The sequence below is a fragment of the Schistocerca serialis genome, chromosome 9 (genome assembly GCF_023864345.2).
Source record: "Schistocerca serialis cubense isolate TAMUIC-IGC-003099 chromosome 9, iqSchSeri2.2, whole genome shotgun sequence".
Classification (NCBI taxonomy): Eukaryota; Metazoa; Arthropoda; class Insecta; order Orthoptera; family Acrididae; genus Schistocerca; species Schistocerca serialis.
In genome coordinates this window covers 160,154,345-160,226,433 of record NC_064646.1, presented here as the reverse complement: position 1 = coordinate 160,226,433, position 72,089 = coordinate 160,154,345, and the positions used below count along the sequence as shown (strand labels likewise).

At 42.8% G+C, this 72,089-nt stretch overlaps 1 protein-coding gene and 1 non-coding gene across 2 annotated transcripts; one reads left to right on the top strand and one right to left on the bottom strand.

The window, feature by feature from the left end:
- Positions 1 to 10,888: 10,888 nt before the first annotated feature.
- On the bottom strand, positions 10,889 to 24,633 carry LOC126418439 (uncharacterized). Its single transcript, XM_050085198.1, has 4 exons — positions 24,544 to 24,633; positions 17,231 to 17,332; positions 12,031 to 12,154; positions 10,889 to 11,020 (listed from the first exon to the last, which is right to left on the bottom strand). The coding sequence occupies exons 1-4, from the start codon at positions 24,624 to 24,626 to the stop codon at positions 11,015 to 11,017; spliced, it is 315 nt and encodes a 104-aa protein (XP_049941155.1). The 5' UTR covers positions 24,627 to 24,633; the 3' UTR covers positions 10,889 to 11,014.
- Positions 24,634 to 56,253: 31,620 nt separating this feature from the next.
- On the top strand, positions 56,254 to 56,328 carry Trnas-cga (transfer RNA serine (anticodon CGA)). The gene has a single exon. It is a non-coding gene; the product is annotated as a tRNA-Ser (tRNA).
- Positions 56,329 to 72,089: the final 15,761 nt, after the last annotated feature.

Sequence of the window (72,089 nt, the reverse complement as noted above, 5' to 3'; positions counted from 1 at the left end):
TCATGTGATGTATCTGACCCCAGGAATGTGTCAATAAAGTTTCCCCTTCCTGGGACAATGAATTCACGGTGTTCTTATTTCAATTTCCAGTAGTGTATATACAGTGGTGTCCAAAATTAAAACAACAAATGGAAATTTTGCTAGGTTGTTTATTTTGCCACAAAACAGTATAAACAAATGATACTGAAGCAGACGTAATGTAAAAAAAATACTGAACGTAAACGACTGCAAGATGCACAGTAGACAAAAATGTTCTTCGTTTTTTCCATCTTAATGAATTTTCGCAATCACTCCAACAACTGATTACTGCGCTCAGTATGGAGTGTAACCACTTCTGGGAACAATAAAGGCCCGTTAACGAAAGGCCGTGCTGTCAATGATGCCATACATTCCAATTTGAGAGAATAACGCACATTTTTCCTGCAGAGCTGTGTGCAAGTCTTGGAGAGTGGTTGGTGTACGCTGTCGTGATGCATCCCATCTCTCTAGTGCATACGAGACATGCTCTATAGGATTCAAATCGACAGAGAGAGCGGACTACTCCATGCATGAAATATCTTCCGTTTCAAAGAACGCATCAACCACCCGTGCTCTATGAGGTCGAGCATTATCGTCCATCAGTACGAAGTCTGGGGCGACAGCACCTCGCAACAACCGGTCATGAGGTCCCAAGTTCTCGTCACGATACCGGTTCACAGGTACAATTTCATGAAAATAACTTCGACTTGTCAACAAAATCCCTGCCCACAGCATTAGGGACCTTCCTCTTTCCAGAACGTTTGTGTCCCGAAATCGTTTTCTACGTTTCCTCCGGATGAGAATCCATCGAGAATCACTCTCCCGACAAAATCGGAGTTCATATGTGGAAAGAACATTGGCACACTGTTCCACCGACCAGGTGGCAAGATGACGACTCCACTCACCACGTCTCCTCCTGTGAAAACGCGTCACAGGTACACATATAGCAGGTCTCCGAGAATAAAGTCTACTCTACCGAAACCATCTTTACGCCGTTTGTCTCGATATGACAGGTCCAGTTCGTGCTACGAGGTCAGATGCAGTACTACGGTGGTACTCACATGTCTTTGCTGCCAAATAACGATCTTCTCTTTCTGATGTCACACGTGGTCCACCCTGTTCTGGTTTTCGGGATACAGTTTCGGTCTCTATAAACTGTCGCCACATCCGAGAAACAACAGAACGATTAACACTAAGCCATCGGGCCACATCAGTTTGCATCTGTCTTGCTTCCATTCTTCCTGTGGCCCTTCATCGCAGAGAGTTTGGAGGCGTGTCATACTGCACCGTGACTGTTCAAAAATGGTTCAAATGGCTCTGAGCATTATGGGACTTAATTTCTGAGGTCATCAGTCCCCTAGAACGTAGAACTACTTAAACCTAACTAACCTAAGGACGTCACACACATCCATGCCCGAGGCAGGATTCGAACCTGCGACCGTAGCGGTCAAGCGGTTCCAGACTGTAGCGCCTAGAACCGCACGGCCACTCCAGCCGGCTTTTCATTAGGTCACTTCCTTGTCTCTCAATTTGATACATATCAATTTCGGAGCTGATTTTAAACTACTAAAGACTCCTCCTACAGTTCGCTTGTGCCTCTTCTGAAGGAGTATTGCTGCATGGTATGGGATGTGTACCAGATAGGGTCTATGGAGTACATCCAGAAAGTTCAAAGAAGGACAGCTCATTTGATATTATCGCGAAGTAGGGGACAGAGTTTCAAGGATTGATACGCTAGTTCTGATGGCTATTAGTAAAATTAAGGCATTTTTCGCTGCGGTGAGATCTTTTCACGAAATTTCAGTAACAAAATTTCTCCATTAAATGTGAAATAATTATAATATAATAATAGAAATCAGATTCTCCAGAGAGAAATTTAAGTTTCCTGAATGAGATTTTCACTCAACAGTGGAGTGGCGCTGATATGAAACTTCCTGGTAGATTAAAACTGTGTGCAGGAACGAGAATCGAACTCGGGACCTTTGCCTTTTGTGTGCAAGTGCTCTACCATCTTTTTTTTATTTATTTATTTTGTTCGATATTGTTCGTTGCGTTTGGTCTGGGTGGACGTCACAAGACATCCGTTCAAGTTAATGGCTCTGAGCACTATGGGACTTAATTTCTGAGGTCATCAGTCCCCCAGAACGTAGAAGTACTTAAACCTAACTAACATAAAGACGTCACACACATCCATGCCCGAGGCAGGATTCGAACCTGCGACCGCAGAGGTCGCGCGGTTCCAGACTGTAGCGCCTAGAACCGCTCGGCCACTCCGGCCGGTGCACCGTCATGTATACACAGAGACTGTGGATGTGGGACTACCCGCTAAACACTACTCCGTTTCATAGTATGAAGGCTTTCACGACCGGATGACATATCTTCTGGTAAACCTTCCGTGGTGTAAGGTCGTGGTCCATGAAACTCTTCAGCTCCTAACGTTTCATCCAGAGCTGCGCTGGACATCTTCAGAGGGGTGTTTCTCCTCCGGTGAGTCTTGCCGACTACTCCGTTTGATAGGTACTCTGACGTTATCGCTGGCGTGGTTGTCTGTTGACCAGAACGCCATCTTTAGTGCAGAACACGATCGTACGGACACCTGTTAACAGTTTGTATGACCATATCATGAATTAGACACGATCATACCACGAATTAGACACAGAACGGGGAACTAGAGGTTAGTTGCTTTAATTTTGGACACCAGCGTATACTCACAGCTGTTGTTATGATAAGGCGCAGGCTGAAATTTGCCATAAACGACGCAGATCCTTCTTGCTGGGAAACAAACGGATATGTTGCTGCAAACAGAAAAGAAAACATATTTATTTGATCAATTAGATAATTATCTTCATCCTAAGGAATCCTTTGAAATGCATGCGGTCGCTCCTTTACTCGCGTACCAACTGGAAACTCCGGATGAAATATCGGTTTCACTGCCAAGCTCAGATATGGGTGAAGGGTAAGCGGTGCTGTTCGTTAGAGCGGACCTTTGTTCCAATGGCGAATGAACCAAAGCAGCAGAAAACAGTTTATCTCTCGAATGCGCTGCAGCTAACATTAATCTTGTTTCGAAAACGTTGCTTGCTTCACTAGTAGAGAGGCGGTTCATTGCGAGCGGTGAAGAGAAAGAAAGGCCAGAGTATTTTCTGTCTCCCTCCGGTTTGGGTCCAGTGAGACGGTCGCTATAAATCAGAGAGCGGCCGACATGAAAAGGCAGAAAGATGCGGGGTTCCGATGCCATTCTAAAACGGCAAGGTCGGAAAAGTGGCGCCGGTACACCGGCAATCGTATTTCATTTATGAATACGAACGGTGTAAGTGATTCGAGAGGAAAGCGATTTACTGCAAAGGATACTAAAGTTCGTCCTATGCTATCTCAGGTTTGAAACGAATGTTGTCAGACATAGGTCACATAAAAATAAAAGTGCCGGCGTTCTTTCGGTTCTTAACTAACGAGTCGCCCTGGCTTCGCACCGGTAGCAAAAGATATTCACGACCGTACAGCTTGTGTGGTGTTGCGGTAGTAGATTGTATACGCAAACCTTCCTCATGACTCATTCTACCTACTGGAGTAAACCGTATCAAAACCCCTACAGTAATTTCTGAGGGCAGCCTACATAAACGTGAAAAATGGCAGATGACTTTAAGTTATTAATATGTAGGTATGAGTCATCTGTGGTGTGGTTCCTCAAGCGAATAGGAATACGTATTGGCTATAAGAATGTCCTGTTGAAGTCTCTGTGAAGAAAGTATATCTACTACTTGTTCTAGGATATTTATTCCACAATGTAAAACAACAGATCATCTCGCGAAATCAATAATGCCATACTTCCTTAGAGAAGTGTGATAGGACTCTGTATGACAGGTAGGTGAGTATCAATTTTTTTACTGTTGGCAGAAGTGTACATGAAAATGTCGTTGTTGAGTGACTGTAGGATGATGCAGTATGACTTGGATGTAATTTATTTTTTGTATGATGAACAGCACCTTTCCCTAAATTTGGAAAAATATAAGGCGGAAGAGTGGGAAAAAATAGTGTAATGTACGAATACAAAGCGTTAGTGGTGCGCTCCTTGACACACTCACGTCGATTAAGCACCGCTTCTCAAACCTTTCGGGTCAAATGGAAACAGGTGATAACGGACCCACAAACGATTATATTGCAATAGGGAACCAACGATTGGAAATTGATATTTATTATGCTATGGACATAGACAGCGTACACCACATAACACCAACATAGCTCAAGGTAATTCTTCGAAGTGACGACTGCCAGTCTTAATGCATGCATGACAATAGTGCATACAGTTTTGTCACACTCTCTCAAACATCGCTGGTACCTGTTGAACGAGAAGACAAGCAGGTTGGATCCTAGCAAGAGGATCTTCATCGGTTTATACAGGGCTTTCATGCACCAACGTCTTGACGTAGCCCCAGGAGAAACTGTCCAAAGGTGAGATCCAGTGATCGGCATGGCATTAGGAGAGGACCTCCTCTTCGAAACCAAACATGAGCATACGTGTTGTTCAGGTGCCCGTGAACATTAACATCGAAGTAGGCTGGTGTACCATCGCGATCGTACCACATCCTTTCGTGGACAACAAGGGGCACAGTCTCCCAGAACTGTGGCAGCAAATCTCGCAGGAACAGCGGGTAATGTGGACCAGCCAAATGTAGAGGCAGCATATAAGATCTTATTAAGTGATTTTTGCGAATGCCCGTCCATATGTTGAAAGAAAGTCGTTGAGGGTGGTCACCGATGCGTGTGCCTTTGGGACTAAGCTGCAATACATGCATTGAGACTGGTAGTCGTCGCTTTGACCAATTACCGTGAGCTATGTTGTTGTTATGTGGTGTATGCTGTGTATGTCTATAACGCAATAAATACACGTTTCCAACCATTGGTTCCCAATATCAGAGCAATTCGTTGTGGATTCACTGTCACCTGTTTCACTTTCACCCAAAAAGTTGGAGACACCATGAATATCTAGGCGTAGGGTTATAAAACAACAGGAATGAATCACCGTATAAGGTCGGTCATGGGGGAGCTAATGGTCGACTTCGGTTTTTAGGTAATTACCTTCATTATGTGTTTATGAGTCCATAACATAATACAGAGAAAACAAACGTAACGAACCACAGAAATACACTGCTTTGTTCTGAAGTGCTTTTGCGAACGTTACAGGTTCTCTAAATTAATCGCTGCCACACGATACAGGTTAAGTACGGCGTTCGAATGGCAATATCTCGTGACGTGGTGGAATAAACAATTAATTATATGTGCAAGCTCTACTCTCTTAAAATGTACACCGAAGTTCTCTCAGTAATTGTACATCATGGAGCAAGTAAACTGATGATACCATTGGGAAACTGGCAAACTTGCTCAGTCTCATGCACAGAGTACACTGCAGGTTGCTGTACCGCTTACATGCAAATAATAGGAGACTTAAAATCACATTCAGATTTTCAGTCGCACGAAGCACAGTGGCAGGTTCTGATTCGTGTGTGGTAGAGGTGACTAGGGACACTTCTGTAATTCCAGCACATCGTTATCCTGGATATTAAGTAACGCCTACCGCTCGTATAGTTCTTAAGCCAAGCTCTTGTAAGAAGAGCGATATTGCGGTTATAGTAATGGTGGTTTCTGTTTAGTCTTCTTCCCATTTTTTCTCCATGTATTGCTTGATTTTGATATATCATCACATATAAGATCGAGTGTACTGCATTCGGGGATAAATAAGTGCTCGTTGTGTTTCGCGTCTTTATGTCGAGGTCCGTGTATTCATTTTGTTTGACTTCCTGCTCCGATCGTATACAGACGCCTATAAAGATTGGCGCTGAAGCGAGCGGTATCTTTTATTTTACAGTTCGGGTCAGGCAGCAAAGAAAATGGTTTAGCGTGGTCTCTGCTTCGTGAGAAAGAATATTTAAACAGAGGGAGTAAGTGACGTTATGAGTATGAGGGCGAGATATGAGCCCACATGGGCGTGGTGTTGAGGAGAGATGAAGTAGCTGTACGGCTAACACTAGTGGAACCAGGTCAGCCGGCCGGTGTGGCCGAGCGGTTCTAGGCGCTACAGTCTGGAACCGCGCAACCGCTACGGTCGCAGGTTCGAATCCTGCCTCTGGAATGGATGTGTATGATGTCCTTAGGTTAGTTAGGTTTAAGTAGTTCTAAATTATAGGGGACTGATGACCTCAGTAGTTAAGTCCCATAGTGCTCAAAGCCATTTGAACCATTTTTGAATCAGGTCTCAGGGCGCGCCGCAGTATTTGCGGCTTTCGTCTAGGTAACCTGTACGAGCGACTCTAGGTACAAAGACTAGCTGCGTCGCCCAAAATGGGGAAAACCCTTAAGCTGGCCATTTGGACAGCTCTTACTCGAATGGCCTTTGTGCAGGAGATGATCAAGAAATCGCAAAGTGTCAGAGAATCTTAAAGATGTCTAAGTTACAGATCTTTGAGAGTCGATAACAATTTAAAATCAAACATTTATGCGTATCTGAGTACATCGTCTATCCTTGAGAAATGAGGCGCATACAGTGACACAACCATAATTTCAGTATCTTTGGAACTACAGAAGTTAGTATTTCACAGTGAATAAATATTTTCACAATGAACCTCTGAATAAACAACTTTTGATCGCTTCATGCGATTTCAACAAACAATATCTAAGGTGATAGCATTGCATTGTAGCTGTCATCCCTGCAAGCTATGTATCTGTATCAATTTTATTTATTGATTTACGACATCTTATATATCTGTTTCATTACGCAAATGTTTGTCAGAACATCATATCCGCCAAATTTACACAGAAAATGAATACAGCCTGAGCACTTCATATTTCTTCATACTCGTGAATTTGTTTAATGAGCCAAACCTTTACTTATAATTACTGTAAATTATCTGAGTGCAAGAGATTGTTTATATCATTTATTTATTTAAATATTGTTGTAATACATTAGTGTAGGCCGGGAAGTGGTCAAGATGAGTCAAATTATGTCCAGAGCGTTGTATTTTTGGTGTGGACGGTCTTCATACGATGCAGCAGACAATAGCACAACACTGCAAAAATGGTTCAAATGGCTCTGAGCACTATGGGACTTAAAGTGTGTGGTCATCAGTCCCCTAGACGTAGAACTACTTAAACCTAACTAACCTAAGGACATCACACACATCCATGCCCGAGGCAGGATTCGAACCTGCGACCGTAGCAGTCGCGCGGTTTTGGACTGAGCGCCTAGAACCGCTAGACCACCGCGGCCGGCACACAACACTGCAGAATACAAGAGAACACTGGGTCTTTTAGAGTGAACAGCTCAAAGGAGCGATACCGGGCGCTTTATGTCGAGTTCTTGAAGAAGGATAACTTGCCTGCAGTAAAGTGGATGATTCAGTCTTAAAGGTAATTCTTCTGGGAGGTGAGCGGCCGCTGCCAAAGCTTAACTTGTGAAAGGAGTTTATACGACGAGAGGTTTGAATGTGGTTCAGAGTAGGACTACAACTTATTCCGCTTGTTCTGTGGAACTGAGGATACGCACAGTATGAGATACTATTTTTCGTGTCGCGTGTGCTAATTTGTGAATCATCATGTTGAAACTGTTGAGCTTTTTTAGCCGGTGAATATTTGGTATATTGTAGTCACGAAATGGATTTAGTTTTTGCGATTCTTTGATGACTATATGGTTTGGTAATTTGACTACCGTTCTGGTAGCGTCCTCAACGTAACAGTGCTGCATTTGATAAGGATATTTTTATCTGTCTTATAATTCAGTATTGTAGGACCACCTCCCGTTGATTTGAGATTTCCTTTCTTGAATAAACGTTATTCGGCATAATACTCTGTGGACTATTTCAGTTACCGACGTTACAATAGAACCTTGCGGAGCCGTGGCGGGCCGGCGAGTAGTATCTCTGACATGAGTACGATCGATTTCCTAGTACAGAAGTTTGTGTTTGGGCTTGTGCTGGCTCGGGATATAAGCGAGTGCCACCGCGAGTAAGAAGAGAGAAAGGGACAACGCTCTGAGAGTGGAAGGCGGCGGTGCGCGAGTCGGCGATTGGCTGGTGGACAGAAGCGAAGGCGGCGTGCCTGAGACCGGGCGGCGGTTATCACGTGGTTGTACTGGAGTTGGCGGGAGTTGGCCGGCACTGTGCATTCACAGCCAACCTCGAGAGCTGTGGATGTGCCCGCTTCCTTGGAGGGACACACTGTTATGGTCTTGCGAAGTGATGGTCTGACATCTTCGCACAATCGCCCCAGCATCAAGACACCCAGTTACGTACGCTAATTACTAAGAGCGCTTAGTTAACTGTGATTGTAATCGCTCTTCATACGGTAAGACGTTGCAAGGAGTGTGATGTTATGTCGGTTCGATTTCATTGGATGCCTCTTACTAATCGTGTGCTCTGCTTCGCACAATATTGATGTATTTGCAGAATGTTAGTTCATTAGCTGTTATTAGTAGGTGCTTAATTTGCTTACGATATCGGTTAATCCATGTCAATATGTCCTCTGCGGGCAATCTGAGTTTTTATCTCTAAAGGTTACCGTGTTGAGCTTTGCAGGCCCATTTAAGGTGGCCAATATGTGCGTCATTAAGTTCTAGTGAGTGTTGGTTCTCTTGAGCCAGTTCATTTCTCACTCTTAGCGTATGTTGTCAGGTACTGTTTCACTTAAGCAAGGGTCTTGCGAGCGAAATTAGTTGTTGTTGAGCCTTGATTTTATAGTGTTAATTTGCCGGTCAGTCTTGAATGTTAAAGTTAAGAAAAGTTTTTTGGCCTCCTGTTGTCGGGTGTGGTCTGTGTTTCAGTGAGCTGAGGCAGTGGCCAACCGAAGCAAGGTTCTCCAGTCTGGTAATCTGCAATATTGCCCAAGTTGCGTTTTGGTAAATATGTTCTAAGCATTCGTGTTAAAATTGAGGTGGTGTGTCCACTGTTATTTTACATGTAATGTTAAAGTGTTGGAATTGAAGTGTCTATAATAACGTGTCTTAGCTAGAGTTTTGTTAAAATTATGCTTTCGAAATGTGGTGCTACAGAAGAATGCTGAAGATTAGATGGGTAGATCACATAATTAATGAAGATGTATTGAACATAATTGGGGAGAAGAGGAGTTTGTGGCACAACTTGACTAGAAGAAGTGATCGGTTGGTAGGGCATGTTCTGAAGCATCAAGGGATCACCAATTTAGCATTGGAGGGCTGCGTGGAGGGTAAAAATCGTAGAGGAGACCAAGAGATGAATACAATGAACCGATTCAGAAGGATGTAAGTTGCAGTAGGTACGGATGATGAAGAAGCTTGCACAGGATAGAGTAGCATGGAGAGCTGCATCACAGTCTCTGGACTGAAGACCACAACAATAATAACATGTAGCCTATGCTCTTAAAAATTGTTTGGCATATATGTTTGTATTACTCAAGTTTCATCTGCACCATGAAAATCGATACAAGTGTACTTATCAATGCAACAGTATTCTTGGTTAAGTTTTCGTCAGACGAAAGCACTACCGTTATCATTAGTTTCCAGACGTTTTGAATTTTTGGGCAATTGTGCCTGAAAATTGATTAAAAATTAGTTTGAAATTTTTAATTAAACATTTAGCTTCATTTTTCAAGACGAAGGTTGGCTTTTAAGTTACAGGGCTACATTATGTCGTGTAAACTATAACATAAATTTAAATAAATTCCTAGTTCTTACATCGCAGCTGTCATTTCATCACATCCCACCGCGTTTTTCACGTATCTCCTCTGCAGTACCTTTCTCATCGACATTACTTACCAGGAGCAAGCATCAACGTCATCATTATCATTGAATGGAGGAACGGTAGTTATCATTTTGATCTTCTCCATACCATCACTCTTTTACCATCCGCCGACCGCTGTGGCCGAGCTGTTCTAGGAGCTTCAGTCGGGAACCGCGCTGCTGCTGCGGTCGCAGGTTCGAATCCTGCCTCGGGCATGGATGTGAGTGATGCCCTTAGGTTAGTTAGGTTTAAGTAGTTCTACGTCTAGGGGACTGATGACCTCAGATGTTAAGCTCCATAGTGCTTAGAACCATTTGAACCATTTGACTTTTTACCATCGTAAAATTTATTTTGAAGAGTGATGACTTACCTGCTGGTACCTCTCTCTCCGTAGGGTGGATGTAAAATTAATTCATAAAATTCATATATCAATTCGTCCACTCAACTTGATACACGTATTTAAATCTGCACAGTTGTGATTAACTGTTAAAACGTGACAAAATACGACCGTGTGCCTCAACCGTCATCGAATGCAGATACCTGCGGGATTGGGAATAAAAGAGAGGGAAGGCTAGAGCAAACTCAAAATGACTCAGTCAGTGAGTACTCTCAGAGAACACTGATCGAATTTTAGTTCATTAACTACCAAAGGCTTGTCTGTCAGCAAATTTTTAACTCGTCATGTTTAACGTGGCTGCAAAGTGGAAGAATTATCTCACTGTGCCCAACGTTTGCTTTTGTCTATTGTTAGAACGACTTTCACTGCAGTGGTCACGGTAATTCACCACGCACTCTCCATACGTTTCTTGATAATACCAATAGCTGTATCACGGTCCGCTTACAATGTTGTTGTAGTCATGTAGTTGTAACTAAGGTAACTGTAACGTCCTTTAAATCCCATTAGTGTTGATTATTTCCTTAAGCTCCGTAGTGAAATGTCTTTAGACATTCCTCCCTCATCATTCAAAATCTCGTTTGCAAGACGACTAAAGTGTCTGAAAGTGGTACAAAGTGTGTGTCTGGGACAAAATTATTGCCTTAATTATAAAATGAATAAAGGGGTTGAAACGAAAAAGAAGACCGTTTCTTGTTTTGAATTTTATTTTATTGTTGCCAAGTTCCGTAACAGACACAATTTGCGAATACGTTAGACCAAAGAAAAAATTGAAGCACAGCTTTCTGTTGGTATGAAATTTTCCTCAAATGTACGTTAGATCAGCTAAGATCTTAACGGTTTTGCTCCATCCACCGCCTCATACCTGAAAAAAACAGCAATAATCGAGGAAGTCAACTAGCGAAAATACTTTAATGTTTCTAGATTTTCTATTGTTGTTATTAATAAGACAGAACACATCTGCATCTTGCGGGACCAAAGCAGCACAACGAGTCTTAGGATGTGAGATTACTCTGTCGCTCTTGCTGTAAATGTTTATTTGTTTCTGTCAGTGTCCGCCTTAACGCTGTTAAAAGACGATCTAATAATTCGTTGGTTGAGGAGGCGTTCTGTGCCGAATTGTAGTGAAGTTTCTAGAGGGTCTTGTATGTTTAGGGTGAAAACGAATAATGTGATACAGTGCAATTGAAGTTCACCCTTTACTGAAAAAACGGCTGCGTTTAGTCCGTGGACGTACCACAGTGGGCGGTAAAAGCCAGAAACATTAATGTTGCAGTGCCGTACTACGCGTAAAGTAATTCATAATATTGGATTATCTCTCAAAGATGTCGTCCGTATGGGTATCATCGTTATAGTCTATTAAACGATTTGAAAAGGACAAAGATCAGAATTTAACATTACTTAACGTACAGATGGGATCTGAAATAAAACGAGGCCTATTACTATTTTATTAAGGTGCAGAAAAGTACGTTACTTTGGCGCTGCATTAGTGGCCAGTCTCAAAGAAACCTCGATTTTGTCTATAGGACTGTGTTTGCAATATAGAATTATTGGCGTACACAATGGGAGTCATTCAAGTTCTCCACATGCTAGCAGGTACATGAGGAAAGGTTATTGCCGCTTGCCAGCGAATGTCCGAGACTGGAGGCTGGGTGCTGGTAAAACCCGCCTGATCTGCATCCATTGAGGAGTACGGTGTGAATGTATGTCAGAATCCTAGCGAACAAGCGAATGTATGATTCATCAACTAATAACAACGAGTACAGCAAGAACGAATTGTGATCCATAGTCGCAGCTCTATCCTTACATGTTAAATAGGAAAATGAATGTCGCAGAATCTCTGTGCCGCTAGGGTTTGACAAGTGCATGACTTACCTGTAGCGGAAGCAGGTATCTCCTCACGGACGAGTCCCCAGGCATGGGAACATACTCTTCAACGGGCATGTCCGCCTCGTTCATCAGTCGCCACACGTCGGAAGAAAAGGAGCGTTTGCGGCCCCTGAAAAGAATTATGGAACGTCAGCATATCTATGAGTAGCATGTGCGTCAAACGTATATTAATGATCTGGCAGATAAAATTAACAGTAACCTTTCCAGTTTTATAGATGATTCAATAGACAGATCTTAATACGCTTTCAAAGTGATGCTAAAATTGGCAACTTGTTAACAAAATGACTCTGAGCACTATGGGACTTGACATCTGTGGTCATCAGTCCCCGAGAACTTAGAACTACTTAAACCTAACTAACCTAAGGACATCACACACATCCATGCCCGAGGCAGGATTCGAACCTGCGACCGTAGCAGTCGCGCGGTTCCGGACTGCGCGCCTAGAACCGCTAGACCACCGCGGCCGGCCAACTTGTTAACCACTTGAATACAAAGTACTAATGTTCCACAATAATATTTATCAGTTCGTTATGAACTGGCTTTCGGCTTCTTAAGCCATCATCAGATAACTTAATGCGAAACATATAATCCACACAACTTCAGTGAAAATTCATAGCTGTACGAAGAATGCTGTACAAAAATATGTAAGACATTTTATGATTACATCGATACAAGACGCAGACATGATGTAATACCTAAAGAGACTCTGAACAAATAGATCTTATAATACAGTGTATTCAAATATTAAAACTCTGTGAGTGTATAAAACAGAAATGCTCTACAAGTGAGTTGTGACACAGACTCTTATGTCACACGGAAAAACAGGAAGACGTGACAAATAGACCAAATAAAGGGAGGGGAAGGGAGAAGTCTACGGAACGTGGGTGTGGAACAGTTATAACAAGCTTATTAGCTAATGGTGAGAGGAATAACTGGCTGCTACTTTAATAAAGGTGAATAATGGAACTGGTTTTGGTCATTAAGAACCAGGTCAGTATTCTTTGATGTCTATTAATGGCCAGAATTTCAAGTAATGTTAATTTCAACCTTTATTTCCTTTATTGTTGATCATATTAATGACATTCATTCAGAGCGTGTTCGTGTTTTCTGAACATGCTACGACTTCTCGCTGAAGTTATGCGGGCTGTCTGTTTAGCATTACGTTACCTGATGATGACCGAAGAAGCCGAAAGTCGGTTCATAATTTGTTGGTTCAAATGGTTCAAATGGCTCTGAGCACTGTGGGACTTAACTGCTGAGGTCATCAGCCCCCTAGAACTCAGAACTCCTTAAACCTAACTAACCTAGGGACATCAAATACATCCATGCCCGAGGCAGGATTCGAACCTGCGACCGCAGCGGTCGTGCGGTTCCAGACTGTAGCACCTAGAACCGCTCTGCCTCACCGGTCGGCAAATAGTTTGTACTCAAGTTATTAATATGTGGATCATCCTCCAGCGACCGACAGAATATTCCATAAACATTATTGGCAATTTGCTTTAAATTAGAAACGTGAAGGTGTGCACTTGAAAAAATGGGAAGCGTGGTAGCAACCTATAACTGCAATGTCAATGAGCCACAGTTGCACTCAGTGAACTCATACAAATGGCAGGACGTAACAATTCTTTGGACTATTAAACTGAATGATCACATACGATCAGTAGTAGGAAGCAAGTGCCAGAAATCTGTTCATTGGTTGGATACTGGGAAAATGCAGACGGTCTACAAAGCAGCCTACATACAAACTACTCAACTCGTCAAGTGTGTAAGACCCGTATCCAGTAGGACTGACAGAGGATACTGAACGAATACAAAGGAGGACAGCATGAATGGTCACGATTGTCTGTCTTTCAGAAGAACGTCGCAGAATTACTGTACAGCCTGCAGCGGTAGGCATTTGACGATAGGTGTCAATGACGTATACAGACCGCCTAGGAAGTCTCAAAAACCAGTTCTCCGGAAGGGATCCAGACATATACAGACATATACTGCCAGTCTCTAGAGGAACGGAAGGTTCCAAATGACTGGAAAAGTGCACAGGTAGTCCCAGTTTCCAAAAAGGGTCGTCGAGCAGATGCGCAAAACTATAGGCCTATATGACATCGAATTTTAGAACATGTTTTTTGCTCGCGTATCATGTCATTTCTGGAAACCCAGAATCTACTATGTAGGAATCAACATGGATTCCGGAAACAGCGATCGTGTTAGACCCAACTCGCTTTATTTGTTCATGAGACCCAGAAAATATTAGATACAGGCTCCTAGGTAGATGCTATTTTCCTTGACTTCCGGAAGGCGTTCGATACAGTTCTGCACTGTTGCCTGATAAACAAAGTAAGAGCCTACGGAATATCAGACCAGCTGTGTTGCTGTATTGAAGAGTTTTTAGCAAACAGAACACAGCATGTTGTTCTCAATGGAGAGACGTCTACAGGCGTTAAAGTAACCTCTGGCGTGCCACAGGGAGTGTTATGGGACTATTGATTTTCACAATATATATAAATGACCTAGTAGATAGTGTCGGAACTTCCATGCGGCTTTTCGCGGATGATGCTGTAGTATACAGAGAAGTTGCAGCATTTGAAAATTGTAGCGTAATGCAGGAAGATCTGCAGCGGATAGGCACTTGGTGCAGGGAGTGGCATCTGACCCTCAACATAGACAAATGTAATGTATAGCGAATACACAGAAAGAAGGATCCTTTATTGTACGATTATATGATAGCGGAACAAACACTGGTAGCAGTTAGTTCTGAAAAATATCTGGGAGTATGCGTACGGAACGATTTGAAGTGGAATGATCATATAAAATTAATTGTTGATAAGGCGGATGCCAGGTTGAGATTCAATGGGAGAGTCCTTACAAAATGTAGTCCACCAACAAAGGAGGTGGCTTACAAAACACTCGTTCGGCCAATACTTGAGTATTGCTCATCAGTGTGGGATCCGTACCAGGTCGGTTGACAGAGGAGATAGAGAAGATCCAAAGAAGAGCGGCGCGTTTCGTCACAGGGTTATTTGGTAAGCGTGATAGCGTTACGGAGATGTTTAGCAAACTCAAGTGGCATACTCTGCAAGAGAGGCGCTCTGCATCGCGGTGTAACTTGCTGTCCAGGTTTCGAGAGGGTGCGTTTCTGGATGAGGTATCGAATATATTGCTTCCCCCTACTTATACCTCCCAAGGAGATCACGAATGTAAAATTAGAGAGATTCTATAGCGCGCACGGAGGCTTTCCGGCAGTCCTTCTTCCCGCGAACCATACGCGACTGGAACAGGAAAGGGACGTAATGACAGTGGCACGTAATGTGGCCCCGCCACACATCGTTGGGTGGCTTGCGGAGTATAAATGTAGATGTAGATGTAGATATACGAAGATCAACAATTTATCGTTTTTCTAGGGTCAGTGAAGATAGGCGTAGACTAATTACTGCACACACGGGTATTTAAGAGATGATTCTATATGCGCTTCATGTGCGAGTCGGGCAAGAAGGAATTATTATCCTAATGTCACAAGTTAACTGACTGTACGTCAGCTCCCAAAAACGTTTGAAACAGGGTTCGCAATAACTCCTTCGTTGCTTATTCCTAGCTACATTTAGCAGTCTGTAAAAATTGAAAACAGAAAACCATATATTTGTAGTAGTCGATGCTTTTTTACTTGTCGTTAGCGGTAATTTTAGTCCGAAATGGACATTTCTGTATGCTTGTTTCGTACACTGAAATACAGGGTGGCGCACGTAATGTGTTACCAATTGTTTCTTTCACAATTTACGACGCACATTAGATATCCCGCTGGGATCTCTACAGCAGTACCAGCAGAGCTTGGAAAAACCAATGAGTTACGAAATGACGTGTAATTCACGATACTGTCGCTAGGAGACTAGTAAGCAGCAATGGCTGACAATGGAAGACTGACGACACAGCAACGATCGGCAATTGTGTTACTTTTTCAAGAACGAAAAGCCTTGTTGTGACTCACAGTCGTTTTCGACAACAGTTTAACACACGATGGGTCCCTTGCAAGAAGATCATCCGCAGGTTGTACGATAAATTTGTACAGGAAGGAACAGTATTGGAAGCGAAGTGACCTCGGCCTAAGCCTATTTGTTCGCCGGAGAATATTGAAGCGGTACAACTTGCTGTACAGAGAAGTCCTGGGAAATCATGTAGAAAGGCAGCAGTGCAACTGGGAATATCCAGACGCTCCGTTCAACTCATTCTTAAAAGTGACCTCCATACGTACCCATACAAGACGACCTGTGCACAGAAGCTCACTGAAGAACACAAGCAGCAGAGACTACTGTTTGCTCAGTGGGCGGAGGATAGGGAAGAAACTCACAGCAACGTTTGGTTTTCAGACGAGGTGCATTTTCATCTAGGCGGTGTGATTAACAAAGAAAATGTACGCTTTTGGATCAATGAAAACTCACAAGTGCTTCATGAACGACAACATTATGCTCCGAGGATTACAGCGTGGGCAGCAATCTCAAGTCACGGACCTACTGGACCTTTTTCAATTGAAGAAACTGTGAACAGCGAGCGTTATTTGAACATGCTTCGCAATAGCTTCATTCCACAGCTTCTTGCTACTGCCTTCCCCTTCAACACGCAGTGGTTCATGCAAGATGGAGCAAGGCCACATACTGCAAGCACTGCGTTGGAGTTTTTACACGAGCATTTCGACATGCGGATCATTTCACTCAGATTTCCAGGTCGATTCAATGCCGGACGAAATTGCCCCCCCCCCCCCCAATAGTTCAGACCTCAATCCATGTGACTCTTTTCTTTGGGGGTACCTAAAGGAAAAAAATTTCCCCAAAAGTCCACGTGATTTAATGGAGCTCAGAAGACTTATTCTTCAAGCTTGCTGTGAAATTACGGAAGACATGTGCCGTAGAGTAATCACTAACTTCAGTGTTCGTTTGAAGGAAGTTAGGAAATGAAATGGTGGACATATTGGGCATGTGAGGAGTTAGAACAAATCTCCATGGACGGCTCTTCATTGTAGTATGTGTTACTTTCAGATTGTATTGACAATAAAGTTTATATTCAAAAACAAAATGGTAACACATTTCGTGCGCCACCCTGTATTTATGTATATCAGCAGTATAAAAACAAGTAAAAGTCTGGTCACGAACTACTATGAAATTGTTGACGCAGATTGCGACTCCGGTGCTGTACTCACACTTTCATCGGGTCTGGCACAGGGATGGTGTGGCCCATCGCTTTCAGAGCCAACAGCGTCTGGTACTCAGCCAGGCGTTGGTCCGAAAGAGGGCGCTTCTGCCTGCGAACAAGAGGTGTAAAAATGTGATGCGTGTCTTTGAACAATGACTTACACTCAATTTAGAGAAAGGCGTCATCAGCGTCAGACGGCGTATTTTGCTAACACACAGTCGGCAGAGTCGGTATATTGTTCCAGTAGCAGAAAAAGAAGAAATGTTGGTAGGGAGATAGATAGAAACAAGGGACATCTCAGTCACCAGAGGTGAAATGCTGAGGCACCTTGTCACGGCCCCTGCCGCTCCCCCCGTCGGAGGTTCGAGTCCTCCCTTTGGCACGTGTGTCTGTGTTGTCCATATCGTAAGTAAGTTTAACTTAGATTAGGTAGTGTGTAGGCTTAGGGACCGATGACCTCATCACTTTTGTCCCATAAGACCTTACCACAAATTTCGAAATTTTTACAGTTTTCTCAGACATAACGATAGACATACGATACAGTGTTACGCCACGTTGTAAAGCAATGAGTTGATTATTGCTCGTTAAATTATTTTCTCGCTGCTGCAGGTTATGTCGTTACTTTCTCATAATTTAAAGCAGCAGTCAATGTCTCCTGCAAAAGGTTGCACGAGAAAATCTAATAAAATTGGCATAAATAACGTGGTTTTCGATTTAAATATGAATAATTGGAAGGTTCGTTTCCCAGGATGTGACATAGAGAGGAAATTGCAAAGTCCTTCATTAAAGGTACTGACGTCTGTGAAAATTTCAAAAACGAATAGTAAATGAGCTTAATATCTCATGGTAGTTACAAGACATGCTCCTCACGAATTCTATTATTTGCGAGAATCAGTCCCGTCGATAACGAGGTCATTATGGAACTCTAGCTCGACTCAAGTGAGAAGGGGGATATGAACAAAACGTTCACTTACAGTGGTCTAGGCAGCTCTCCAGAAATTCAATTAGGACGTCCAGTCGGGGCTCTCCTTCCCTTCTCCAGTGCCACGTGGAGTGGCGGCACGGTTTGAGGCGTCATGTCACGGACTGACCGGCCTCTCCCGCCGGAGGTTCGAGTCCTCCCTCGGGCACGAGTGTATGTGTTGTTCTTAGCGTAAGTTAGTTTGTCAGTTTAAGTAGTGTGTAGGGACCGATGGCCTAGGCGGTTTTGTCCCTTAGGAATTCACCAACACTTGATTTGAACCTTCTCCAGTCCCTTAATCACAGAGTCGGGTCGCTCATTCTTCTGTATCCTAAGTCGTCACCTTCCGTTTGTAAATAGTTTACTGTAGCAGTGCACAAGTTTGCTAGTAGAACTCAAAGTCTCAATTCCAATAAATGTCTATAGTTACTTCAAACACGCTAAATTGTCTGCACTTAAATTTACTTTTGTTACCTGTTCACTATCCACCGTCATGTAATTTACATTGTGGCTGAATTTGTACATGAACTTTCGCAAAATGCTAGACATACACTCCACCGAAAACAATATACTGATGTGACAAAAGTCGTCGGATAGCGATATGCGCAAATACAGATGGCAGTAGTAACGCGTACACAAGGTATGAAAGGGCAGTGCACTTTGTACTCAAGGGATTGAGGTGAAAATGTTTACAAGGCGGTTATGGCCGCACGACTGAAATTAATCAACTTTGAACGCGGAATTATAGTTGGATCTAGACTCACGGGACATTCCGTTTCGGAAATCATTAGCGAATTCAATACCCCGAATCCACAGTGCAAAGAATGTGCCGAGAATGCTAGATTTCAGGCATTATCTCTCACCATGGACAACGCAGTAGCCAATAGCCGCCACTTAAAAATCGGGAGCAGTGGCATTTTCCTAAGTTTGTAAATGCTGACAGAGAAGCAAGACTGCCTGAAATAACCGTAGTAATCAATGTGGGACGTATAACGAACGTATCCGTTAGGACAGTGCGGCGAAACGTGGCTTTAAGGGGATGTGGAAGCCGACGGCCTATGCGAGTGCTTTTGGTAATAACACGACGTCGGCTGCAGCGCCTCTTCTATGCTCCTAAGGATGTCGGGTGAAGCGTAGACGAACGTAAAACCGTGACCTCATCGGATGCGCCGATTTCATTTGGTAAACGTTTATCATAGGGTTCGAGTGTGGCGCCAGGAAGCCACGGAACAAGTTATTAAGAAGATACTACGCGAGCTGGTGGTGGCTCCATAATGGTGTGGACCGTGTTAATATGGAATGAACTGGCTCATTTGGTCCACCTGATCGGATTATTGACAGGAAATGTTTATGTTCGGCTACTTGGACCCCATTTGCAACTTTTCATGGACTCCAATTATGGATGACGATGTTCCAAGCCAACAGGCCACAGTTGTTCGCGACTGATTTGAAGATGACAATATGTAAGAGAAAAATGAATTGAAGTTTGTGTTTAGGAGGGCACTCAGCTTAGGTAGTTCGTGCAGCATTGTTCACCATCCTCCTGCGGTGGTGTAATGGTTAACATTACTGCACGAAGACCCGGGTTCGAGTCCCGGTCGCCGAAAAAATTTTAATTCATTTCTACTGTTTCGATTATTATCAAAGATTCGAAGAATATCTGGACAATTCTAGCGAATGAATCCCATCGAACATCTGTGGGACGAAATCGAGAGGCCTGTTCGCGCACAACATTGGGGGTGCACCGGCAACAGTTTCGCTATTATGGACGGCTACAGATGCAGCATTACTCAGTTCTTCTGTGGGGACTTACAAACACTTGTTGAGTCCATCCTACGTCGAGTTGATGCACTACACCGCGAAAAATCAGCATGTATCCCATGACTCTCGACACTTCAGTGTATTGTTCACTGCAGTTTCTTGTAGCACTTCCGGTTGTTCATTTCCTTTCATTTTATTTTTTCTGCTCCATATGCAGATACGCTCAAACGACAGTGTTCCTGTAAAGTTTAGACGAATACCAAATGGTTCAAATGGGTCTGAGCACTATGGGACTTAACTGTTGAGGTCATCAGTCCCCTAGAACTTAGAACTACTTAAACCTAACTAACCTAAAGACAGCACACACATCCATGCCCGAGGCAGGATTCGAACCTGCGATCGTAGCGGTCTCGCGGTTCCAGACTGTAGCACCTAGAAACGCTTGGCCACCCCGGCCGGCAGACGAATACCGCCTGAGCTGACTGCGAAAGTACGTGGTCTGGGATTTGTGTCACTGAAGGTAGCTGTAGAAAACGTAGCACAGGATGTTCAGAAAACACGAGTTGGTCTCCTTGTCGTCATTCATATTCAGCTGTTTCTGTGTTTCAACCACTTTATCTACGCACCTCCGTAACCAAGGCTGCTAATTCACGCCTGTGCGTGGCGCTCGAATCGGGGATAGTCCGGTTGGAATCCTGGCGATGGAAACTTACATTACCAGTATTTGACCGGCAAGGAGAGAAGAGGTGGTGGCCTGAAGTTCCCTATCACCAGTCTTTAGGCCAGTGTCATGGATTAAATTCAAGATCTCTCCCTACTGTGTCATAAAGTAAGGGTATGCGGTACTGTTTATGGTGATCCATGGATAGCAAGGCTCCGTGGAGCTTGGAGGTTCTCTTAGTGTTATTCGAGATGAGTAGCGTATCTGCCTGCAGCAGGTTCTACCCAAATCGAAGGTGTTGAACGTCTTTGGAACAGAGATGAGATCGGTCACACATATGGTTGAAGATCGTGTGGCTGAATCGGGCTGGTTTTGGTGAATAAGTAGCACATGCTTTGTCAACTGAACACTTCTGGCACAAGAAGAAACAATTACATTAATGATTTCTCATCAGTCACACTGCCAGAAGCAGAGTTCGTTTTGTTTGCATATGACACAAGTATTGCAATAAATAGTATGTCGAGTGTAGTTCCAGAAAGATCTGCTAATGATATTTTAATGGATAGTAGTAAATGGTTTCAAGCCAACTCAGTAACATTTAACTTCGAAAAGACTCACTATATGCAATTCAGAACCTATAAAAGGTTACCACCCAGCATATGCATGAAGTATGAAGAAGAGCAGATAGAAGAGGTTGACAGTCTAAAATTCCTGGGATTACAACGTGATAATAAATTAAGTTGGGAGGAGCACAACACAGAACTGCAGAAACGCCTTAACAAATCTGTATTTGCAATTCGAGTGTTATCAGACGTAGGCGACATAAAAATGAAAAAGCTTGCATACTTTGTCTACTACCATTCCATAATGTCATATGGTATAATGTTTTGGGGTAGCTCTTCAAGTCAAACAAAATTTTTCGCAGACCAAAAGCGTATAATACGTATTATTTGTGGAGTAAATTCACGGACGTCCTGTTGAAACCTCTTCGAAGAACTCGGTATACTAACTAATGCCTCTCAGTATATTTACTCCTTAATGAAAAAAAAAAATTTGAAATGTGTGTGAAATCTTATGGGACTTAACTGTTAAGGTCATCAGTCACTAGCTTACACACTACTTAAGCTAAATTATCCTAAAGACAAACACACACCCATGCTCGAGGGAGGACTCGAACCTCCGCTCGGACCAGCCGCACAGTCCATGACTGCAGCGCCCGTAAACCGGCCGGAGTGGTAGTGCTGTTCTAGGCGCTACAGTCTGGAACCGAGCGACCAGGTTCGAATCCTGCCTCGGGCAGGGATGTGTGTGCTGTCCTTAGTCTAGTTAGGTTTAATTAGTTCTCAGTTCTAGGTGACTGATGACCTCAGAAGTTAAGTCGCGTAGTGCTCAGACCCATTTGAACCAATCCCGCGCGGCCTGAATGAAATTTGTCCTAAATAATATATCTCTTTTTCCAACAAACAGCTCAGTTCATACATACAATACCAGGAAGAAAAATGATCTGAACAAGGACTTAAAATCACTTACTTTAGTTCAAAAAGGGGTCCACTACTCAGGAACACTCAATTTCCATAATTTGCCACCAAACATAAAAACTTTACAAATAAAGATCAGTTTAAAAGCCTGAAAGACTTACTAGTGGCCAACTCCTTCTATTCCACTGACGAGTTTTTTTAATAGAAACAAATGATGTATTGTACATATTCATACTATTAGTATTGTTATTTCAGCTCAAAAAAAATTTACATGTTCCACATCCACAAGGATCTCCTCAGCAAGGATCTATGGAACGAAAAGCTAATCTAATCTAATCTAACTCCAAGAAAAGTCTCAGACTAAAAGTTAAAATGTAACTGTCGTGTGACTAGGGCCTCCCGTCGGGTAGACCGTTCGCCGGATGCTACTCTTCCGATTTGACGCCACTTCGGCGACTTGCGCGTAGATGGGGATGAAATGATGATGATCAGGACAACACAACACCCAGTCCCTGAGCGTAGAAAAACTCCGACCCAGCTGGGAATCGAACCCGGGTCCTTAGGATTGACATTCTGTCGCGCTGACCACTTTTCTCATTTTGTTCGTTTTCGTTCATTGGATCTGCTCAGGGCGCCCGTCGTAAGACATTCGTTTAAGTTCGTCGTTGATCCAGTAACTCAGTTTGTTTATTACAGACGGCTGCTAACCATCTGACCAAACACGCTGTGCTACCGTGCCGGCGCCACCAGCAACCGGGGGCGAACGGACTAAAAGGTGAGGCCTCCAAAGGCTCTGCACTTAAATCAGGGAGTAGCAGTTGACGCTCAACATAAATACAATTCGTTGCATGCACATAGGCACAGAGATAGACTTTTGTCTTCTTAAACGGTTGCCGAGCAATCAAAAAAATGGTTCAAATGGCTCTGAGCACTATGGGACTCAACTGCTGTGGTCATAAGTCCCCTAGAACTTAGAACTACTTAAACCTAACTAACCTAAGGACATCACACACATCCATGCCCGAGGCAGGACTCGAACCTGCGACCGTAGCGGTCGTACTGTTCCAGACTGTAGCGCCTTTAACCGCTCGGCCACTCCGGCCGGCGCCGAGCAATCTCCGAAGATAGTCCCACCCATTAAATATCTCAGAGTATGCGGACGGAGTGATGTAAAGGAAAACTACCACAAAGGTTCATTGGAAGAATCGTCACAAAGTGTGGGCAACCTACGGCAAAGCTAGCTTACAAAACAATGGTTGGCTGATACTGGATTGCTGTTGCACTGTTTGGGACTCTTACCAGATGCGATTGATAGAATAAGCTGAACACGCAAAGAAGGGCAGTGCGTTCCATCACGGGTTTGTTCCACGAGCGTGAAAGCGTCACGTGGTTGCTCGTGCAGCTCGAGTGTCAGACGCAGCCATAGGTATTGTGTATCACGCAGTGGTTTACTGTTGAAATTCTGAGAGTGTGCATTCTTAGTAGACTAAAGGCAAATTTTCCTTCCTACTTTATCTCACGAAGAGGCCGTCAAAGTAAAATTAATGAAAGGAAAGTTTCTAAAAGTGTGTAGGAAAAATGTTAATGTAAATTTGATGTAGAGCACAATACAGCATAAGTATATAGACGTAACGTTGCAAAGCGACGTGAAATGTAATGGGTATGTAAGTTTGGTTGTAGGGGAGGCGAATGGTCGACCCCGGAAGAATCTAGCAAAGTGCAGCTCATCGATAAAGAATGCAGTATACAGAAACCTTGTGCGGCCAGTTCTTAAGTACTGCTCCACTGTCTGGGACCCCCACTAGGACTGATTAAAGGAAGACATGGCAGCATTTCAGAAACGTACTGCTGCATTTGTTACCGGTGGGTTCCATTACATTACAAAGATGCTTCCTGAACTCAAATGAGAATCTGTGAAGAAATGAAAGCCTTTTTTTCGAGAAACACTTTTGAGAAAGTTTATAGAACCGGCATTTACGACAGACTGGAGAACGATCCGACGGCGATTAACGTACATCTCTCTTAAGGACCTCCAGGACAAGATAAGAGACGTCAGGGCTTAAACGGGTGCATATAGGCAGACGTTCTCCCCTCGCTCCATTTGCGAGTAGTTCTGCAAAGGGAGTAATCAACTGTAGTACGAGATACCCACTACGATGCATTCTATGTTGGCTGGCGAAGTAGGATATTAGATGTAGGTATAGAAATTAGATTCGATGTGTCAATGACCGTTATTTCCGAGCACCGTACACGACCGGACTTGAAGAGACGGGGAATCGATAGTGATACGCGACGTACCCATCAGCACATACTGTACGGAGGCTGTGAGATGTAGATATAGAACCTTTGGCAGGGGTAGTGGAGCGGTTACAGCCTCAAGCCTGAACTCTTAAGAAACTAAGGGCCACTGTGGGACAAGTGGAGTCTGAGAGCCGTTTACAACCCCCTAGAAAGCTCACCTGCTGGAGACGTCGGCCTCACCACTGCAGAGTGCCGCTAGCAAAGCAACCAACAGGGCACAGAGCACGGTGTTGGATGCCATGGTGGAAGCTGCAGGACTGACTGACAGGCTGCGCCGAGATCCGCTTATATACCCGGCACGGGCTGCTGCTGCCAGATGGGACCGCCTGCCAATCCATTTGGTCGATGAGCTTCCCTTGTCTAAACGGCTGCACTCTAGTGACTGACCCAATAAAGTCTCTAAAAGCGTGGCCTGCCCAGGCACATCTTGTGCGGCGACCTCTAGAGAATGGGTCCTACACTATTTCTCCATGGGTCTCGCCACTCACAGTAATTCATGATTGATAATATCTGCAAACAGTGGTATTAAATTTAATTTGCAATAAAAGGAGAGCACAACCATGTTTTACTACTACAGTCTCTATTTTAGGTGAATGTGAAAAATTACGACCGATTGTGGCGACTGTAGGTTCACATATGGTGAAACTCTAAGAAAACAAATAGAACTTGTCGTTGAATTGGAAAGAGAAAATCACAACACATGGAGAATATCCACAGAGTCAACTAAAAGGTGGTAATAAAGGATTCTCTGGTGAATCTACATCTACATCGTACTACACCTAACGATGTATGACGGAAAGTACTTCAGGTACAAATAAGTAATCCTCCCATTCCCTGCTCCACTCGCGGGCGGCAGATGTGAAAAATGACTGACGGTAAGCCTATGTATTGACTCTTATTTCTACACTACTGGCCATTAAAATTGCTACACCACAAAGATGACGTGCTACAGGCGCAAAATTTGACCGACAGGAAGAAGATGCTGTGATATGCAAATGATTAGCTTTTCAGAGCATTCACTCAAGGTTGGCGACGGTGGTGACACCTACAACGTGCTGACATGATGAAAGTTTTCAACCGCTTTCTCATACACAAACAGCAGTTGACCGGCGTTGCCTGGTGAAACGTTGTTGTGATGCCTCGTGTAAGGAGGAGAAATGCGGACCATCACGTTTCCAACTTTGATAAAGGTCGGATTGTAGCCTACCGCGATTGCGGTTTATCGTATCGCGACACTGACGCTCGCGTTGGTCGAGATCCAATGACTGTTAGCAGAATATGGAATCGGTGGGTTCAGGAGGGTAATACGGAACGCCGTGCTGAATCCCAACGGCCTCGTATCACTAGCAGTCAAGATGATAGGTATCTTATCTCCATGGCTGTAACGGATCGTGCAGCCACGTCTCGTTTCCTGAGTCAGCAGATGGGGACATTTGCAAGACAACAACCATCTGCACGAACAGTTCGACGACGTTTGCAGCAGCATGGACAATCAGCTCGGAGACCATTGCTGCGGTTAACCTTGACGCTGCATCACAGACAGGAGCGCCTGCGATGGTGTACTCAACGACAAACGTGGGTGTACGAGTGGCAAAACGTAACTTTTTCGGATGAATCCAGGTTCTGTTCATAGCATCATGATGGTCGCATCTGTGTTTGGCGACATCGCGGTGAACGCACATCGGAAGCGTGTATTCGTCATCGCCATACTGGCGTATCACCCGGCGTGATGGTATGGGGTACCATTGGTTACACGTCTCGGTCACCTCTTGTTCCCATTGACGGCACTTTGAACAGTGGACGTTACATTTTAGATGTGTTAGGACCCGTGGCTCTACCCTTCATTCGATCCCTGCGAACCATACATTTCAACAGGATAATGCACGACCACATGTTGCAGTTCCTGTACGGGCCTTTCTGGATACAGAAAATGTTCGACTGCTGCCCTGGCCAGCTCATTCTCCAGATGTCTCACCAATTGAAAACATGTGGTCAATGATGGCCGAGCAACTGGCTCATCACAAAACGCCAGTCACTACTCTTGATGAACTGTGGTATCGTGTTGAAGCTGCATGGGCAGCTGTACTTTTACACGCCATCCAAGCTGTGTTTGACCCAATGCCCAGGCGTATCAATGCCGCTATTACGGCCATAGGCGGTTGTTCTGGGTACTGATTTCTGAGAATGTACAAACATGTTCTGGGAAAATCAGGAATACAGAAATACAACTCGCTGATGAATGAAATAAATAGGAAGCGCAGGGAAGCTAAGACGAAATGGCTGCAGGAAAAATGTGAAGACATCGAAAAAGATATGATTGTCGGAAGGACAGACTTAGCGTACAGGAAAGTCAAAACAACCCTTGGTGACATTAAAAGCAACGGTGGTAACATTAAGAGTGCAACGGGAATTCCACTGTTAAATGCAGAGGAGAGAGCAGATAGGTGGAAAGAATGCATTGAAAGCCTCTATGAGGGCGAAGATTTGTCTGATGTGATAGAAGAAGAAACAGGAGTCGATTTAGAAGAGATAGGGGATCCAGTATTAGAATCGGAATTTAAAAGAGCTTTGGAGGACTTACGGTCAAATAAGGCAGAAGGGATAGATAACATTCCATCAGAATTTCTAAAATCATTGGGGGAAGTGGCAACGAAACGATTATTCACGTTGGTGTGTAGAATATATGAGTCTGGCGACATACCATCTGACTTTCGGAAAAGCATCATCCACACAATTCCGAAGACGGCAAGAGCTGACACATGCGAGAACTATCGCATAATCAGCTTAACAGCTCATGCATCGAAGCTGATTACAAGAATAATATACAGAAGAATGGAAAAGAAAATTGAGAATGCGCTAGGTTACGATCAGTTTGGCTTTAGGAAAAGTAAAGAGACGAGAGAGGCAATTCTGACGTTACGACTAATAATGGAAGCAAGGCTAAAGAAAAATCAAGACACTTTCATAGGATTTGACAATATAAAATGGTGCAAGCTGTTCGATATTCTGAAAAAAGTAGGGGTAAGCTATGGGGAGAGACGGGTCATATACAATATGTACAACAACCAAGAGGGAATAATAAGAGTGGACGATCAAGAACGAAGTGCTCGTATTAAGAAGGGTGTAAGACTAGGCTGTACACTTTCGCCCCTACTCTTCAATCTGTACATCGAGGAAGCAATGATGGAAATAAAAGAAAGGTTCAGGAGTGGAATTAAAATGCAAGGTGAAAGGATATCAATGATACGATTCGCTGACGACATTGCTATCGTGAGTGAAAGTGAAGAAGAATTAAATGATCTGCTGAACGGGATGAACAGTCTGATGAGTACACAGTATGGTTTCAGAGTAAATCGGAGAAAGACGAAGGTAATGAGAAGTAGTAGAAATGAGAACAGCGAGAAACTTAACATCAGGATTGATGGTCACGAAGTCAATGAAGTTAAGGAATTCTGCTACCTAGGCAGTAAAATAACCAATGACGGACGGAGCAAGGAGGACAGCAAAAGCAGACTCGCTATGGCAAAAAAGGCATATCTGGCCAAGAGAAGTCTACTAATATCAAATACCGACCTTAATTTGAGGAAGAAATTTCTGAGGATGTACGTCTGGAGTACAGCATTGCATGGTAGTGAAACATGGACTGTGGGAAAACCGGAACAGAAGAGAATCGAAGCATTTGAGATGTGGTGCTATAGACGAATGTTGAAAATTAGGTGGACTGATAAGGTAAGGAATGAGGAGGTTCTACGTAGAATCGGAAAGGAATATGTGGAAAACACTGATAAGGAGAAGGGACAGGACGATAGGACATCTGCTAAGACATGAGGGAATGACTTCCATGGTACTAGAGGGAGCTGTAGAGGGCAAAAACTGTAGAGGAAGACAGAGACTGGAATACGTCAAGCAAATAATTGAGGACGTAGGTTGCAAGTGCTACTCTGAGATGAAGAGGTTAGCACAGGAAAGGAATTCACCCAAATTGGGTGAAAATATAATCACATATCAGTTCTAGTATAATATATTTGTCCAATGAATACCCGTTTATCGTCTGCATTTCTTCTTGGTGTAGCAATTTTAATGGCCATTAGTGTAGAATTTTCTCTTAACGGTAATTTCGCAGGATGTACGTGGAAAGATGTAATATGTTGTCCGACTGTTCCCACGAAGTGCTCTCTCGAAATGTCTGCATGCATAACGCGTCTCTTGTAACGTATACCACGGTAGTTCGTTGAGTATCTCTGGTAAGAACCCCAGACAGGTGAACAATACTCAACAATCGGTCGAACAAGTGCCTTTTAAGCCACTTGCTATGTCGATGATTTACGTTTCCTTAACAGTCTACCTTCGAATCTGTGTGGCATTTGATTTTCCTGTTATTTGCTTTATATGGTCATCCCACTTACGGTGGCTCTGGATAGTTACTCCTAGCTATTTTAGGTAGATACTGTTTCCAGCAATTTTTCATCAATTACTTAACTGTGAAGCAGTGGATTTACTTTCCGTGCATAAGCGATGTGTTAGATTAATTAACTTTTCATTATCAACTACCAGAGAACACATAACTCTCTGTAGATGATCAGATTTGATCCATTTTTAATGGTTCTGAAAGTCTGCGACTGTGAAAACCATAGGTTTGTTTGTAAATAACTCATCTGCTACCAGTCACGATTTTCTTTAATTTATTTTTCGTACGACGCGTTTCGGGAAATGATTCCCATTTTCAAGTGCGTTTTTTGTGTTTGTTATGTCATTCCTATGTGATGCCGATGTATGAGATACTGCTTCATTCAGTTGACTTTACTGCAATATATAAGAAAACGTGATATTTAGTTCGTTGTCGATCTTTTTGTGAAGTTAGTGGCGAAACTGAGAAGAATTTGTACTGACGGTTTCCTTATGGTCCATTTCTGCACAAATGGATCATAAGGAAGCTATGAAGTGAAGGGAGCACCTGTACTCGTACTTGAAGGAGATCATCGACAAACATTTCCAGCTCTCCCAAACTCAACACCAGCAGACGGAATCAATGCACGCTCTCTGGCCACACATACAAATGCTGCGACTAACAAAAAAATTAGTGCTGAACTATCGAAAGACGAAACAACAGCACATTTTGCTGAACAACTTTTACAAACAGGCGAAAGCACATATGCTACTGACCAGAGGATGTTCCTCATTAAACTCAACAGTGATTTCTGAACTGCTGAAAACGATGTCATTGACCGAATTTATCCAAACATTGTTCACAACTATACCAATCCGGACGGGCTGTTTGAAGGGGTAACTTTGGCAACTAAAAATAATACTCTTGACTATATCAACTTTAACATTAAAAAGAAAATTCCCGGGGAAGAGAGAATATACAAATCGATCGATACGATGATAAACGTTGAAGAAATTGAGAACTTTCCTACAGAATTTCCAAACTCTTTGCAAGTACTAGCAATACCATTACACTGATTCCTTCATAATATTGAATCTCCATCGCATTACTCAGAAATTTCAATTTACCAAACTATGTAATGGATGATCGTCAAACAGCTAACGAATAGCATCATCAAAGCCGAACTTATCATTGGAAAGTACAGAGGACATACACTATTTATCTCCAGAATACCAGTGATGTCAACAGAACGGCCATTCCAATTTAAAAGACTGCAAATTTCACTCAAATTAGCCTACGGTTTTACAATTAACACAGCACAAACACAAACTTTAAAATATTGCGACATAAGCCTCAAAGACTCCTGCTTCTCTGAAGGCCAGCTATACGTAGCTTACTCTGAAATTGGAAATTCGAAAAATTTGTCAGTATATACGCAGGATAACAAATTGAAAAATATTGTTTACAAGCGAATATTGTAAATAGCGAGAATATGTTTTCCATAAAAATTCTTTACCTCGTATCCTTTAAAGTTGGTCCTTTCATCCCAACTACAACACAGTCTCGTATCAGTTCCCTAAAGAAGCCGGGGATCCATTTTAGTAATTCAATATCCTCTTTACTTCTGTTATGCCGATTAAGAACTCAGATGGAGATCAGGAAATAAGCAAACAAGGTAAAGCTGAAAAGCGGGAGGAATATGTAGAATGGCTATGCTAGGAAACTGAAATTGAATATTGCCAATACGGAAGAGGAACTGAATGTAGATGAGAGGGAAGATATCATATTCCGAAGCTAATTCGACAGAACACTCGAAGACTTAAGCCGAAATAAAGCCTGGAATAGACGACATTCCCTCAGACATATCGAGATCCTTGGAAGAGCTAGCCATGGTAAATTTAGTCCAAGCGTTTTGCAAGTTATATGAGACAGGCGAAATTCTCTCAGACTTAAAGAAGAACGTAATAACTCCAATAGAAAGATGGCAGATGCTCACAGTTGTGAATACTGCCGAATAAACGGTTTAAGAAGTCATGTTTTCAAGATATTGACACAAATTATTTACAGAAGAATGTAAAAACTGGTGGAAGACGACTTTGGAGAAGATCAGTTTGAACTCCGGAGAAATTTAGGACCACGTGTGAAACCGTCGTGTCGCTACTGCTTATCTGAGATGACAGATCAAGGAAAAGCAAACATACGTCTATAGCATTTGTAGATTTAGAGAAACCTTCTAACAGTATTGAGTGGATTGCAGTGTTTCAATGTCTGCAGTCGTTGTTGTTGTGGTCTTCAGTCCTGAGACTAGTTTGATGCAGCTCTCCATGCTACTCTATCCTGTGGAAGCTTCTTCATCTCCCAGTACCTACTGCAGCCTACATCCCTCTGAATCTGCTTGGTGTATTCACCTCTTGGTCTCCCTCTACGATTTTTACCCTCCACGCTGCCCTCCAATACTAAATTGTTGATCCCTCGATGTCTCGGAACATGCCCCACCAACCGAACCCTTCTTCTAGTCAAGTTGTGCCACAAGCTCCTCTTCTCCCCAATCCTATCCAATACCTCCACATTATTTATGTGATCTACCCAACTAATCTTCAGCATTCTTCTGTAGCACCACATTTCGAAAGCTTCTATTCTCTTATTGTCTAAACTATTTATCGTCCACGTTCAACTTTCATACATGGCTACACTCCATATAAATACTTTCAGAAACGACTTCCTCACACTTAAATCTATACTCGATGTAAACAAATTTCTCTTCTTCAGAAACGCTTTCCTTGCCATTGCCAGTCTATATTTTATATCCTCTCTATTTCGACCATCATCAGTTATTTTGCTCCCCAAATAGAAAAACTCCTTTACTACTTTACGTGTCTCATTTCCTAATCTAATTCCCTCAACATCACCCGACTTAATTCGACTACATTCCATTATCCTCGTTTTGCTTTTGTTGATGTTCATCTTATATCCTCCTTTCAAGACACTGTCCATTCCGTTCAACTGCTCTTCCAAGTCCTTTGCTGTCTCTGACAGAATTACAATGTCATCGGCGAATCTCAAAGTTTTTATTTCTTGTCCATGGATTTTAATACCTACTCCGAACTTTTCTTTTGCTTCCTTTACTGCTTGCTCAATATACACATTGAATAGCATCGGGGATAGGCTACAACCCTGTCTCACTCCCTTTCCAACCACTGCTTCCCTTTCATGTCCCTCGACTCTTATAACTGCCATCTGGTTTCTGTACAAATTGTAAATAGCCTTTCGCTCCCTGGATTTTACCCCTGCCACCTTCAGAATTTGAAAGAGAGTATTCCAATCAACATAGTCAAAAACATTCTCTAAGTCTACAAATGCTAGAAACGTATGTTTGCCTTTCCTTAATCTCTCTTCTAAGATAAGTCGTAAGGTCAGTATTGCTTCACGTGTTCCAATATTTCTACGTAATCCAAACTGATCTTCCCCGAGGTCGGCTTCTATCAGTTTTTCCATTTGTCTGTAAAGAATTCGCGTTAGTATTTTGCAGCTGTGACTTATTAAACTGATTGTTCGCTAATTTTCACATCTGTCAACACCTGCTTTCCTTGGGATTGGAATTATTATATTCTTCTTGGAGTCTGAGGGAATTTCGCCTGTCTCATACATCTTGCTCACCAGATGGTAGAGTTTGGTCAGGACTGGCTCTCGCAAGGGTATCAGTAGTTCTAATGGAATGTTGTCTACTCCTGGGGCCTTCTGTGCTCTGTCAAACTCTTCACGCAGTATCGTATCCTCTACTGTATTTCTTTCCCCCATTCCTGTCAATTGTTCCCTTATGCTCTCCCTGAAACTCTGTACAACATCTGGTTCTTTCAGTTTATCCAGGTCCCATCTCCTTAAATTCCAACCTTTTTGCAGTTTCTTCAGTTTTAATCTACAGTTCATAACCAATAGATTGTGGTCAGAGTCCACATCTGCCCCTGGAAATGTCTTACAATTTAAAACCTGGTTCCTAAATCTCTGTTTTACCGTTATATAATCTATCTGATACCTTTTAGTATCTCCAGGGTTCTTCCATGTATACAACCTTCCTTCATGATTCTTGAACCAAGTGTTAGCTATGATTAAGTTATGCTGTGCGCAAAATTCTAATTCTACCAGGCGGTTTCTCTTTCATTTCTTAGCCCCAATCCATACTCACCTACTATGTTTTCTTCTCTCCCTTTTCCTACTCTCTAATTCCAGTCACCCATGACTATTAAGTTTTCATCTCCCTGCACTACCTGAATAATTTCTTTTATCTCATCATACATTTCATCAATTTCTTCGTCATCTACAGAGCTGGTTGTCATATAAACTTGTACTACTGTAGTAGACGTGGGCTTCGTTTCTACCTAGGCCACAATAATGCGTTCACTATGCTGTTTGTAGTAGCTTACCCGTACTCCTATTTTTTATTCATTATTAAACCTACTCCTGCATTACCCCTATTTGATTTTGTATTTATAACCCTGTATTCACCTGACCAAAAGTCTTGTTCCTCCTGCCACCGAACTTCACTAATTCCCACTATATCTAACTTTAACGTATCCATTTCCATTTTTAAATTTTCTAGCCTACCTGCTCGATTAGGGGATCTGACATTCCACGCTTCGATTCGTAGAACGCCAGTTTTCTTTCTCCTGATAATGACGTCCTCTTGAGTAGTCCCCGCCCGGAGACCCGAATGGGTGACTATTTTACCTCCGGAATGTTTTACCCAAGACGACACCATCATCATTTAATGATACAGTAAAGCTACATGCCCTCAGGAAAAATTATGGCTGTAGTTTCCTCTTGGTTTAAGCCGTTCGCAGTACCAGAACAGCAAGGCCATTTTGGTTAGTGTTACAAGGCCAGTTGAGTCAATCATCCAGACTGTTGCCCCTGCAACTACTGAAAAGGCTGCTGCCCCTCTTCAGGAACCACACGTTTGTCTGGCCTCTCAACAGATACCCCTCCGTTGTGCTTGCACCTACGGTACGGTTATCTGTATCGTTGAGGCACGCAAGGCTCCCCACCAACGGTAAGGTCCACGGTTCATGGGGGATGTCTGCAGTAACAAGGATAAAATACAGAGCGAAAACTTATTCGTAACTTGCGCAGAAACCAGACTACACTCTAAGGTGTCAAGAGGGACGCAGCAGTTGCGAAGAAATTAAGATAGGGTTGTAGCTTATCCCGAATGGTGTATAATCTGTGACGAACAAGAAATTTGTAAAATGTTTTCAAGTTCAGAGAGAAAAAATAAAAACTTTGAGAACTGATGTGAAACTGCTGTAAGTGATCTAAAGGACTTGGAATATCATTTCACTGGAATCAGTAAGGTCTTCGTAATTTGTTATATGGTGCCCCTAACAAAAGTGAAGAAGTGCAGTTGAATATAGTCGAATTAAATTAGATGATACTCAGGAAATCACATTAGAAACTGAGACACTAAAAGTAATAGGTGAGTTTTTCTTTTCAGCAGGAAAACAACTGATGGCAGCTGACGTACAGAGGACATAAAATGCAGACTGGCTACAGCATGGAAATCTTATCTGAAAACGAGAAATATGTTAACATAGAATACTAAATTAAATGTACGGAAGTCTTTTCTGAATGTACGGATTTGGGTGTCCTCTTGTGTATGAATGAAACATTTACATTTAAACAGTTCAGATTAAATGCTGTGCTAGAGAAGAATGCTGATGATTATATGAGTGTATGGGAGAACTAATGAGAAAATACTAAACCAAATAAGAAACCAGTTAAGAAATTTATGGTGCAACACGCCTAAAGGAAGACATCGGTTTATGGGCATCGTGATGCGTACAAGAGTCGTTAAGTCGATAATGTAGGGAACTGTGGGGTAAAAACATGTTGTAAATTACTTTTAAGTTTCTCCATAGCTTTGCAGTTCTCCTTAGACTAAAAAGAAACTTTCCCATTTTATGTTTGGTATGACAACGACGAAGTGCACAAATGAGTTTTCCCGTCCACTAAATCCTGCCCCTGTTTCAAAGGTAATTGACCTTATTCTCGTCAACACTTTAGAAATCCCGAATGTGAGACTCAAGTTCCTTGGTATGACAATAACACTGTCTTGAAAACCGACGGGAAGTCTGTGTTCCATGAATTTTGGACACTAGATGGCGTAACCAGTAACTTCAAATCTATTTGATTTCGATTTCTAGTGTATTTAGTAAGATCCTGATTTTCTATACCAAATTAATACATCACTAATCTACACTGCATCACGCATTTCATGTATATCAACCGCTTTCTATTCTATCTTGCAGCAGAGCAGTGTTCCCTGTCGGAATGACTTAAGAGATACTCTTGTTGTAAAAAATTTGTAGATCTACCGCTAGTATTCTAACAGACCCGTAAGGTTCATAGGAAAATATAACACGGAAATTTAGTAAACCTAAATTGGAGTCTTTCTGAGACAGAGTCATTTCCCTTTGAAAACCATTAGGATATATTTATAAAATCGGCACTAGAGAAAGCCTATCGAACAATTCTGTCTTCATTGTACATCTCTTGTTGGGGCCATACCACTCAGATGATAGAAGCTAGGAGTCGTTATACGGACTTAAAGAATTCATTTAGCACTCGTTGTAGAAGCGAATAGTCCATCTCCAAATTAGATTAATACCCTCCACCTTCTACTATACACTATCTTTTCTTGTATACGTATAACGTTGATGCAGGTTTCCTGTTTGCATTTGTCACTGCATTGGAATTGTTAATTAGGTAGTGGCAAGGCACCATTTCAGATGTGTTGTAAATTTGTAAATTTCTGGTAAGATCTAATGGGACCAAACTGCTTGGGTTATCGGCACCTAAGCTTACACACTGCTTAATCTAACTTAAGATAATTTACGCTATGGACAACACCCACAGACAAGTGCCAAAGGGAGGACTCGAAGCTCCGACGGGGGGAACCGTACGGACCGTGACAAGACGTCTCAGATCGCGGGCCCCGGATGTTTTAGATCAACTTGTTGTGAGATTCTGTGAATGAAGAAGCTAACTTTGAATGCTCCCGACTGTTACATTTACAAAGAGCTCGTACTATAACCAGAAGGTCAGTTGTATTTGCTGCGCGAGGTAGCCGCTCGGTCTGGGGCGCCTTGCACGGTCCGTGCGGCTTCCCCCGTCGGCGGTTCGAGTCCTCCCTCGGGCATGGGAGTGTGTGTTGTCCTTAGCGTAAGTTAGTTTAAGTTGGATGAGGTAATGTGTAAGTCTAGGGACCGATGAGCTGAGCAGTTTGGTCCCATAGTCACTACCACAAATTTCCAAAATTTCCGTTCTACTTGCAAAGTGTCAGTAGTGTGCGCATGACATGCATACACTGTAGCAGGTAGGCATCTACTGAAACGGAAGACAGTTCATTAAATTTTTAGCGACTCTTCTTGTAAAGTAAGCGATAATATTTGTTTGGGGCTAGGCATGCTTGTTCAGCAGAAACGTTTATAGCATTCTGTCTTTTTTGTACTCGAACGCACAGCTGACACGAACTTCTTATACGAAATTGTGTGGCAACACTTTTGGATTAGGTCAAACTGAGTTTATAAGTCAGTCTACCATGGTTACTTTTTTTTTTCGACCAACCTACACTACTGGCCATTAAAATTGCTACACCAAGAAGAAATGCAGATGATTAATAGGTATTCGTTGGACAAATATATTATACTAGATCAGACATGTGATTACATTTTCACGCGATTTGGGTGCATAGATCCTGAGAAATCAGTATACAGAACAACCACCTCTGGGCGTAATAACGGCCTTGATACGCCTGGGCATTGAGTCAAACAGAGCTTGGAAGGCACGTACAGGTACAGCTGTCCATGTAACTTCAACACGATACCACAGTTCATCAAGAGTAGTGACTGGCGTATTGTGACGAGCCAGTTGCTCGGCCACCATTGACCACACGTTTTCAATTCGTGAGACATCTGGGGAATGTGCTGGCCAGGGCAGCAATCGAACATTTCCTGTATCCAGAAAGGCCCGTACAGCACCTGCAACATTCATTATCCTGCTGAAATGTAGGGTTTCGGAGGGATCGAATGAAGGGTAGGTTCAAAATGGCTCTGAGCATTATGGGACTTAACATCTGTGGTCATCAGTCCCCTAGAACTTAGAACTACTTAAACCTAACTAACCTAAAGACATCACACACATCCATGCCCGAGGCAGGATTCGAACCTGCGACCGTAGCAGTCGCGCGAATGAAGGGTAGAGCCACAGGTCTTAACACATGTGAAATGTAACGTCCACTTTTCAAAGTGCCGTCAGTGAGAACAAGAGGTGACCGAGACATGTAACCAGTGGCACCCCATTCCATCACGCCGGGAGATACGCCAGTATGGCGATGACGAATACACGCTTCCAATGTCCGTTCACCGGGATGTCGCCAAACACGGATGCGACCATCATGATGCTGTAAACAGAACCTGGATTCATCCGAAAAAAAGACGTTTTGTATTTCTTGCACCCAGGTTCGCCGTTAAGTACACCATCGCAGGCGCTCCTGTCTGTGATGCAGCGTCAAGGGTAAACGCAGCCACGGTCTCCCAGCTGACAGTCCATGCTGCTGCAAACGTCGTCGAACTGTTCGTGCAGATGGTTGTTGTCTTGTAAACGTCTCCATCCGTTGACACAGGAATCGAGACGTGGTTTCACCATACGTTACAGCCATGCGGATAAGATGCCTGTCATATCGACTGCTAGTGATACGAGGCCGTTGGGATCCAGCACGGCGTTCCGTATTACCCTCCTGAACCCACCGATTCCATATTCTGCTTTATCAAAGTCGGAAACATGATGGTATGCATTTCTCCTCCTTACACGAGGCATCACATCAACGTTTCACCAGGCAACGCCGGTCAACTGGTGTTTGTGTATGAGAAATCGGTTGGAAACTTTCCTCATGTCCGCATGTTGTAGGAGTCGCCAACGGCGCCAACCTTGTGTGAATGCTCTGAAAAGCGAATGATTTGCATATCACAGCATCTTCTTACTGTCGGTTAAATTTCTCGTCTGTAGCACGTCAGCTTCGTCGTGTAGCAATATTAATGGCCAGTAGTGTATGATGGATGACGTAATCCAGCACTCGAATGCCTGTAAGTAGTGACATAGGACATGACATTGTTACCACCAGTTACGCTGCGGTCTTAGCTGGTATCGTAATAACTGAACTAGCTTACCTATTACGTGGTTCAATACTGGCCACCCTACTAAGCCTAGCAACCAGGTTCCTTTTCGTCAATTAGAGCATCCAAAAGTTATCTCTGGAATTTGATACCTGGATAAGAATTAGGAGATGGGAAGTGATATCAGCGATTGTATCCATCCGTGGCCACAGATAATAATAGTAAACCTAGTATTAATAATCCTATCAATTTTATTCATATGTGGATCGCTTTTACGAGGATACTGGAATAGTAGTACATATTAAGTACTCTCTTGTTTGAAATTAACTGGATTTAGATTTTTCGGTGGTAATCTGAACAAAAGACGTTGGTTTACTTCGAGAGAGAGTAGCTGTCCGACATGGTCGGACAATGTAATTTGGAATAAACTGCCTGATCCAGGAAGCAGAAGCCCATCACGGTGCCTCACTCGCCACACAGGTCGTCCTCGCACGGGCAGACTGAAACGGAAAGCGACGGCCAGGCGGTCTATATCCCAACTGGCCGCCGACTAGGTGACAACGTTGTCGGCCACACGGGGCAACACCGTAATGAGGAACTGCAGATTGCGTTTGCAAGTGTGGCGGAGTGGGAGTATGGTTTGTCACACCCGAGTATCTTTTGATTACATCCGGTATATCGAGCACAGATTGAAGCTCAGAGGAAGACGTGGTTCTCCATTACTATTACACGTGAACTAGAAAACGAAAGAAATGACCATTGTCCAAAGAAGTGCAAACTGCAGGCTGTATATAGCAGCCAAGGAGCTGTAACAGACATATGCAACAATCATAGCTCTTTGTAGAATGACTTAACAGTATTACTGTGTTTTGGCGGAACTTCTTCCACCACTGCGACAGCAAATAGTTTTTTTTTTTTATTTAAACTCATATTGTGGTATGGTTATTTGTGCTTGTTAATTAATTTGCATGTGTCCACCATTGCCTTTGCATATGTAGGAGAATTGTGGCTTTACACAGTAGGTTTACACATAATAATTTAATTTAGGGCCGGCCGCGGTGGTCTCGCGGTTCTAGGCGCTCAGTCCGGAACCGCGCGACTGCTACGCTCGCAGGTTCGAATCCTGCCTCGGGCATGGATGTGTGTGGTGTCCTTAGGTTAGTTAGGTTTAAGTAGTTCTAAGTTCTATGGGACTGATGACCATAGATGTTAAGTCCCATAGTGCTCAGAGCCATTTGAACCATTTTTTTTTTAATTTAGGGAATGACAAAGGCTACTAGCCACACAAAAGAATCCTGTCGGTATGATTTACACTTTTTTGTGCGTTTGCTTACATTGAAGTACCAGTAATTTTATTTTGAACAATATATGTACAGTACGTTATAAATACACTACTGGCCATTAAAATTGATACACCACGAAGATGGCGTGTTGCAGACGCGAAATTTAGCCGACAGGAAGAGGATGCTGTGATACGCAAATGATTAGCTTTTCAGAGCATTCAGTGATACCTACAACGAGCTGACATGAGGAACGTTTCCAACAGATTTCTCATACACAAACATCAGTTGACTGGCGTTGTCTTGTGAAACGTTGTTGTGATGCTTCGTGTAAGGGGGAGAAATGCATATCACCACGTTTACGACTTTGATAAAGGTCGGATAGTATCCTATCGCGATTGCGGTTTGTCGTATCGCGACATTGCTGCTCTCGTTAATCGAGATCCAATGACTGTTAGCAGAATATGGAATCGGTGGGTCAGTATGAACCCATATTACTCTAACGCAACACTATGGCTGAGGTCGGTGAACTAACAAATGAACAGCAAAAAGAAAAAAAAAATATCCAGTTTGGTAAGGTACTTTCATTACAGCAATTATGCGAAGTTACAAGTCCCTTTATCAGAATTCTAGTAGATCATGCGTTGGCGACTACTTTCGAAGAACCCGGCACTACAGCCACGAGCGGAACAGTTACGCTTGTATGAAGCTATAATTCTACGCTGCTACAGTACTGCTATAATGTGCCGCGTATGACTTTTACTCTGTGACACATGGGACTTCAGAGCACTACGCCAGGACTGTCTTGGATTTGATGATCTGATATTCCCCAAGGCTCACAATGATATAAACTCGCCGTTGCAACCAAGAGGTCATAAGCGATAAACTAATTAGTAAACTGAGGCAGTAAATATCTAATCAAAATCGTCCCAATTATCGACATGTCACTGAGTGACGCCGTATTGCAAGATGGTGTACATTTATGTGAAACAGAGCATGGGGAAAGGATGGGAAAGTCATGAGTTAGAATTCGTGACTTCCAGCTATAACAGTGCGTTGTGGTAGTACAATAACGAAACTTGTGAAATTTTACCGGATCTGGATATATGTCCATTCTGTCGGACATGAAGCATGCATCAACCTGAGAATCTAAGTTGGCCGGAAAGCGTGTCTAGATGACCGATGCGGTTAAGGCAACGGAACAGGAGCGGAGCAGTCCGGAACCACGCGACTCCTACGGTCGCAGGTTCGAATCCTGCCTCGGGTATGGATGTGTGTGATGTCCTTAGGTTAGTTAGGTTTAATTAGTTCTAAGTTCTAGGGGACTGATGACCACAGATGTTAAGTCCCATAGCGCTCAGAGCCATTTGAACCAGGAGCGGAGCATCCAGGTTCGAGTCCCAGTGTGGCACAAATAACTTTCGGTATGACGTTACGTCAATGTCCTCTGCGATTGGAAGGTACGAATTCTCCCCCATCCTTTTCCTTTCTTTTTCCTTCATCTACTTAATATATATCTACCAGTCGGGTCATCGTGAGTGGTGTGTGTTCTGTGGACATACCTGACAGATTAAGCACCACTCAAATATATGAAAGGCAATCAAAATATTCTTTATCAACAGAAGTCAGAAACGCTGTCTGTTCGACTGTACTTGATTAGATGCTGTGAATAGGACATGAGCAAAAACAAAGCTTATTATCCTTTTTTTTTTAGTAGAGGTGGAGCCCCTCCACGCCCACAGCGGCATGATGACCAACACAAAAGGTCTACTGCCATCTGTGCAGAAGGGTTAGTTTTCACTAAAGTGAGGTGTGGCAGGATGTGGGTACTGCGATGTTTGCGTACGCCTGGTTAAGGTTAACCATTAATATGTGCTCATCGGGAGATAGATTGGGTCGAAGTCGAACGAATGGTAGCGGTCTGAAGGGCAGAGGAAAAAAAGTGCCAAGGCAAGAGCCAAGGGAAAAAAACATCTACGATAGTTAGGTCGGGTGGTAAGAGCAGTAGCGGATGTCTTGTTGCCTGAGATAGGTCGTGCAAGGTGTAACATCATAGATTAAGGGTCGACCTACGACAGCAATCGCACAACTAGCGTAAGGGCCGCTAGACGCCGCCGCGAGCGCTAAGAGTGTATTGCGATCGCAGGCGCCCGTGTTGTGTACGGGCCGCGAGGTGCCGCCACGAGCCTTTATGTAAGTGCCGACGGAGTTCGGCCAGCTCTCATTTTGTTGGCATCTGATTTTTGCCTGTTCTCTTATTTGCTTGGTTGCTTAGCTCTTATTCGTTTATGGCTCATGTTATTGTGCTCTCTTTCAGCCATTCTGATTGTTTTCATTTACTCCCAATTGAGAAGTATTCATTTTGGCATTTGACTTTTGCATATTTCTCATTTTGCTAATAATATGCTCCTTAGCTTTTTACAGTTGAATTGATTAACATAGTCTCATGAACTGTTTGTTCATTTCAGCCTGTTCATATTTTGGAGTTCTTGAAATACTGTAATAATTATCGGAAGCATTTCTTAAAAAAAAAATGGTTCAAATGGCTCAGAGTACTATGGGACTTAACATCTAAGGTCATCAGTCCCCTAGAACTTAGAACTACTTACACCTAACTAACCTAAAGACATCACACACATCCATGCCCGAGGCAGGATTCGAACCTGCGACCGTAGCGGTCGCGCGGTTCCAGACTGAAGCGCCTAGAACCGCTCGGCCGCACCGGCCGGCAAGCATTTCTTCCCTTAACCTTGTGTCACGTATTCTCGATGTAGGATTTGTTCTGTGACACAGGTGTAAGGTTTTGAATGTAAATTATATACGAAACTGTGCTTTAAAAGAAATTTATTTTTCAGTTTGTACTACATCAGACGACAATTTTGTGTTATGAGGGAGAAATTTGAGGGGCGAACCCATAGAAACAGTCGTAAGTTATCCCCTTTGAAAATAAAAATTTGTGTGACACTGAAAGACGTGACACTGTAGGCACAGGAAATATACAGGGCTATTACAAATGATTGAAGCGATTTCATAAATTCACTGTAGCTCCATTCATTGACATATGGTCACGACACACTACAGATACGTAGAAAAACTCATAAAGTTTTGTTCGGCTGAAGCCGCACTTCAGGTGAGAGACAAAATGGCGACAGGAGCCGAGAAAGCGTATGTCGTGCTTGAAATGCACTCACATCAGTCAGTCATAACAGTGCAAAGACACTTCAGGACGAAGATCAACAAAGATCCACCAGCTGCTAACTCCATTCGGCAATGGTATGCGCAGTTTAAAGCTTCTGGATGCCTCTGTAAGGGGAAATCAACGGGTCGGCCTGCAGTGACCGAAGAAACGGTTGAACGCGTGCGGGCAAGTTTCACGCGTAGCCCGCGGAAGTCGACGAATAAAGCAAGCAGGGAGCTAAACGTACCACAGCCGACGGTTTGGAAAATCTTACGGAAAAGGCTAAAGCAGAAGCCTTACCGTTTACAATTGCTGCAAGCACTGACACCCGATGACAATGTCAAACGCTTTGAATTTTCGGCGCAATTCGCAATTCACCAAAAGTTAACGTGTTTTGTGTAATCTCACGGTTTAAAGTTTACGGCCCCTTTTTCTTCTGCGAAAAAAACGTTACAGAACACGTGTATCTGGACATGCTGGAAAATTTGCTCATGCCACAACTGGAGACCGACAGCGCCGACTTCATCTTTCGACAGGATGGTGCTCCACCGCACTTCCATCATGGTGTTCGGCATTTCTTAAACAGGAGATTGGAAAACCGATGGATCGGTCGTGGTGGAGATCATGATCAGCGATTCATGTCATGGCCTCCACGCTATTCCGACTTAACCCCATGCGATTTCTTTCTGTGGGGTTATGTGAAAGATCCAGTGTTTAAACCTCCTCTACCAAGAAACGTGCCAGAACTACGAGCTCGCATCAACGATGCTTTCGAACTCATTGATGGGGACATGCTGCGCCGAGTGTGGGAGGAACTTGATTATCGGCTTGATGTCTGCCGAATCACTAAAGGGGCACATATCGAACATTTGTGAATGCCTAAAAAAACTTTTTGAGTTTTTGTATGTGTGTGCAAATCATTGTGAAAATATCTCAAATAATAAACTTATTGTGGAGCTGTGAAATCGCTTCAATCATTTGTAATAACCCTGTATATATATATAAAATTATACGTCACATAGGGTAGGCTTCGTTAGTAGTGGGTATCATGCATGTCGACACCTTTGACGTTGTGCGGTGGTGTTGCTCGGAGGCTGCCGCTGGGTGCCGGTGTAGAGCTCTCGTTCAGCGTCAGCAACCTGCAAGAGTTAGGTTTATTATCGTTTTTGTGTCCGATAGGTCATATATCGGCTGCACAGGGTAGGGCGATGTTGGCGAATTGCTTGTGCGTCAGTGGGCGAGCTCGTCGGGTTCCCTGCTGTGGCTTGTTGGTCGGCTCTAATAGCAGCTGGTAATTACCAGTCAGTGTTGCTGATATGCAGGGGCTTGCCGACGGTTGTCGCTTGTTTGTGTATGTTAGTTTACCATAGGTTGATATGCCCTACCTAGTAGTGTCTTTGGCCACTTGTGCTTCCATAGAAGCACGTCTGACATCTTCCAACACCTGGTGCGTTCTCGCTGAACAATGGCTTGTCACACCTACTTCTAACTCTTCTGGGCAGTGAATTCAGACAATGCACGACGTCGTCACTCGATGAAACTTGGGCCATACACGGAAAGAACTGCTACAGTAGAGTACAGAAAGTAACTCAAAGATATGCGCAGTGAGAACTAAAGTGATAAGGCAATAATTACACTTAAGGCATCATTTTTTTATGGTGGTCTCCTGGATATAACAAAGGACAGGAGATGGTTCTTGATAGAGTGTGTGACTACGGCGAACGGCGTTGCATGATCTGCAATGTGCTCCCGTGCTGAACACAAGTTGGTGAGATGTTCTTGCGGTAGTGAATTCCATTCGTCCTGGCTGGGTGATGGTAACTGCAAGTGTTCTGCAACGCATCTCTCCAACGCATCCCACACATGCTCAGTGGGATTTAAGTCGAAGGAACGGGCAGGCCAGTCCATTGGGCAAATATTGTCTCCTTTCAAAAGTTCCTCCATCAGCACTGTTCGATAAAGCATTGTCATGCGTAAAAATGTACTCAGGGCCGAATTAGAACCCACCCTGAAAATACGCACATGGAGAAGGAGTACACATCGCAATCGGTGAGTGTGTGAAGTTCAAAGATTTGGAGATCACTGCGCCCCTCAACATTATATCTCCCCACACAATAATATCTGGACCATCAAAAAGATAATGTTTGATAATGTTCTTGGGTGCATCGTATGGTCCACTTCTCGACTTACGAGGGTACCTCCGGAATCACTATTCAGACTGAATCTACTCTCATCCGAGAAGAGCACACGACACCACTCCTTCATATTCCAGTCCCTATGTTCTTGGCAGATCGTGAGACCGACATGCAGGTGTCGATGGAACAAAACACTCTGGTCGTTGAGCAAAGAGCCCACACCAGTGTATTCGCCATGTGACTGTGGAGCGTCGGACTGCCTGCTTTGCTCTCCTGTTAAATGCGGTTGCAATTGCACCTGCTGTTTGTCGTGTTTCTCTTCTTGTCTCCTACACAATGTGGTGGTCATATTCTGCTGCAGTTGACCAGTTGACCATGTTCGGCCATCGCCTCTCCCTCGGGAAGCAGTGCCTATGGTTCAGAACACTCCCCATGCACGTTAAACTGTGCTGTGAGCAATCCTGGACTATTCTCGCTAGACTTCGTCCTCACCCCCCCCCCCCGTCCCCCGTCCCCCGCCCCCTCAGCAAGCAAGTTACCAAGTTCTTCCCCGCTTCTAATCATATAAATGTTGTTTACAGGCCATGCAATGAAGACGGTCACTTCAGTGCACTGAAACTGCTAGCTGATTGACATATACGGTCTTTTCCTGCTCCTTCAACAGCCTGGGTTTTTCGGAGCCAGCCCAATTTGGAGCTACAGCCACCCCGAGCTCACACCATATGACGTCCAGTATTCTGTGCACAGTTAGAGACGTTTGGCAACATGCTCCTAGGCTTTCATTCATTATTACTGTGTAGTTAGCATGCGGTGGTACTTTATACATGTCGACCATAAGTTTTGCGGAGCTTACCTTACCGCATTTCCACCATCATTCACAGAACCTTTCATGGTGCCACGATTTGGTTTTTACTTGTTCCAACTTCAGAATATTATTAGCAACTCTGTCTGAATTTTTGCAGACCAATACTCTTTGACAATTTGTCCCCTAAACTCATGTAAATTATTACAAATGGTTCAAATGGCTCTGAGCACTATGGGACTTAACATCTGTGGTCATCAGTCGCCAAGAACTTAGAACTACTTAAACCTAACTAACCTAAGGACATCACACACATCCATGCCCGAAATTATTACAGTCGTTACCAATTTTACATGGAAAGCGAACGGTATTCCCATTTTAATGTCCTATCAAACAAGAAATCTGCTCTTGCGCTGATCAATATCCTGGTAACCCGTCAATGAATTATTGTATAAATAATTTTAGTTGCACATTTCCATACAGATCGAAATAATAAAATTTGCCCCAGTGGATGAATTCCGCTGCCACCGAGATAACAAGCGATTGCTGTGCTACCCTTTATAGACCAATTTAAAATCAGTTTTCGCATCAGCTACTTGATTATAAGCCAGCCGCTCTTTTTGGAACGACTCGTCTGCTGTTCTCTCGGCATCCAGTGTGCTATATGTCTTTGCTACACGGATATTAACATTACTACACTGATTGCGCATTATTATTGCTGCTTCTGGACTTCTGTACCTACAAGATAGCAATCAGTCGCACACCTGCCTTCCGTGTGTGGCCAAGCATCAGGTGTCATCCTGTGCAGCCAAATTACGTGACATGCCCGTCCCCGACCAACACTTGCGTCATGTGTTAATAGATATCCCGTTCAGAAACCAAATAGGCTGTTTCGTTATCCACAGAATCTTCGGGTGCTTGCTGACGACAGTGCTCGAATTCACGACCGGAACACTGCTATTGCAGGGCACTATTTTACCTTCCCGTTTCATGTGCCGACAAGCAGATGACAACCTGTTTAAGCGGTGCGACCATATTCATACTGACGCCCAACCATGGAATACTAGCTCGCATCAAGCTTCCAACAGATACGTTCTACCGCTGTGAACAGTCCCCATCCATGGTTCATCTGTGGCCTACTCTCCAATGCCAGCACGTCTACTTATATTGGATCTTTCCTTTCGACGACATGTGGTGCAGCCAGTGGCCGTCATCAAGCCACACTCAGACTTGGCCTCTGAAACAGGAACCTCCAGGACATTAATATTATAGCATGACTTAATGTTCATGCAATCAGAGACAATTGCTGCACCATGTGACACTTTAACTATGACATTAGTAATTGTGATTCTGCTCGCTGTGGCTGACAATCCAGTGGACTTACCGGCTCTCACCCTCTTTAAGAGAGAGACTTGGTAGAGATTTGTTTCTTGTATTTGTGTACTCAAGCTCCAAAGAAAGAGAAGAGAAGCTTTTATGTTTTATCAATAAACTTGTTGGACCTGTACTTCATTACATACGGTTCTTTCAGTGATATCAATGCTTGATGTTCCTCACTATCGTCGTCGAGTGACCTCAATAGACAAACGCCTTCGTGGGCATCAATTTTCCCTCGTCGAACTCAGTGTGGGCCACGACCATTCTCGATAAGAATAAACCATTTTCGTATGCTCCGGAGCTACCATTCGCTCTAACGCCACACTTCAATTTTCCCTTAACAACTGGGTATTGCCGGCCGGAGTGGCGCTACAGTCTGGAACCGCGAGACTGCTACGGTCGCAGGTTCGAATCCTGCCTCGGGCATGGATGTGTGTGATGTCCTTAGGTTAGTTAGATTTAAGTGGTTCTAAGTTCTGTGGGACGACCTCAGATGTTAAGTCCTATAGTACTCAGAGCCATTTGAACCTTACGCTGCCGTTGGCCCAAGGTTCTCCTCCAACTTCAATTAGCGAAGACGTTTTCGTGAACTTGCTCTGAAACTGTATGATACTCAGCGGGTAGACGGGGCCTGACAGGTACTTTCTCAACTACCTTTTGTTCCAACTTCCAATTTATTTCAGTATATTCATCATTGACTCTGTTGTGGCTCCAGTCCCCTACATCCTAAATATATTGCATAGCATGCAGCAGATGCAGTATAGCGCATACAACAAGGAATGTTGTCGGGGATATTATCTGGCTTCACTACAGCTTCAAAGGGATCAGCTGTCTTCCTAAAACCAAGTCCACTGTCCACAAGCTCTGGAGGTCTCCGCCACAGTCTGCACCTTCTTGTTCAGCATCAGCTCCACGGCATCTCTCCACTCCAGGCTCGGATCTGCAGTTCATTAGATGTGGACCTTCCAGCGATACCCACAAATAGGCTATCATAGTCGATACTGTGAAGCCCGACGTTCCTCATAAGCGGTATGGTCCATTCCATGCGTCGCTTTACTCCCCTGATCCATGGTCTGCTGTGCGCTCAGTCATTGGGGGAGTTGCTACGAAAGTACCAGTACTAACTGTACATCGTGGCGTGCTCGCTTCCTTCTCCTCTACAGCTTGTAGGCTGCCTTTCCGAAGCTTCCACGGCCCGGAGAAACAGTTACGTGTTCTAAGCTTCTGTTCTCAAATAACATCTAGGGGAGGACAAAACACATTTTATATTCTATTTTACTGCAGTAGCTCCAATAACTGAGAAGTTACCAGAAAGACTTTATGATATTAACTTTTGAAAAATAATAATTGGCTATAAGTTACATCACAAATTCGTAACATTTCGATTCATTATTAATCCTGAATCACAAACTTTGTAGCTCTCTTTATCTTTTATACATGAACCATAGTTATTATGCACTTATGGTCAATTTATGTTTTTAAATAGTGGTATTTTGGGCTAGTTTGCGATTTATTTAATTGCTTTAGGTGTTGCTTTAATTTAGAAAATTGAGTAACCATTGTAAGTTTTTCCTTCCTCTGGCTCAATTACCGTACGGATTAGTATGCTAAAGAAATCATTTGTTCGACAGCACTTAGTTTGCTTTGTTGTACACATTATTAGAAAGCTGTTTTTATTATAACATATCAATACTTCACGATCTACATTTCTTAAGACGTTGTTGTTTTATTTTGTTGTCTCTAATAATTGAACAACTACCTTAAGCAAGATTACGCGTTTCTCGAACCTTTTTCCGAGACATATGGGAATTACTCATCAGCCTTCCACCATATGTGTCAGCCTACTTACTTCATATCCCCTTTTTCTCACCTTTTTCATTTATACATATATTTCGAAGCTTCTTCATCCATTTTCTCTTCCGTCAGCCTGCTAACCTTATTATTCACCTGTACTTTTGGTGCTCTCTCACCGCTTCCACACATCTCCTTTAATTAACATCAAAACGCTATGGCTTGTCTCTAATGGCATCACATTATTAATCTCTTTTACCTTCAGGCAACCTTACTCGCAACTGAAAATTATTAATTTATGCAGAGTCTATTGATTCAATTTTGAGAAATTTTCAGCTTTAATAACTTCTCTTAATGCAAAGTGTCTCTCTATTTTCGTAGTTACTAACCCTTCTTATGGATCTTATTAATTTAGTTTAGCTCTGTTTTTCTTTTTCTGGTGCTCAACGTTACCCATTGTTACTTTAAACTTTAGAATTTACTCCTGCAAACGTGTTACATTATTTTGTAAGTCATCATTTGGGTTTGGTCATGTTCGGGAATAATTCTCATTCACTAGGAAGACACTATAAACTAATAGCATGTATAGAGCATGAAGACGTATATTCCTTACTTACTATGATAGAACAGAAGAAGGAAATTAAACGTGAAAGGGAAATAAAGTTTCATCCAGCTGGGATGGCACAGTACGCCAAACCGTGCATCTCCCAAAGAGTGGCAGACTTTCTACAGTACGTAGTTGCTGTCCTTTTTAAATCGCTTTATTACCATCTTGAATGGCCTTGGGTGCCCTTACATAAACCTGATTCTTTTAGATCTTTCTTCAGTTCTGACTGCTGCTAGTTTATCAATGCTAAAACTGGTAGGGAAAGCTTTTGCGCCATGCCTTCTTGCCGCTCGGGGTAGCCGCGTGGTCTCAGGTGTCTTGCCACGGTTCGCGCGGCTTTCCCCGTCGGTGGCTCGAGTCCTCCCGCGGGCATGGGTGTCTTAGTTGTCCTTAGCATAAGTTGTTTTAAGTAGTGTGTAAGCCTAGGGATCGATGACCTCAGCAATTTGGTCCCACAGGAACTTCCCACTACCACCAAGCCTTCTTTTTCTGTTCAAGGGCCTTTTGATATGTGGTACTTACTGGAATTAAGGAAAACTTGGAGGGGAGGACCCACCTATACAACTTTCTTTTCACACAGCCTATTTATTTAACAATACTTAAACTGTGTTTTATAGATAATCGATGCCTTTAACCATAAAATTTTCTTTAACAAATGGTTCAAATGGCTCTGAGCACTATGGGACTTAACATCTGAGGTCATCAGTCCCCTAGAACTTACAACTACTTAAACCTAACTAACCTAAGGACATCACACACATCCATGCCCGAGACAGGATTCGAACCTGCGACTGTAGCGGTCTTGCGGTTCCAAACTGAAGCGCCTAGAACCGCTCGACCACATCGACCTTCTTTCTTTAACAAAATGAACAAATTTGCCAAATTCTTCTGACCGTAAACCTTACGTTGAATAAGCTTTTAATCTTTGCAAAAGAAATCTGACGTGCTGTATTGCAAAACAGCAAACAATGTGACAATGATTACAAGACGGCCGGACTTGCAGCCCGCCCGTTATCGAGTGAAACAGCGGTATTTATTATTGCGCTGGACACAGTCTGTCTTATTAAATGTCCATGTGCAACACATGAAAACTATATAAGCAATATTGATGACAACAGTGATTCAGCTACTCACAACAGATGACTTAACTTTTAATTTAAAAGCTGATTGTTGAAAGGTTCGGGGTTAAGATGCGCACCTGTGCTTTATGGGTAAACGGATTAGCAAACAATATGACAATGATAAGACTTACTTCAAACAAAGCAACGTCTTAATTTCAATCGGCATCTAAGGTACGACTGAATCCCAACCCCTCCCTTCTGACCATTTTATTTTGACTAAAGCATTGGTGACAGTTGGCTGTTACTATTTTCAGAGTTAAACTGATTGTCGGTTATTAAGACCGCTCTGAAGGAACGTCTTAAAACATTACTAGTGAACACTTATTACAAGATAACTCACTCGGCGGAACCACAACATCCAGCTAAAATGCATTAACAATGACCCGGTCATTCAAATTCAGAAACGATCAGCTTATTTGATCAGATTCTAACTAATGACTGAGAAATGCAATTACAATCAAAGAATTGAACCGGTTAATCGCTAAATCTAACCGTAAGGTCCCTCTTATATTTAACGGCAACCTGTGCCTTAGTACACTTGTTCCGGCTGTATTTACGACCAACAACGGACTAATTAGAACATTCACGATCGGGTACAAGCCAGAAAGGATAGGAAGTATAATAGCGAGACAGATTTTCAAACGACAGCTAGTGTCTTAGTACAATACTACTGCCTATATTTACGACCAAAGAGCCGACCAAGTAAAACTGAGGGTCGGGTATAAACCAGAAAATAATAAGGAGGGCAGGCAGACGGTGAAACAAGTCACAATGGGGAATATTGAATGTTACATCCCTTTATCAGCAAGCAGTTCAACGGATCCACGGTGCGTCGTAGCGATTACTGAGTGGGGCCGATGAAAGCCAGGTAGAAGAGTGCAGCCAGACCACGAGCGGCCGTCCGACACGAATGTTGCCACCCAACCGACGGGATGTCTGCCTGCTGCTTGTAGTCAGCGCTGACGCCGGTGAAGTACTCCTGTATCTTCGCTTTGCGCAGGTCCTCCATGCGCAGCTAGTGGCTTCGGCCGCTTGGACCTCGTAACCATCTCGTCTCGCGAAGCCACCCGCAATCCCCTATTTCGTGTCTCCATCAGAGGCCAGCGAACCCTATATATATATACCGGCAAGCAAAAACCCAAGGACACAACCCACAGATACCAACTCTTCCTCACTGATATTGGCAATGAGGCAGCAAGGGGGATAGTCGATACTGCACCTGCGCCAGTGGCTCCAGACAGAAAAGTCTACTAACTCAGTGGCGCCACGGCTCACTGACCATAGTTCCCAGTCTCCAAGTCCACATTCTTGTCCAGCTCACTGAAAGAAATGTTTCCATCTCCTATTTGCTCAGCGGGAAGACATCTCTGGCACCCAGGGTGGCTTTCTCCGGGCAGATGTCGCCATGGCTCTTGCTCATCAAAGGCACCACCTTCGTTTTCTGGTGGGAGGCAGGAAGCTTCTCGTCACTCTCTACCAATCGCCATTTCTTCCCTGGAGAAAGCGATTCTGCGTCTATAGGTGTGGGCCTACTAGACAGCAAGCAGTTACACACTTGGGTGACCAAGTATCAGACTTCTTCCTTTGCAGCCAGTTTACACAGCAGGCAGAATAGTATGTTTTATTTTCCACAGAATCATCAAGAGCCGGCACTTGAGCCGCCAGACTCTATGACTGCAGAGCCCACATTCACGACGTGACGTTACGATAGAGTCATTGACTTACCCCTGTGGATGTTAGAAAGATCTGTACTAGGTGACCTTAGCGATAAACAGATCGCTGTCCATAATATCATGTGAATTTAATTACATGTGTGGCACAATAAATAACTTAGTTAACTGATCTTATTAAACAGAGGTGACGCTAGCATACGTGAATTATGGATGCTGTAACTCACTAGATGATAAAAAAAGGAGTTCGTCAGATTACTGAGTGAAACAATGGTAACTACAAAACCCTAATTATTACAAATACTTTATTCTTCAAACTGAATACAAGGCAATAAGATAAGAAACCCATTACGTTCATCAAGTATTAACAGAGATTACAATGAAATTAAAATACCACTACTTTAGCAAAGTATTTGATAATGAGTATGAGGGGAATGCTTTAAAGCCTACGCAACGTCCGGGGAAACAGTTAAGTTTCCAGAAGTCGCACAGTGATTGCCAAATGTTAGAGAGGAAAGAGAAAACTAAAGGAATAAAATTTGTAAATTTATGGTAAGATCTTATGGGACCCAACTGCTAAGGTCATCGGTCCCTAAGCTTGCGCAATATTCAATCTAACTTAAACTAACTTGCACTAAGGACAACACAAACACCCATGCCCGAGGGAGGACTCGAACCTCTGACGCAGGGAGCCGCGCGGACTGTGACAAGACCCCCAGACCGCGCAGCTACCCCGTGCGGCACTAAAGGAAGACTCATGTATGTACGTACTATCTTGATTTCGTACGTTGCTAAGAAATGCGCTTGGATCAAAAAATGTGAAGGTGCTTATATCAGTCATAAATCTTCACACAAGTCTTATTACTAGGTTTACGATTGTAGCTGTTGCTCACCATACTTAGCATTACGGTGCCGCATGCTGTGAAGGGCACAAAAGTCTAAGTCATCTGGTTTGCACTCAACACTGTTCTCTCTCGGAGACCAAAATCGAAGTCCCTCTCTCGGCTGGCAAGTGCCAGATGGAAGCCGGTCTACAGAACGTTCCCACGAGGAAGCAGAATTTTTACTACATTTCTTTTTGTGTGGGCCTTGTGCATGATTTTGGTGATCAATGGCAGGCCAATCTGATCCATTCAAAAATGTAAGAATCGCCCTTCCATAATTGGGGGTTTTAGTACTGTAGCTCAGAAGGGCAAATTCTGACTACTGGTATCTGTCCTGTTTCACGTTCCTGGCAATAACGCATTCTCCACGTACGCCCTAGCTACCACACCAAAATTAATTTACATTTTCGAATGATATCTGATCCTCTTAGCAGAGTAAAAAAGAATTGCTATGCACCAGCTTGACGACCAGGCCTTTAAGCACGACCTTTAAGCAAGGTCGTCTCTCCTCTCATTCCAATTCACATATTTTATCTCTGCACCATCCTGGCCTAGCAGAATACTGGCTTCCTGTATGTCATAGGACATTACGACAGTGTATGTTCCATCACTGTTAGCTCACGACGCAGGTGTTTGGCGCCGATGAGCATGCCACGTTGGAAACAGCACACAATCGCTTTCCGTCATTTAGGAAGCAAACAAGGGTGGCACCTCTCTCACAGAGCTTAGGCCCAGTAATATAATGGACCAAGCTGTTACCTGCTTCTTCTTCTCTCATCGTAACTGTGGTACTTGTCCTTTGGAGTGGACTACATCTCCCTTAATTGCCCGTCTTTGGCTTGCCCTCCTCTTTCTTGATGGCCCGTCTGTGGCTTGACCTGCGTTGCTTTGCTGGCCTCTGCTCAACCTGTGTTCAATAAGATTGCCTGCTACCCATTTACATTATCCTCCAGAAAATGAAATTAGTAATGAATTTTACTAATTCTATATGACAGTCACTGATGTTAGCTTTAACCATGTTCGTCCTTTCATTTCTTGCTGGGAATTAATTAGGTTGGCTAGGTTTATCAGTTTAATGGAGTTGTATTATCGTACGTAGACACCTAACAATGACTGTGCCGGTACTATATTGGAGCACTATTTCACCTCCGTGTGTCATGTGCCCACTTGTAGGTCGCACCATCCCTGTGTGCCTCATTATAATTATGCCAGCTCACAACAGTGGTACACAACTCACATCGTGTTCTCCATGGAAAACTACTCTGCTTTACATCCAACTATCAGCGTCTCTCTCGGAACCTTTTGCGACCTGCTCTCTGATACCAGCCAATCTACCTACCTCACACGTTTGCAAACAACAGTACGTGGAGCGGTCAGTAGTATTTGTGCTACACCGACAGTTGGTGTCCACCACAATGGACCTCCAGGACTCTGGTTTTATGGCGTGTGGTAGTGTTCAAGCAGTCAGAGACAATTAGTGCACTGTGTGAGATGTAAAGTGTGACAGTACTAACCGTGACTCAGTCTTACATTACTGATAGCCTGCAATACTTAACGTCTCTCACACACTTCGAGACAAAGACCTAAATGAGTACTATTGCCTGCGTTTGTGTAATGAAGGTTCAAAGAACGATAAGAGAAACTTTTACGTTTTCATTAGTAAACTAGATATTCCCAGTCACTTGGACATCGGTTTTCCAGCCTCAAACTCTGTGTGAAACATAATAATTTTACCACTTATATCCGTCAAATTTTTGACCAACATCTCTGAAGACAATATTGCTCCTCTACTGAACCCGTTATTGCTCCTGTATAGTCAGTTCCTACGGGTATGGAATCACTCAGTTCGAATTTAACCTTTTCTCCTGACATATTACTCAGAGATTTTAACCACATTTCATCTTCACACAGGACTCAAGTCAAGTACATATCAGGACTGAAAGTATTACTTAGTTCCCTCTTGATGCTTTCCATGTCAACTAAACCCTAGAATTACCCTGGTGAGGTGTAATCTCACGGGTCTCTACCCCTACCAGCCATTGTGGTTCAAATGGCTCTGAGCACTATGGGACTTAACATCTGAGGTCATCAGTCCACTAGAACTTAGAACTACTTAAACCTAACTAACCTAAGGGCATCACACACATCCATGCCCGAGGCAGGATTCGAACCTGCGACCGCAGCAGTCACGCGGTTCCGGACTGAAGCGCCTAGAACCGCACGGCCACCACGGCCGGCACCAGCCATTGTGTTCTGGTAACAAGCATCCTCAAAACTTGATAAATGCTTTGAGAGCTTACCCTTTCAAAAACTGTGCACACATTATCCGTCACCGCTCCAGCTGCTGCCGCTGCAAAGGCGCGTAGCAACCCCGCAGCGTGGCATTGCTCGGTCAGTTGCTTCGGGACCTTCCACTGCCACATTTATGATTAACCCGGCAAAGTGAACTATCTACTACATCACTCATCATGCTGAAAGCCAGGAAAGCCTCAAACTTCAGCTGACACTTGTCAGTGTTGGGTTTAAAAACTCAAACATATTCTAGGAGATTAATTACGCTGAGGTGAAAGAAGTCATGGGATAGCGATATGAACATATCGAGATGGCGGCAGTATCGCATATACAAAGTATAAAAGGGCAGTGCATAAGCGGACCTATCATTTTTACTGAGCTGATTCATGTGATAAGGTTTGCGGCTTGATTATGGTTGCACGACGGAAGTTAATAGACTTTGAACCCGGAAGGTAGTTGGAGCTAGACGCATGGGACATCCCATTTCGAAATCCGTAAGGTATTTCAGTATTCCGAGATCCACAGTGTCAACAGTGTGCCGAGAATACCGAATTTCAAGGATTACCTTTCACCATGGACAACGTAGTTGCCAACGGAGTTCACTCAACGCCCGACATCAGCGGCGTTTGCATAGGATTATCAGTGCTAACAGATAAGCAAAACTTCTTGAAATAACCGCGGAAATCGTAATAGGCCGTTAGGACAATGCAGCGAGCTGTGGCGTTAATGGACTACGGTAGCGGAAAACTGATGCGAGTGCCTTTGCTGACAACACGACATCGCCTGCAGCGCCTCTCCTGCGCTCGTGACCATATCAGTTGGACCCTAGACGACTGGAAAACAGTGGCCTGATCTAGAATGAGATTTTCACTCTGCAGCGGAGTGTGCGCTGATATGAAACTTCCTGCCAGATTAAAACTGTGTGCCGGACCGAGTCAATGGTCCGGCACACAGTTTTAATCTGCCAGGAAGTTTCATATCAGCGCACACTCCGCTGCAGAGTGAAAATCTCATTCTGGAAACATCCCCCAGGCTGTGGCTAGGCCATGTCTCCGCAATATCCTTTCTTTCAGGAGTGCTAGTCTTGCAAGGTTCGCAGGACAGCTTCTGTAAAGTTTGGAAGGTAGGAGACGAGGTACTGGCAGAAGTAAAGCTGTGAGGACGGGGCGTGAGTCATGTCTGGGTAGCTCAGTTGGTAGAGCACTTGCCCGCGAAAGGCAAAGGTTCCGAGTTCGAGTCTCGGTCCGGCACACAGTTTTAATCTGCCAGGAAGTTTCATATGTGGCCTGATCTGTTGGTACGAGCTGATGGCAGGGTTCGAGTGCAGCGGAAGATCCATGAAGCCATGGAGCCAGGTTGTGAACAAGGCACTATGTAAACTGGTCTCTCCACAATGATGTTGGCGGTGTTTACGTGGAGTGGACGGGGATAACTCGTCCAACTAAACCGACCATTGACTGACAATGGTTCGGCTACTCGAAGAACACTTGACGCCATTAATGGACTTCATGTTTAAGAAAAGATAGAATTTTTGTGGATGACAATACGCCATGTCACCGCGTTACAGTTGTTCCCGGTTGGTTTGAAGAACATTCTGGACACTTCGAGCTAACGTTTTAGCCACCAGATCGAACGACATCGGACCCATCGAACATTTATGGGACATAATCGGGAGGTCTGTTCTGGCACAAAATTCTGCTCTGGGAACAAATTTAGCAGTTATACTTGCATGGAAGTTCGAACGATTTATGGATCCCTCGCCACATCGAGTTGCTGCATTACGCCGGGCTAAAGGCGTTCCGATATGATATTAGGAGGTATCCCACAGCTTTTGTCACCGAAATGTAATATGTTATTAATTACGTCGTAGCATACCATACCATACCCTGGCACCACAATTCACCATTTTAGAACATGTTAAATCCTTTCGCGTTTGAAGCGAATTGAATTTAGCACTTTTGGTGCTAATCAAAACGGTATACATTAAATGGCATCGATAGTGAATAGCTGCCAAACTCTAACCGATAACACATTACTGAAGAAACTACCTGTACCTGGAACTAGAAAAGACTTGCCTGACTTAGTAGCAACACAGGCGTTACTGTTGTTACTCAAATTTCCTCCACACATACACGACCAGTAAATCTTACTTGCCCTTACCTGTAGTGCTGCCCTCCAACATATGAACTAATGTGACGAATCTCTCTAAAAGAAAAACACTCTGGGTGAGGTTAATACACCAGCAAATGAAAAGCAAACCAATTAGTAAAATATTTATGTATTTTAGTGGCCCAGATTCCTACATCAGGTCGGTGTACATTTGTTACAGCAAGTGAACAAATGCGCAAAGTAGCAAGTGAGTTTAGCAGAACTTTACTAGAACTGATGGAGGTCAAGCGACGGAAACTGCTTTCGATCAACGTGACACAACCGCCATGAATAAAATAGTTAGTCATTTATGAACCTACAATTCTAAGGTGCCACAACACTGCTATATGCTGCCGTATATGATTTATGCTCTTGGCTACGAGGGATATAGGGCCACAACGCCAGGATCGTTTAGGATCTGATGGCAATATGTAACTTGATAATCGTCAAGACAGACGAGACCAAGATGTCATCAACGTCAGTAGGGCCTCAACAATGAGGCAGTGAACAACTAGATGGTCCACATCATCCCATTTACCAACACGTTTGGAATGACGACATAATTTCATGGCATAAGCTTTGCTCATTTTCTTTCATTGTCAATGTCTACACGTAGCGTGTTACAAACAAAATATACTTTTATCTACAGCAAAAAAAAAAAAAAAAAAAAAAAAAAAAAAACTACTGTATGTGTGAGGGTACTTCATTAGATGTGATTAATTCGGCATGAGCAGAAACAAAGCTTATTACGTCATCGAGGCGGAGCTGTTGTCCGACGCAAACCTGAACTCTTCCAAAGCCGCGGCGTTTTCTTTCAACAATGGCTCGTCTCGTCCACTGATAATTTTTCTGGATTGCAGTGATGTCAGACAGTCTGATTTACGACTACCAGTGCTTCTAATAATATAATGGCCTGACTCGATTGCTCCAGTGGGGAAACTCTCAGAATGCTACGTGAAATAATTTCTCCTGCCTCCTAAGTCCGACAGTAACTAATTTTATGACAGCAAGTTTTTCCTTTCTGTGCCACACTGCCTTAGATCGTTCCGCCTGACCATAACTGAAATGGTGTTGGCCTAAGGTCACTGACGTCAAGTGCTGTCGGGCTGGTTAGCACATGGTTGGGTGACTGTCCAGAGAGCCGACCGCTGTTGGCCAGCGAGGTGCACTCAGCCCTTGTGAGGTCACTTGAGGAGCTACTTAGTGGGGAAGCAGCGGCTTCGGTCTCGAAAACTGACAATGGCCGGGAGAGATGTGCACTGACCACATGTCGCTCCACATCCGCATCCCGAGCCACCTGTGGTCTAATGACGACACGGCGGTCGGTCGGACGAAGTTCCGTTTTATATAAACAGGAGGTACGCTGTTCAGTCTTTTCTTAGTACCGATCACTGCAACATAACACGCACTAAACATTTATTTATTTATTCCGTTATGTGACACTACACTTACTACCAGCTCACACCAGCACTATGACGACACTGTTTGGTTTCCATTCTGTATAATGCAACTTTCCATTTGCTTGCATGATAAACAGTGCCACATAAAGGTTAAGGTTTCAATATAATCGTTGCAAAAGTTCGGGAGCAAGGATTTCTTGAAAAGAAAAGAAGATAAAAACGTCATATTGCGAAAATGGTGTTTCAAATGACTGCGATGTTTCATTTTCTTTTTTATTGTTATGTAGATATGTTAATCTTTTTTAGCAAAACTAAGTAGTCTTTCTCTGTATATAATATACTGCTTAAGAGAGTCTTCTCAACTGTCGTCTTAAATAAGTTCGTTTTAGTAATCTCTTTAATCTCCTTGGACAGTTTAAAGTACTGTTTTACACGTTTGTGGAAATTTTATTTACGCTTTTATGCTTATTCTATTCTTTCTTGTTAAATGTAAATCCAGCCTAGATCTTTTTGCATGGTCATGGACCGAGTTGTTTGCACAGTAATAATCAAGGTTATTTTTAATCGAATAAGTGATTGGTAAATGCACACCCATGGTGTAGTTAAAATCCTCAATGCTTAGAACATATCTTTATAACAGACCCGATTAGTATTCTGGGTTATCGAACTTATGAATTTTTTCTGTAGCTTGAAACCGTGTTTATATTTTGTGTATTTATTTCACAGAATCTGATTCCGCTGGTTGTAAATGAACGTGTATATGAATAGTATTTATCTGGATGATTCTAGCTGGTATGAGATGATCGCATTGCACTAGCAACTGTTTTAAGAAAGGTAAGTTATTCCAAATTTTAAATCATGGTGGTGGACAAGATTGCAGCCTTCAGTCGGAAAGATTGACCTGAGAGAGGATATACCAGAGTGAACACATGCTATGGCTTTGAGTGTGATGACAAATTCAAGTAAGGGAAGTTGTAGACAGAAGGTAGCTCAGCGTCACGTAGATGTGGGCGTCCAATCCAGTTGGAAGGAGGCTGGCGTGCAGATTTAAGTGGTTTCCCCGTAGAAATGGTTTACAAAAAGTTCTCTGCGGGTTACGAATAGCAAGAGAAATGTCCCAAATACAGATAAGCGCTGCTTTTTGCACAGAGCTGGGACAGAGAGTGCGTAGCGACAGATATTTATTGGCGCAGCCATAAAAATATTTCTACCTTCCTTGGAGCGGTAAACGTGAAGCGGAAAACTCGGAGATGTACGAAAGCAGCTAGACATAAGATTCCGAATTACCAGTACTGACGTTTTAATTCTAAGTTAAGTAAATGGTAGAGAAGAAGTAAATGATCAGTGATAATGGAGTGAAGCAACACCACGTTTTTCGAAATTTGTTTCTGACAAAACTGCATTTATGTAAATGTCGAGTTTGAAGTGATGGATAGTAGCCTTCTCAGAATAAGTCTGACTTTATTCGACAATCTGTAATCTTAGGTGGATGTATGCTTTGTAAATATTTAGTAAGGAAATATATTATTTATTATAATGTAGTAGTGGATCGAAATATGTTAATTTAATTTCAACTGTAAATGATTGTTCCACTTCCTAGGGATTTGTTTAGCTTTAAAATCAAACTTGCAATAATCAGTCATGTAAACTGGAGAACTACGTCGTTTTCTTTGACATGTTTTTTTGCTCACGTTTGCGAGAAACGCTAGTCATTTGTGGGCATCGTTAAGGTGCAGTAGATATTTGGAACGCATTGTTAAACATGTAAATATTTGTGCGATAAAAATTTGTTAAGAATGTAAAGGAAATGGTGTTGTAATACATGCAAAGATATAAGTAATTTCAGTACAGTACTTGTCTCGAAAGCAAGAATTTCGGGACGTAATGTGCGATGAAAGAATTGCACCACTGACAGCTCAAGAGCAATGGCTCAGGGAGGAGTCATAGTGAGCCATATTTGTGTATGTTATTAGAGACGTGAAGGAATTGTATAATAATGTTTCTATATGAAAATTCGCTACGCTGCCAAGGCCAAAACATTCAGATTAATTTCATATCTGCAATTGTTTGGGAGTGACATTTGTATCAGCGAACATGTTGAATTTTGGTTTTGTAACAAAACTGATTATTAATTTGTTGTATTAATTTGACAGAGCACTGAAAGACCTGAGTCGAAACAAGGCCCCGGGAGTAGACAACATTCCATTGGAACTACTGACGGCCTTGGGAGAGCCAGTCCTGACAAAACTCTACCATCTGGTGAGCAAGATGTATGAGACAGGCGAAATACCCTCAGACTTCAAGAAGAATATAATAATCCCAATCCCAAAGACAGCAGGTGTTGACAGATGTGAAAATTACCGAACTATCAGTTCACAGCTGCAAAATACTAACGCGAATTCTTTACAGGCGAATGGAAAAATTGAAAGAAGCCGACCTCGGCGAAGATCAGTTTGGATTCCGCAGAAATGTTGGAACACTTAAGGCAATACTGACCCTACGACTTATCTTAGAAAATAGATTAAGGAAAGGCAAACCTACGGTTCTAGCATTTGTAGACTTAGAGAAAGCTTTTGACAATGTTGACGGGAATACTCTCTTTCAAATTCTAAAGGTGGCAGGGGTAAAATACAGGGAGCGAAAGGCCATTTACAATTTGTACAGAAACCAGATGGCAGTTGTAAGAGTCGAGGGGCATGAAAGGGGAGCAGTGGTTGAGAAGGGAGGGAGACAGGGTTGTAGCCTGTCCCCGATGTTATTCAATCTGTATAATGAGCAAGCAGTAAGTGAAACAAAAGAAAAATTCGGAGTAGGTATTAAAATCCATGGAGAAGAAATAAAAACGTTGAGGTTCGCCGATGACATTGTAATTCTGTCAGAGACAGCAAAGGACTTGGAAGAGCAGTTGAACGGAGTGGACAGTGTCTTGAAAGGAGGATATAAGATGAACACCAACTAAAGCAAAACGAGGATAATGGAATGTAGTCGAATTAAGTCGGGTGATGTTGAGGGAATTAGATTAGGAAATGAGACACGTAAAGTAGTAAAGGAGTTTTGCTATTTGGGGAGCAAAATAACTGATGATGGTCGAAGCAGAGACGATATAAAATGTAGACTGGCAATGGCAAGGAAAACGTTTCTGAAGAAGAGAAATTTGTTTACATCGAGTATAGATTTAAGTGTCAGGAAGTCGTTTCTGAAAGTATTTGTATGGAGTTTAGCCATGTATGGAAGTGAAAAATGGACGATAAATAGTTTGGACAAGAAGAGAATAGAAGCTTTCGAAATGTGGTGCTACAGAAGAATGCTGAAGATTAGATGGGTAGATCACATAACTAATGAGGAGATATTGAATAGAATTGGGGAGAAGAAGAGTTTGTGGCACAACTTCACAAGAAGAAGGGACCGGTTGGTAGGACATGTTCTGAGGCATCAAGGGATCACAAATTTAGTACTGGAGGGCAGCGTGGAGGTTAAAAATCGTAGAGGGAGACCAAGAGATGAATACACTAAACAGATTCAGAAGGATGTAGGTTGCGGTAACTACTGGGAGATGAAGAAGCTTGCACAGGATAGAGTAGGCTAAAATGGCTCTGAGCACTATGGGACTTAACATCTATGGTCATCAGTCCCCTAGAACTTAGAACTACATAAACCTAACTAACCTAAGGACAGGATAGAGTAGCTTGGAGAGCTGCATCAAACCAGCCTCAGGACTGAAGACAACAATAACAAATTTTTATGTAACTTTCTTCTGTAATTTTATAAAAAGTGTTTCATTATTTGACCTCGACATCACCCTATGTGTTCATTTGCACCGTCAATATGCATTTTATTTAAGAAGTAAATATTTAATATTCTCCCAGCAATTTAATTTGTGTATTAAATGGTCACATGGTACGTTACTAGGATTAATTTTACTGCCATTTATTTTCGAGTTGAAAGTAACATCTAATTGCACCATAGTAGTTTTTCAAAGTTGACAGCTAAAATGACAAATCGTAATGATTTTGCTTGCATACTTGTTGGGTTCACTTGAATTTCCTAAATAAAATGGAAACATTTTAGTAATATCTTTCAGTAATTACGAAAGTTAAATACAGAATTTTTCCGTTCAGAACTGACGTTCGATGGCGTTTAATATTAGTATTCATCTTAAGATGTAAATGTTGACATAAAGTTCCTAACTGCTCTCATCCTAGTGTTGAATACTTGCACTATTATTCGGTTGATATTGCAAAGTTATCACAGCGATAAATAAGGTAAGCAGTGAAAGTAAAGTATTTTCTTGAAAGGACCGAACCCTGGTAATATCAATCAAACGGTTTGGAACGTAAACGACAGTCTTTTACGGCAGTTAAGATCATGATCTAAACAAAGTTATATTTTGTCAAATTTGTTAGTGACATGCACTTTCTAATCATTAGGAAGTTCTAACAGCAAATGGTTAAGAATAACGGTAAAACACTAAATTCATGGCTTGTGGCAAGTGTAAACATTTCGTTACATGGGGTAGCGAAAATCACATAGCAAGGTTACATGAAACAGTATGCATATACACTCAAAACGTAATAGTTAAAAAGACAAATGAAATAACACAATATTACGTTACTAAATTTTTGATAGTAATAGTGCATAATATTGCAGCACCATACAATGTATTTTAGTAATTAATTATATCTATGATTTTAAAAATAATTTTTAATAAACATGAAAAGACTAACTTAATGATGTTGCAAGATATTGAAAAATTATATAAAAAACTGAATCTCTAACAATGGGAAGTCACGGCTCGAGTAATAATAATTTTATCAAAAGGATAAATTGCTACTAAACATATAGAGCAGACGCTGAGTCGCATATGCAGAATGAAAAGACAGCTATACATCTCATCTTTTTGTAAAAAGGCCTTACTCTGAAGCAGAAAACACACAAACACTCACACAGCACAACTTATGTAGACATGAGCTCTGTGTGGCGGAACAGGTTTATAGTATTTCGTGACTTTAATTATTATAAATTGTAATTCAGGTAGATCAAAAAATTTAAAACCAGTTACCTAATATCAGCGTAACAATTCATTTGATCTCAAAAATGATTATCCCGGCTAATATTAGTCACTCTGCTAAAGAAATATCCACTTAACGTTGTGTAGAAATGTCGTCTGTAAAGTCGTGTGAGTGGCACTAAATTGCATATCATTTATCGGATTTTGCACAACTGTTACTTAAGATGGATGCACTTTTCTCTGGCAAAAGGAACATTTAGTCACAAAGTACTACCCGCGCACAACACTGACGTACGACCCCTACTAAAATATTTCGTGTAAATTGTCCGAAATAATTTGGCTTCATACATCAGCAAATAAGAAATTGATATTACGTAACGTGCTGTGAGCACTGTATTTAAGGATTCAAACTGAGTTGAATTCTGTCTTTTAAAGTAGATTCGGGACCACCAGTGCACATTTACATCCATTCATTTATATCTAACAACATTTATGTTTGTTAAAATTCTCGATTCAAAACTGCTGCGGAGATATTTTTGCTAAGGTGGCGGCAGACAGACGATAGTCAATTTGTCTATTGATCTTATCGATTTATTTTATATCAAGTTAATATATTTAGATAAAAGTCTCTTGTCCTCTATTCTTTAGCATTTTGAAATTATGCTCAATGAAAATGTTTCATATTTTTTATACCAGCTACTACTAAACTCCGGTGTATCTTACTAGCGCTAATGGTTGCGCTCCTAATTGCGAAGCTGAAAATTAACACTTAAAAACATTAATTAGATTGGATTACAATTGAAATAAATACAAATCCACGTCTAGACAATAGCGACTCTATTTTTCAAATAATAATTAACGATATAGTTTCAGGTTTTCTCTTTACAGACCTCACACGTCTCACGTCCGAACAGTTCATCCGTTAGCACAAGAAGAACAACTGAACCACAGTTATCACAGATAACAAAAAAAGCTTATAATTGTCGGTGTCTATGAATGTAGTTCTCTGCTAATAGTTTTAATTCACACAGAAATTAAATTATTACACAAATAATGAAGTAATTATCGTTATTTTTACACGATACAGTCATTTTATACGTAGTATCGATAATATTTCTTGAAGTTTGTACACTTTTTAACATCTTGTGGCTAGAACATAGTGTCGTGGATATTACATCTGCTCTGGCTACTGTGGTCAGACTTTAACTGTGTCTGCTGGGAGCAGCAATCCGGTGATGAGGGTAAGAAAGAGACATAGGCTGGTGACAAGAGAAAACAGAGTGGAGTTGGGGAAACATGTAGTGTTACTTTTGGGAGCCTGCAGGGATGTGGCTGGGTCATGGTAGGGCTGTTAGGTATAGCCGGAGGGTTTGGTGGGACGAAGGGGAGTGGAAAAGGAAAGAAATTGAGTAAGGATAAAGAACTGGGAGCACTGGTGAATAAAAGGCTTTGTTGTGTAGGAGTAGGTGCGGGGAAGGGGACAGGAAACTTAAAGACAGGAACTACAGATGGTTGAGGACAGGGAGGTTACGAGAATGTGGGATATATTGCAGAGAAGTTCCCACCTGCGAAATGCAGAAAACCGGGTGTTGGTAGGAAGCATTCAGATGACACAGGCTGTGAATCAGTCGTTGAAGTGAAACACATTTTGTCCAGCAGCAACTGGGTGGTCCAGCTGCCTCTTTGCTAAACTCTGTCGGTGGCCATTCATGCTGACACACAGGACACACAGCTTGTTAGTCGAAATTCCCATGTGGAAAGCAGTATAGTTTTTGCAGCTTAGTTTGTAGATAACACGATTGCTTTCACTGGTAGCCCTGCCGCTAATGGGGTGAGTCGCCTGGGGTAGGTGGTGGTGGAATCAAGAATGGGGCAGGTCTTGCATCCAGATGTATTGGAGGGATAGAGCCAGGCTACCTGTGAGCATGTGATCTACAAATTCAGTTGCAAACATTGAGCTGCTTTCGATATGTGCGTGACGGCTAACAAGCTGTCTGTCTGCATGAATGGCCACTAACTGTGGCCAAGAGACAGCTGGAACACCCAGTTGCTGAAATGCTACCGAATTTAAGGTACTTCATTTCAATGATTCTCCACCGCCTGTTTCACCTGGATCCTTCCTACCATCACCAGTTTTTGTGAACTGCACAGTTAGGAACTCTTCCTTCAACATATTCCCATAACCTACCTGGCCTCAACCTTCGCTATTCTCTGTCATCCATTTACCTACCCTCTTACCTGCCTCTGCTCTAGGAACACAGCCGTATCAACACATGCAGTCCTTTCTCGTTTTCTCCTTTCCCGTTACCCTCCATTCCCACCTCCAAACCTCCAGGCTGCACAGAACAGCCCTACCTTGTCCCCACCATGTCCCTGCACACTTCCACAAGTAACACCACATGTTCACCCACTTACTCTGCTTCTCCAATTCCCTACTCTCTCTTAACCCACCACAGGATTGCTGCTCCCATCAAGCACAGTTAAAAGTTTGTCTGGCCACAGTGGCCAGATAGTAGTCTTGTGGAAGTGGGTTGTGCTTGTGTGAATGTGTGTGCGTTTTCTAATTCAAAAAATAGCAAAATAGCCTTTCGGCCGAAAGCTGAAACCTATAACAGTCTTTTCGTCGCGTCTGGCAGTAACTTAACGTCTCCTCATTTGATAAGTTGCCAACTGCCTATTTCATAATATTGTTAAAACTGAATACCTATACACTGCGTAATATCAAACTTACATGCATTTGATTCAGGTGTCATTTACGTAAATCAGCTCGATATTTCTTAGTTGTGGGACGATACAGCGCTAGTGATGATACAGCTCAAAGTAATGCAGTAAAAGTGACAACCATAGCTGTAGAACATACAGGATGAACGATTGAGCGAGGACTAGCTGTCTGAGGATGGAAAGGGCTCCTCATACCAGCTGAAAGTAAAGTAAACAAATCGACCTGGGAGATACTGGAGTGAGGGCTTTGTACAGAGACACAGCACAGACAACTTGGTCATTTGTTTCTGAGTTGTAGGCAGCCCCATAGATGTACATCACAAGTTTAGAGAGAGAAGTCAGTGTTGCACTTTATGTTTTCACGAAAAACTTTATCCTGTGAACGCTAAAATTTAGTCAAGTGTCATGAGAAAAAGAGGTAACAGGTGTAAGAAATGTACTTCGTTCTTCACTTACTAGGATTTAGTGTACTCAGGCTGCCAGCTTGCGTTGCTGTATCAAGTTTTTGCCACAAAAGGACTAGTGTTTTTTAAAATAAACGTTCTGATTTGAAACAATAAGATACAGTGTCGTCTAATTTAATCAGTCCTATTAATTATGCCTACTTACATTCGTCCAATGATGTTTTGACGAGCTCTGCAAATAATTTTTGTGAACTTTAATTTAAAGAATAGAACTATTTCATTCCGTTTCGCAATCGACCCCTATATTATATATAATTTCGCACAAAAGACATTAAGACAAATCCGATCGTGAGCTGTAACTCTGCATCTGTGGAGTCAATACATAAATGAATTTGTGATTTATTTTACGTTTAATAGAAAGTGTTTAAAAATTCAGACATGTACAAACTAATGGGTTGACTCTATGGGCATAATACGCTGATGACATTCTGTTTCCCAGTATATTCGTGTAATCGTGTATTTTTACTGAGGATTAAAATTCATTATTGAACTTTTTTGTCCTAGACGCATCGTCTACATTTAGTTTGTCATTTACTCTCAAAGATATGAAATTACTTTCCCTTTTGGCAAACGTGAATTTATTAGTTGTTCACCAACTGTAAACACCCTTGAGGGTTTTATTTGCTTTTTCTGCAAGGAGTTCTCTCAGTGACTATGGTATATCTGTCATAAAAAAAAAATTTTTCGCTATTGTTACTGGGAATGTATTGACGTATACCAAGAACAGTAGTTTTCCTAACATGTTACCATATGGAACAACTATACTAACGTGTGACGGATCTGGTAAAACTTCCACTCATATCTGAGGTTTTTACTATCTCAGATCTTGGTGAATTATCTACCAGGTGTGAGCAGAACCAATAATCAGCTGCGCCTTGGGTTCCTAATAATTCCAGATTATTTACTGAAATTTTGTGGTCGCAGTATCAAAAGCTCTTGAAAGATCTAGGAAAATGCCTTTGACACCCTCATCAAATACCAACTTTCAAGTAATACCAATCTATTAAAATAATTCATTAATCTGTCTTTTAAACTGACTTCATTACATTCGAAAATTATGATAGCCAAGTAAATGGGCCACTAGCTTTGTGTGGCTTCTGCGTTACCTTTCTTTAGTTTCTACTTTTCTTTAAATACTCTGGAAAGTTCCTTGATGTGAATGAACCATGTATTATATTTGTTAATGGATTGTGTATAATGTGTATGCATTATTTCAGCACGCAGAATGGTAATTCATATTGCGTTTCTGCAGGTTTCACGCAGTTTAATTGTCTGCACATTCTGTAGTTGGCAATGATGTCTTCCGCCCCTACTGATAAATCTGTACTTGGAAGAAGCCGTGATGCAAATGAAAGAAAAGTTCAGGAGTGGCATTAAAATTCAGGGTCAAAGGATATCATGATACGATTCGCTGATGACATTGCTATCCTGAGTGAAAATGAAGATGATTTACATGATCCACTGAATGGAATGAGCAGTCTAATGGGTATAGAGTATGAACTGAGAGTAAATCGAAGAAAGACGAAAGTAATGAGTAGTAGTAGAAACGAGAATAGCGAGGAACTAAACATCAGCATTGATGGTCACGTAGTAGTTGTAGCTAATGAATTTTGCAACCTGGGCAGCAAAATAACCAAAGACGGGCGGAGCAAGGTTTATATTGAAATCAGACTAATACTGGCAAAAAATACATTCCTGGCGCAGCATTGTTTGTCAGTAAAACATGGACTGTGAGAAAACCGGGAAAGAAGAGAGTCGAAACATTTGAGATGTGGTGGTACTGATGAATGTTGAAAATTAAATGGACTCATAGGGTAAAAAATGAGGAGGTTCTGCTCAAAATACACTCCTGGAAATTGAAATAAGAACACCGTGAATTCATTGTCCCAGGAAGGGGAAACTTTATTGACACATTCCTGGGGTCAGATACATCACATGATCACACTGACAGAACCACAGGCACATAGACACAGGCAACAGAGCATGCACAATGTCGGCACTAGTACAGTGTATATCCACCTTTCGTAGCAATGCAGGTTGCTATTCTCCCATGGAGACGATCGTAGAGATGCTGTATGTAGTCTTGTGGAACGGCTTGCCATGCCATTTCCACCTGGCGCCTCAGTTGGACCAGCGTTAGTGCTGGACGTGCAGACCGCGTGAGACGACGCTTCATCCAGTCCCAAACATGCTCAATGGGGGACAGATCCGGAGATCTTGCTGGCCAGGGTAGTTGACTTACACCTTCTAGAGCACGTTGGGTGGCACGGGATACATGCGGACGTGCATTGTCCTGTTGGAACAGCAAGTTCCCTTGCCGGTCTAGGAATGGTAGAACGATGGGTTCGATGACGGTTTGGATGTACCGTGCACTATTCAGTGTCCCCTCGACGATCACCAGTGGTGTACGGCCAGTGTAGGAGATCGCTCCCCACACCATGATGCCGGGTGTTGGCCCTGTGTGCCTCGGTCGTATGCAGTCCTGATTGTGGCGCTCACCTGCACGGCGCCAAACACGCATACGACCATCATTGGCACCAAGGCAGAAGCGACTCTCATCGCTGAAGACGACACGTCTCCATTCGTCCCTCCATTCACGCCTGTCGCGACACCACTGGAGGCGGGCTGCACGATGTTGGGACGTGAGCGGAAGACGGCCTAACGGTGTGCGGGACCGTAGTCCAGCTTCATGGAGACGGTTGCGAATGGTCCTCGCCGATACCCCAGGAGCAACAGTGTCCCTAATTTGCTGGGAAGTGGCGGTGCGGTCCCCTACGGCACTGCGTAGGATCCTACGGTCTTGGCGTGCATCCGTGCGTCGCTGCGGTCCGGTCCCAGGTCGACGGGCACGTGCACCTTCCGCCGACCACTGGCGACAACATCGATGTACTGTGGAGACCTCACGCCCCATGTGTTGAGCAATTCGGCGGTACGTCCACCCGGCCTCCCGCATGCCCACTATACGCCCTCGCTCAAAGTCCGTCAACTGCACATACGGTTCACGTCCACGCTGTCGCGGCATGCTACCAGTGTTAAAGACTGCGATGGAGCTCCGTATGCCACGGCAAACTGGCTGACACTGACGGCGGCGGTGCACAAATGCTGCGCAGCTAGCGCCATTCGACGGCCAACACCGCGGTTCCTGGTGTGTCCGCTGTGCCGTGCGTGTGATCATTGCTTGTACAGCCCTCTCGCAGTGTCCGGAGCAAGTATGGTGGGTCTGACACACCGGTGTCAATGTGTTCTTTTTTCCATTTCCAGGAGTGTAGTAAAGGAAAGGAATATGTGGACAACACGGGCAAGGGGAACGGTCAGGATGATTGGACATTTGCTAAGACATCGTGGAATAACTTCCATGGTACTAGAATATGATGTAGAGGAAGACAGAGATTGGAATACATCTAGTAAATAGTTGAGGACGTTGGTTGCAAGTGCTACTCTGAGATGAAGAGGTTGGCGCAGTCGAGGAATTCGTGGCGGCCCACATCAGACTTGTCAGAAGTCTGATGAGTCAAAAGGAAAAAAATGTTGCTACTATGGGTGTTGGAGTACTGTTCATTTTCTAATGCCGTCTGTTCTGCCCTTGCTGGTAAGGTAATCGTTACCTGATTGCCGCATTTGCTTCGGTACTGAAGCTGATCCCGCTACGTTGGACTGCCTGTATTCCTGTATCACTCTGTTTCAACAAATGAGTTTACCTTTTCGTGCCTCTGTTTGCCGTTATTTGTGTGCCTCATTTGTGTGTTTTACTAATATCCTTTAACTATAATTTGTTCAATGTCTGCTTCTTTGTCAACTGCGTCTGAAATTAATTTTCATATTTAGTAGGTTGCGACGTGTGTTAATGACCACTGAGGTCGAAATTGAGGCTGATTTGTAGATTTTTCTCTACCTGATGTAGCTACTATAAAAATTAAGTGCAGTTGTGGGAAGCAAACGGTAGCGGCCCAGTGAATCTTGGCTCTTTTGCGTAACTGAGTTCCATTTCTCTGATGAGATTTACCCTTTCAAGAAATTTAATATTTATTGTTTCAAATATGATCACGATTGCAGATCTTTGCATCTGCCCCTTACATGGTTTCCCTGTGTGAAGTTCTTTTCTTTTAAGGCAATAGTTTCAATATTGATGTAACTCTTCGTTGTTAAATGCTATTACATTATTTTTCCACGTCAGTATCTTCAATATTCCACACAATCTTTCCTGATTGATTAAATATGTTTTCAAAATATGTGAGTCACTGTGGCCACGGGTATAAGAAATTTATCTTTTTATTTGTATTGAACCTATTGTGTGTTGCTTATCTGTAAATTTGAAATGAGGAGTTTCCATTTATAATGTCTGTTTGAGAAATACTCTGTATTTATCGTGGCAAAATGGAGTAAAAGAATTCAGAAGAAACGTACGTTGCAAGGTAGGCTTCCCTGATTGATAAAATATGTTTTCTGACTTCTGAGTTACCTTTGGCCAGTGTTACAAATATTTTTTATTTATTTACATTGAACCCATTGGTGTTCGACTTACCTGTAAATCTGAGTTGAAATGTTTCCATTTTTAATGTATGTTTGAACAATCTTCTCTATTTTTGGTGATTGCATCGAATAAGATGGTTCAGTTGGGATATATCTTGCCCAATATCTGAATTATAAAATTTATGTGTGCAATAAAATGTTGTTGAAATTTTGTGAAGTAAAAAATGACTTGTGGTAAGTGGCCTGCTCCTTCCCATGCCGGTCTAGTTGTTCCTTTATCGTGAAGCGTCCACTGACATATCACAATGTGCCTGCTGCTAAAACTCAGAAACGAGTCCCGATACGATCAAGGAAGTTATATGGTGTGGTTGACCTGTATCTCACATCGAAGAAGAAGGTTCCCGTTTTTACCTGACGCATGTGCTTTCGAAGATATAAGGGCTGGAATGTCTCGGCGTCTAGAAAATTCTGTAGCATCTCAAACCATTCTAGAGTATTCGAGAACATTCTAAAACATTCCACAATGATCCTGGGTATCCTGGAATGTTCGGGAATGGTCTGGAACATTCGGGATGATTCCAGAATGTCCAGGAACATCTCAGATCGTTGTTGAACATTTCAGACCACTCTAGAATTTTGTGGAATGTTCTCGAACATCGTGGGCCATTCGAATTCGTTTTGGTATGTTCTGAAATTTGCCATTGGCAAGGGTATATAAAGCAAGACCTGTCGTGGGTTCGAATGTCACAATGATACACATAAAATTACTGGAAGTCATGGAGAGAACATTACAAGACTTGCG

What these genes read in the sequence shown, in the direction of transcription:
- LOC126418439 (XM_050085198.1), bottom strand. Translation starts at nt 24,626, where the DNA reads ATGGCATCCAACACCGTGCTCTGTGCCCTGTTGGTTGCTTTGCTAGCG. An exon ending in GAGGCCGACGTCTCCAGCAG is followed by an intron (nt 17,333 to 24,543) that starts GTGAGCTTTCTA and finishes TCTTGTTCGCAG; the next exon opens with GCAGAAGCGCCCTCTTTCGG. An exon ending in GTGCCAGACCCGATGAAAGT is followed by an intron (nt 12,155 to 17,230) that starts GTGAGTACAGCA and finishes AATTCTTTTCAG; the next exon opens with GGGCCGCAAACGCTCCTTTT.